The sequence below is a fragment of the Gallinula chloropus genome (genome assembly GCF_964237585.1).
Source record: "Gallinula chloropus genome assembly, chromosome: 3".
Lineage (NCBI taxonomy): Eukaryota > Metazoa > Chordata > Aves > Gruiformes > Rallidae > Gallinula > Gallinula chloropus.
The window spans coordinates 47,075,392-47,136,339 of record NC_140087.1 but is presented as its reverse complement, the minus strand read 5'-3'; the positions used below and the strand labels follow the sequence as shown (position 1 = coordinate 47,136,339).

The 60,948-nt window shown below is 43.1% G+C and overlaps 1 protein-coding gene across 1 annotated transcript; it reads left to right on the top strand.

Moving 5' to 3' along the window:
* Nucleotides 1–203: 203 nt before the first annotated feature.
* On the top strand, nt 204–37,216 carry ADSS2 (adenylosuccinate synthase 2; the record flags this gene model as incomplete). The annotated part of the gene is made up of 13 exons (XM_084261635.1): nt 204–371; nt 16,730–16,832; nt 19,267–19,335; nt 20,035–20,085; nt 22,336–22,402; nt 24,024–24,131; nt 24,733–24,814; nt 26,921–27,047; nt 29,218–29,372; nt 29,798–29,922; nt 30,978–31,075; nt 35,541–35,690; nt 36,439–37,216. 13 exons carry the CDS (start codon nt 204–206, stop codon nt 36,489–36,491), a joined length of 1,356 nt encoding a protein of 451 aa, XP_084117761.1. The 3' UTR covers nt 36,492–37,216.
* Between the last annotated feature and the right edge of the window lie 23,732 nt (nt 37,217–60,948).

Genomic DNA, 60,948 nt, shown 5'->3' with positions numbered 1-60,948 from the left:
GGAGGCGCTCTACTCCGCCTGAGGGCATGGGGTCTGCCGGGCGGCGAGCGAGGCCGCGCTGGCGGGGCCGGTAGGCGGCGGCACCTGGACGCGGCAGCGGCGCTACCGCCCGCCCGCCCGAGAGGAGGAGGAGGCGGGGGGAGCGGAGCCGCCGCGCGCTGCCGCATGTGCCTGGAGCGGAGCCGGAGCGGGCAGTGCGAGCCATGGCGGAGCATGGCGCTCCGGCGCCCGCCATCCCCAACGGCGAGTGCGCCGCCCGCCTCCCCGGCAACAAGGTGACCGTCGTGCTGGGGGCCCAGTGGGGCGACGAGGGCAAGGGGAAGGTGGTGGATCTACTGGCGCAGGACGCCGACATCGTCTGCAGGTGCCAGGTGAGGAGGCAGCCGGGGAGCAGGGGGAGGCCGCGGGTGTCACCTTGAGGCGGGCGTCCCTGCCACCGGCCGCCCGTCTCGCCGCCCCGCGTTGCGCGGGCTCTCTCTGCTCAGCCCCCCCCGCGAGCGCCCGCCTCAGCGCAGGGCCGGGCGGCGGTGCCCGGCGTGGCTCCCGCCGCGCTGGGCGGGCTGCGGGGCAGCGAAGCCTTCTCCGGCGGGGCAGGAGCCTCTGGCGGGAGCCCCGCCACCGGGCTCTGCAGCCCTCCCGCTTCTCCTTTGTCCCCGTCCCGGGTAGGGAGGAGAAACAGAAGGAGGAGGAGGAGGAAGGCGCCCTCCACGCCGGCCTCCAGCAGGAGGAACGCGCCCGGGGTCGCGTCCTCCCCTCAGGCCCGCCGCCGCAGCACTCTTTGTCTGGGGGGCGCCGGGAAGGGGGGGCCGCGCTCGGCGGTCCCCGCAGCATCGCCGCTGGTCCCCGGCGGCGGCGTGGCCTAAGCCGCGCCGCGTGCTCGCCCGCCGCCCCGTGCCGGCGGGGCAGCGCCGGTCCCCGGCACGGAACCAGCCGTTGCTTGCAGGGCGCACGTGATGGCGTGTGCGCCGTCCGCCGCCGCTCGGCCCGCCTCAGATGGAGCTGCCTTTCCAAAGAGGCGCCAGCCCTTCCTGCGGGACCATCGCCGTGCCAATGAAATCCCGTTTTTTTTTTCCCCCTGTGTAATTTCTGTCTCTTTCTTCTCTGCCGCGGCATGGAGTTCCAGCCAGAGAGCCGGCGAGGCGAGCCTAGCCTGCAAGCCTAGTAAATACCTGTGCTGGAACAACAGGCGTCTGGGGAGATCCTGTTCCCTAACTTTCCTGCTGTAGTTACTCTGTGGAGCACAGCATAGTGAACTCCAGCTGTGTACAGTTTGGGGCTTGGGGTTTTTTTTTTCTTCTTCCTTGAAATTAAGAGATACAGTAGCTTAAAATGCCTGCAGCGTGAGCAGTCTTAAGCGTGGTTATTGGTATGCTTTCGTTAAATCTGCTTTTAAAAGAAATGTATTGTGTGAGACAGTACGGCTTTCCGAAGAGCACAGCGTTAGCTAACGAGACCTGCCTATAAAAAGTGGTGTTTCCAAACCCGAGACCCTTGCAAAGCTGACAGATAAAAGACTTGAACTTCAGAGAGTTCGGTTTTGAAGTAAACAAACTGAAGTAGCTGTTTCTGCAAATGAATTAGGTTTTTTCCATATATCTTGCTTTTTTAATTAAAAAAGTGTGATGTGGTGTGGTACAGTTGCTTGGCTTTGTGGGTTATGGAACACAGTGACTCCATTTGTCCTTTGCACCTCTGATATTGAGACTTGAAGGGCATCTAGGTAAGCGTGTATGTTTAATGCTAAGAAGTTTTGGTGGGGGGAGAAAAGTAGACAGTGAATTTGCATGTGTACGGAACATATTTGTTACTCATTTTGAGTCATTGGGGTAAAGGATCACGAGAAGGGCAAAATTATGATGCTGTCTGAGGCTTGAATTTCATGGTGAGTTCTGCCATTTCTCATAACTTGTTTTTCATGCTGAAGGAAGGAGTTTTTCTTCCTTCCCTTTCCTGTTGATGGCTGTGCTGTCTGGGTCTCCTCCCATGCACTTGAACGGTTCTGGCACTAGACCACTTCTCTAAGTTGATTTAGCTCACCAAAATGGCAGGAAACTAAATTGTGGATTTACTTTCTGTCGATGTAGTAAGTAAAACTGAATTGACTTGGTTCAGAGGAAGTAGGTGAAGAGCACAGGATAGGGTAAGCACAAAGAACAGTTTCTCAGAACAAGAGGGAAAATTAGGAATATTCTTTTTCAGTGGTACCAAGCTACTAAATCATCTTTCTCTGTGCGCAGGCATATTGTAGATATTTTTGTTAATGCTGGTAAATGACAGTATGACTTGTGTGATACAAGTCCAGAAAGAAAGGCTCATGCTCTTAGTCTGTCCCTTGCTAATAGCAGCTTCCTGTACTTCTCTGACTCTTGTTTCGCCACTGTGAGCTTACTCATTCTAGGATGGTTTTTGCTATTCATCATACCACAGAGCTGCTATATTGCCTGGGGAAGAGGGCAAGTATTTCTAGCGTTTTCTTATAGAAAATGTGTTAGTACAACTGTTTTCTTGGAGGATTTGGAAGCTGTCTAAGATGGCTTGAAGACTTGCATTAGGTTTGCAGTGAAACTGGGGGCTCTAGTGTGGCTTCCATGCCACTGTCCCCAGTTCTGTGCGGTTGCAGAGAAAATGGTCCTGTCCCAGAACAGAGAACTGAGCATCGCTCACTTTTACTATGCCTGTAGAGCCATTGTGAGAAGTTTTGCTCAGAAATCTATTTGCTCTGAAGTCAGTGTCTGTCTCCCCTCTGTACCTTCTTGTCTCCTAGTTGGCAGATGTGCTAATGACTTCAGTCACTTGTTTGGCTGTGGCATCTGGAATGAGGTGCTTACTTAGGCACAATCAGCTGAACAAATGTGTCAGGAAATAAGCTGTATTGTGGATCTACCTCTTTTAAATATCACCTTCCCCAGGGTATTTTATCTTGAGTTTAGGGGTTGTTGAAAGGACTGTTATGCTCAGTGCAAGTGTATGGGGTTTTCTGCTCAGGAGATGGATTTGTGTTTATCAAAAATAGCATTATGGTTTAAAAGCCAACTGTGTGAAGAGAATAAAATTAAAATGCATCCAGGAGCTGCGTGTTGTGTAGTTGCTAATGCAGCTGCACTGGCAGCTACAGTGGTTGTGTGAGGACACTGCTAGTACAGAGGGTTCAGATGCAGGTGGTACAAACGTGTCTGCATGACAGGCAAAGTATGTACCTGTTCTTCCACTGTTAAGTTTGGACTGGCCTTAATTTGCCTCTAGGAGGTACCTGGTAAAATGATACTTTTGATAAAACAAATGTGTTGGTGGGACTTTTGCACTTAAACCTGGTCTTCAGTGGTTTATGGAGCAAAGTCTGTTTACCTGCTATCACATAAATCACAGTCCAGATAGTAAAAATAGAGCAAGAATTGTTTTGAGATTCAAGAGGAGTTGCCAGAAAAAAAAAAAAGTGCTTTTGTGGTTTTTATTGACATAGTTTCCTCTTAGTAACCAGCTAGCCTTGCTGCCATTTAAAAGTATACATCGTGGTTTTGTCAGTTCCTCTGGTAATGAAAATGTTAAGGAAAACGTCTCTTGTTCTGATTAAGGGACTTCCTACCCTTGCAGAATGCAACCAATTAGGGAGTTTGATTACCAGAGTTTAATTTGTTATTGGATATGGGGAATGGCAAATTAATGCAAGAAAGTTATTTTAGATGAACACTTTATTAAAACAAATACAGTACCAAAATACCCTATGTTATCTCTTATATTAACATCACCCCCTCCACCCAGTCTACTGGTTGGGTGCATTATAGCAAAAAAAGCTGACATCTGCACTGCACAATTCTGTTCACATTTTGTCCTTCAATCAGCAAATTTTTGTTCACTTTCCGCTCTTAGTAGCGGAGGTGGCGGATTTATTCGGAGTAGATCACTCACACAGGTGAGTAGGGTTTTGAAGTTTCCATTCAAAGCATTTCAAAGCCATGCTCCCTATGCTGAAGCATCTTATTTTCCTGCTTCGGTGCCATTGTACATCTTGTTACTACTCTGAGCAGAATTGGAGTTCTCTACCAAGTCTTCTCAGCTGATTGCAGTACAGCCTGCCTGTGCCTTGCCACGACTGCTCTGTGTCCTGTGGGGTCACACGATTCCTCCTCCTGAACTGCTAATGCATGGCAGTTGAGTATGTGTATTCTTCGTGCTCTCTTTTCCTCTTCCTCCCCTCAAACAACAGTTACTCACAGTGATGCTACCACTGATTACTTGATGTGTGGCCACAACAGAGCAACAATCAGCAGAGGCATTTTGAACATGCAGGTTCTTGGGGTTCAGCAGTTGCCATCAGTCAGCTGATAGCTGCAGATTGAAGTCCTTAGACCTGTGCTGTCTGATACCTCCATATTGCTAGACTGTATATAGCCTTATTTTTTTAAAAAAAACCCTGGAATTTACTTGTCTTCCATCCACCAAGCCGGCTTTCTTTTTTTAATTCCTAAACATACTCATCTGAAAAGGTGGTTTAGCCTGGAGTCTTTGCAGGCCACCCAGCATTAAGAACAGCAGAATCAGTATCTATAGCTATCAGTGCTTTTTTATCTGCTCAGGCATTTGATACGTGATGTCTGGCTAGAGCCCTCATTTTTAAAGTGCTGGGTGCACTTTTGGACCTTGTGGTGTTGGCAGCATGCCGATAAATATGCTCTGGTGAGGACAGAGAGGTCAGTTAAATGAGTTCTTTGGCCTGCCCCATCAGTGAGTCATATGCTTTACAGGCCTGCTTTAGAGCATCACTGACAGGTGATCTCTTGTTATTGTAAACAATCCCATAATGTCTAAATTGTTTCAAACAGAACAGTTGAAATCTGGTTTTCCAGTTCATAAAGGTTGTGCCATTAACAAAGGAGACATCTCAAGTGCACCAAAGAGCAAATTACACCTTGATCAACTGGTTTCTTATGGTTTTTTTCCAATGTGACTGTTAACCCCAAAGCCTTACTGTGTGCATTTGGTTAAGAAGCAGTACTCTACAGCAGTTTATTGAGATTTCAAATACGTTTTTTGTTTCTACCATACTACCTCAGCCGTTGGGAAGATGTTCTCTCTAAATATTCCCAAAGCCACTTCTTGTTTTTCGTATTCTTTCTTCAGTGTTCTTGTGAAATGCTGTGAACATTGGTGGGGTTTTGTACAAAGAGGCAACGTAGTGCTGGACCAGTCTGTGCTTTCAACATCATCTTCCTTATCTGCCTGCTTCACTTGATCCCTTTATCTTTTGGGAGTAGATTGATCTTTATTCTGGACTTGGATAATGAATCCCGTTCCCTACCTGGCATATGTAGGTATTGTAATAGAATAAGGTTTTGCGGATCACATGAAACTAAGCCAAAACCAGCTCTGAAGAGTTTCTGAATGTTGTTTTTCAAAAGCAGTTCCTCAGAGCAAGTGTTCTGTCAGTAAAGAGAAATGCATGGAGTTTTTTTGAGATTACTGGACTTAAATAAAGTTAACGTTTTATTTATTATGAGAAGAAATGTGAATAACATAATGTGCTTGCTCTGTCATATTGTGCCTGAAACCATGCTCTTGATCTTGCTCTGATGGAACAATTCATGTTCTACACACTCAGAATTCAGCCAGAGGTTTAGAAACTTCTAAGCATGTAACATGATAGCTCCCTGAACTAGGTTTAGATCTTATAAATTTGAACGGATCGTCGAAGAAAATTGCTAGCTGCTGGATGTCGTTCATGCTGCAATCCAGGAGTAGGTTTTACAGTAGTGTTTGCTAGCTGCTAATTCACTGGGGGCAGAGGGGAAAGAAAGCAAAAAATCAATCATAGAACCTGGGATATGAGAGAATTAATTAGTTAACAAAACCTTTATTTTAAAAATAACTTTTTAAAGGAGGATGGCTTGCAATCTGAAGTTCAGAATAGATTTTTGGCAATATATGTTAAAATGAGAAGCAAATAGCCATGTAATTATAAAGCTGTATCTAGTTAGGGTGCGTCATGGGGTTTAGATATGTCTCTCTGCTAGACTGATCAACTTTTTAAAGGTGTATTCAGCATTCTCATGGCAAGGAGCCTTTCTTAATGTTTCTTGTAAGCAGTGGTAGTAACCAGCTTTCTTCATGTATCTTTGACTTTTCATCTAAGAGTTAAATGAAAATGTTTACAACCATATGATGCCAAAGCAACATTGACTTGCTTCTTGCCCAACTTGGCAGTCACTTGTGTAGCTAACTCAGAAACAACAGTGGTTGCCCTGAGCTAAAAAAATGAATGCTGGAATGTGGTAGCAATTAAAGTAAACTGTAGAAAAAATTATGCACACACACATCTGATGGGGAGAGTTGTAAGGAGTGTATAGCTTCTTCCTTAACGTAGCGTGAGATAACATCTCTTTAAACTAGACAACTAATTTCTGTTCTAGAGGAGATAACTTGAAAGACTTCTTTGCTCTACCCTGAGGCATCATATTTTTGAGATAGACAACTTGGCATGATCACGTCATAAGAAAAGGCAGTGATTGTCACTGTAGGCTTTTTGGGTAGATCTCTTAAATGCATATGTCAGTATTTCAGAGCTGCTGTAAATACTTTTAGGTTTAGTATCGCTATAGAGAGCCACTCTCAGTGTGCTTTTCATAGTGATGTCAGTCTGTTTTTCTAATAAATCTTTTTTTCCTGATGCACCTCTACCCTTAGGTAAAGTTGGGTCAACATAGACCCATCTTAGCAGTTTTGAGAGTACTGCTGTAGGCAAGGCATCAGGTTTGAACTGCTCTCTTGTCTTGATGTGTCCGAAGCAGATAAAACTGTTCTGGTTATTACACTAACATTTAGTCTGCCCTTGAATAGTGGAGATGTGCTCTGAAAATGTTTTCACCTTGGGTAAATGTGAAATGGAGAAGGATGTGCTGTTGCTCTGCAGTCCTTATGCATTGTATCTTTACGTGTTCTTGCAGTAGTTTCTTACTTGCGTGTTCTGCTTCCGTATGTCCACATGCCTCATACTTAAGTGTGGGCTTCCTCAGCCAGCACCCATGGCACACAGTTATTCTTGCTCTTTGTATTCTACACAAAGGTTTTATAAAGCAGAGAATGTCTTGTCTTTAGTGGTTTGTTTTTTTTTTTTCCAAGCAACACTCCTTTCCTTTTTTGGTTCTGCTGATGCTCCAAGTTTGTACATTGTTTCCTTTTCTGCACTTTTTCAAAAAAAGGAGGGGGGAAAAAATTGAAAGATTTAGAGTGAGGGTCTTTCAGTGAATGGTGGATGTATTAAGTGTGTACATTTTTCCTGGAAGAGTCCCATGCTCCAGGAAAATGGAAGAGCTGCAAATCCTTCTTCCTTAGCCTGGGGAGGACAACTGTCAAGACTGCAGCAAGGTCGCAGTCAATTGGTTGCAAACCTTCGAGGCTAAGGAAGGTCTGCACACCCAGAAGCATGGACTTTTTCTGAGCAAAAGCATCAGAGAAACGAGCCCTGGTTCAGGATTTCTCTGTAAACATTAGAGTATGGCTTTGTATAATTTTCAGAGGCTTTTTGGAAAATGAGATTCCATGTTTCCTCAATCGTTGGCTTCGTTTTGCTTTAGATGAGCTCTCAAGTTAGCAGGTATAGTATAATGGAGTTTGTAACTACCTGTTTGCATTTATTTTCTTTAAATTTTTTATGTCCTTGGCAACCAGTATTATTGAAGTATATTTATGGGAGGCCAAAGTTATTCTTGAATAAATTCCTTCTTAGGAAGCATTCTGGTTGTACCTTCATATTTAGTAAAACCCAAACTAAAACCCCAGCTGGTGGTTATTTCAACTTCAGCAGTCTCTTAGCTTAGTTTTGGTAGTGGCTGGTTCAGCACAGTAAACCCGAAGTCTCAGCTGGTAGACTTTCTTGAACTATTTTAATTCAGCCAGAAGATAGTATTTTTTTTCTCTGTGATTCTGACAATAAAGGTCACGATGCAGAACGGTTGGTGAGGTAGTCATGAATTATGCTTAAGTAAGACAGGCATAAGTCATTACTATTTTGACAACTTCATTAAACTATCAAGACTCAGCATAACTCTAAAAAAGATTGATTCTTATTTAGCCAGTTAATCAACTCAATACACGAATATTCCTTGGCGGCCTTTGACTAGTACAGCAGTGCAATTCCAGGGAAAAAAAAAGAATTACTGTTAAATACTATTATGAATGTTCTTTCTCCATGTTTTGTGCATGATTTGGAAGCTGTTCTGCATGAGCAGCGTGTAACAAGATAAGGACATCTTGTGCTATGGGAAGGTTCAAAGTGAGAAGACTTGTCTGGCTTTTAGGATGGTTGTACATTCTTTTGAGCTTACCAAATCGGCTCCAGAACACACCTTTCTAAGAGTAATGCTTCTAAAAATTGTTTCAGTCTTAAGAGCTACAAGAAAAAAAATTAATCACAAAACTGTACTCAGGTAATTTGATTGACAGTTTTGCTAGTTCAGTTCTTTACCCAGAACACTTTGTCTGGCAGTTAAGGTAGATAAACGCTATGGAATGCAAGAGAAAATAAGCCATTTTGCCTTGATAGGGGAAGCACTGAAATTGCTGTAGATGTTGAATTGGGTATACTGTTCAGTCAATATATTTAACATATAGTCCTCTTTGATACTGTTGGTTTGTCTTCAGCATGTTTCCCAGTGTTACTGCCTGGACCACGGTACAATATGGCAGTAACTGGTGTGTTTGTGTCGTGTGGGTGAGTGTATTGGTTGCAGCAAGTATTGTTTTCCAGTGCTTTGTTTGTTTTTAGAGAGCAGAAGTCACTTGTTTGATTTATTGAAATTTCAAGCTTGTTTCCAGTAAAATGTCAGCTAGCAGATAATGACCTTTTTTTTTCCTTCTAAATTACTATTTTCAGGCACTCAAAACTATTTCAAAAAGGGTGTTTCCTGAGAATATTTATCGAACAGCCCCCAGATGTGCAATGCTTGCAGCTGCCTCTGCTATCTTCTGCCCCCCTCTGTGCATGTGCAACTGATTCTGTTCACGTTTGCCGGGATAGGTATGGTTTAGAAGAGTATCTTGTTTTGTGTGTAGTACTGACCAGCCTATCTAAATTGAATGTACTGATGCAGATTCTTGGGTGTGGTGCTTACCCTGAGAAGGATTTTTAGGCTACTTTTTCTTCAGCCTGCTGCAGAAGATTAAATTTACCCCCCTGTGTTTTTTGTTTAGGCTTTTGGGTGGGGTTTTTGTGTGTTTATTTGTGTGGGGTTTTTTCTTTTAGAAAACAATAATGTGTCTTTAGCAGTTTACCACTGTAAAAGGAGTATTTAAAAGTGTTATTTCATAAAGGATGTGTTTTGGAATGGAGCTTCTAGAAAGTTGGTAAGTATGGGGCTGTTTTACCAGGATCACTGTCATTCTAACAGTACTTGTGTGAATATTTATCTGTTAGTATCTGCCTTTCCATTGGAGTCCTGTATACTTAGCCGTTCTACAGCTTGAATAGCTTGGATGTTTCAGGATTACTAGCTAGTGGTCAGGGATCATCTGCTTTTTTGAGGAAGCAATTTAAGCATGCCACACCAGTCAAGTTGGACTTGTGCGTTTGCTTACCTTTGAAATACAGGTTTTGCTTATAATATTATAGATTGGGGAACAAACTTGTGCCTAATCTTACGTTCACTATTCCACTTAATGACTTAAATTAAACTATTATTTAAGAATATTTTAATAGTCTCAGGATCATGAAAGGAGAAAAAAGGCTACTTTGTCTTAATAGGATTTCAAATTGTTCGTCCACCAGATCATCAAACTACAAAGTTCCTAAGATAAAGCCATATATTAAAATGTATGGGTTTGCACTTGTTCATGATGACTTTCACACTAGGTGGCCAAATAAATGGAAATAATATTTTTGCATTCCAATTCAAATGGTATCTTTTTGAGCCAGGGATATGTGTAGAAGTATTTACAAAAAAACCCAACCAATCCAACAAAGCAACATCCAACAACACTCCCCAAACCAACAACTTTTAAAATACATAAACTACTAGGAAACTTTCATGACTGGGGCTTGGTTTGTTTGTTGGGGTTTGTTTTGTCTTTTGGTTGGTTGGTTTGGGTTTTTTTGGTGGTTTTTTTTTGGTAGGGTTTGTTTTGGGGTTTTGGGTTGTTTGGGTTTTGGTGGGGTTTTTTTTTTTTTGGTGTCAAGGCTATGCTAGCCAAGGTTATGATAGCTGTTTCTAAGATGCCTGGCTCCATAATTCCATGAATTGTTTGAACTGTTATTATTGGGGATAACAAAACCAGGTGCTTGGCTCTCCCTTCAGTTTGAGCAAGCTCCTGTTTTCCTGTGTTATCAGCACAAATGTTCAGTGTCACCTGGTGGCAGTTACTCCTGTGGTGTTGCTGGCAGCAACTGGTAATCTGCAGGCTGGGTCCAACCATGAAAGCGGCCTCCCTGACTTTGGTGTGTTGCCTCAAAGTCCTGAGCAACAGCGGTGGGCCTAGGTATTGAGTACAAGGAAAGGTTAAGGAAGGGCAAGGTGTGTTTCTTTTACTTTCTATTAGAAAGTTCACGCTCCTGGAAGTTGAAAATTTGGGGACATTCGATTAGAGACACAACTCAACATTGTTATTTGGTAAAGATGTGGTCTGCTGAAAGGGCTGATCTCTTTCTTGGTCACCAAAGAATCCTAACGAGAGAATAGAGAGCTGTTCCAAATACTGTGTTAAAAGGTATGGGGATAAATATAGTGCAAGGTAAAGAGCAAGGACAAACAAACTGAATGCTTTTAACTTTTTTTTTTTTTAATATACCTCAAAATATAGTGCTAAGAACATTGCTGACTTCTGAAAATTCAATTTTGGAAGCTTCAGGAAATGCTAAAACTGCAGCGCTGCTTGTGCTGATGCACAAATCAATGGCGATACATCTAAGCACAGTATGTTTGGGACTTCAGGAGTAGTGAGCCTCTGTTAGGCTCTTGGTGGGAGTGTAGTGTGGTGTTACAGGTTCTTACTGCTCTTTTTTTGGGTAGCTGCTTTGTTGCTAGATGGAGAACCTGGTTTATGTTCTGTCCTTTAGCAAGGTATGTGCTTGTTGCTCCTGTATACTCAGTTTTCTGTGATGAAAGGAGCCCAAGTCCAGAGGATGATTTCTAAATCTAAAGACAGATAGAATGGCTTTTTGTTTTTAAATAGCACTCTCTCTTCTAAGTGAGGTTTATTAGAACTAAAGGGAAAAGGTTGTTTATATTCTTACCTAAATAGTCTAGTAGTAGCCTAGAGAGATATTTCAGTGTTAAATAAGCAAAAGTTAAGTATTATGCATACTAAATTTATGAAGTGCTTACTCCCTGGTGTAATATTAACAAGAAATTATTTTTTTCCCTTAATAATTTCCAACAAAATACTTGCAGTTCACAGCATTTGAATACTAGGTGATGCAACATTTTGGGCAATAAACACCTATTTTTCTATTCTGTTTGTTGCCTGACTTTGTGTTCTTGATATGCTTCAGGGCTGATTCTGTATTAAGAAAATTTTCAGGTAACTAGCAGATACCTTTCAGCATGACTTCCAGAGGGAAAAGACTTAAAATAAAAAATGTGGGGATATTCTCGATTGTGTCTGTTGAAATGAGAAGCTCATGGTGTATAAGGATTCTGCAGTATCTATCCAAATTTGAAGGATGTGCACAGGGTTGTACTTAAGTATGCAAAAGCAACTTGTCTCCTCTGTGTTAGTTGTATGTGTAAGAAAATAAATGCACACAGTTGTTGGTAGGATAAGAATCAGTATTAATTTTCAGTTGTTGTTTAGAATTAATTATAATTTTTATAATTAATTAAATTAACAAATTTATATTTTTATAATTTATAAAAATAATTATTTTTTTTCCTAATAGTGGCTTACATTGACAGAGGCATGGAGCTTGGGAAAGAGAGAAAAAAAGGTTCTTAAATGATTGTAAGAGAGACAGTCTTGCCTAGGTTCAAAATTTTGATTCTGCTGTTCTGGCAGATGATCTGAGGGTTTACAGTACTGTATCTGGTATTGTAACATCCTGTGAGATGCAGCAGGGAAAAAGAAGAGAAACTCCCACAAAATGTTTGTAGAAAGCAATTCAAGAAATAAGTAGGAGGGGCTTTTTTGTGTGGTTGGTTAGTTCTGGGGGTTTTTTTTGGGTTTTTTGGTGGAGCCTTTTTTTTTTGATTAATATGTTAGATGACTCTTACAGCATCTATATCAGAGCATGGCAACCATGGTAGCAGAAGGAGACCACACAGAACTTCCTGAAGAAAATTCAATGATACAGTCTTTAGTGGGTATTTTGACCTTGAAAGCTCTTTTCTGGTTCTACCTACACTGCCTATCCCCAATGGTTTTGGGTTTGTTTTGGTTTTTTTTTAAATGTACTGCAAGTAACTTACCTAAAAATTGCTAAAAGTGTATCTCTTTTTTTTTTCTTTTTCTTTCTTAAAAGGGCTTTCTTATCTTTTGGATTAGGTATTTGTGTCTTTGCTGTCTTTCAGAAAGCCTCTTTTGCATAATTTTGAAATCAAATATTATATTGTAATACCAGGCAAGTAAAGTCTTGAGTCTGTTAGATGCTCCTGACTACATGATGGTGTTTCTTCTTATTGATTACTTTTGCAAGTAATCAATATTTGGTGGTGGGGTTGGGTATTTTTGTTTGTCTGTTTGTTTCTAAATCTGCACAATACTGTTTCTCCTACTCTGGCAAAGCCAGCCCTGCCTTAGCTGCTTGACCTCCTCCACGGTCTCCACTCTGACTTCTGAAGGGGCTTCCTCTGCTACTATTCTGCAGCATGGCAAGAAAGCATCCCAGTGAAGAAGTTCAGTGTCACTGCTGACGCCTTGTACCTCTGATGTGTAAGAAGTCCTCTTCCCCATGCCCTCCAAACTATTGTGCAATCCTTCTATTTGTAGCTGAATGCAGAGTTACTTTGCCATAAGGAGTATGCTGGCCGTAGCACATTTCAGCTGAAGGAAAGCTTGCTGTTGTGCAGGGAGAAAGGGAAAAGGAGCCACTACTATGTGCACATTGTATGTTCCAGACAGAGCAAGAGCATCTTTTGGTCTTGCTGTGCACTTGGTTTCTCTTTGTTGGCTGAAGGAAAGGGTTTTGGTTTTCACGTGGCTGGGAGGGGACCCCTGTAGCTTGGGTACCGAGAAGGGGACTGACTACTATATTTAGTTAACTAGGGAGTATTGCCAGCCTCAAGAAATGACTTGTATATCTTAATTTCCCACAGGCAAAAGCTTTATACAGTGTATTGAAGATCATTTGAGCATGAACTTTGTTTGACCAACAGCGAAAATAAATTCCACAGTTACTTCTCCATTAATAATGTTTAAACACTGGGATCAAAGGGGTGTTAGCTTGAATAACCTAACTGGTCCCATTTGGTTTAGTGTGATGAGGGAGGAAGAGCAAGATATCCAAATGGAGTTCACTGAAGCCGGGAGTGTCTTCATCAGTTTATACCTTGAATTATGCCCGGGGGCAATAGTTGCCTGCAGTGTGAAGATTTTGGCATTATCATCAGTTTCTGGAGAAGGAGAAAAAAACAAAAACAAAAGCAAACCCCGTAACCTCATAACAACCCACCCTTCCACCCCACCACTGCTAGAACTTTGTAGTTAGAATTGTTTACCAAACCTGTGTTGTGCAACGTCTGAGCACACATGTGTACACTTCACTGCCAGCTCACTGTCAGTGTGCCGTGTGAACCATTCTTCTAATGCATTGCAATTCCAAACTTGCACTTTGCAGTTAGGGTAGAGCTTACCTCTACGTGAACAGCAGAAGTTTGGAAACCGAATTAATGAAATGGCCTCATAAAATATGGCTTGAAATTAAAAATATTTTTCAAAACGATACATTATGACAGAATGACATCCAAAGCAGGATGGGGACTGACTTAGAGTTTTAAGAGACAGCTGCTATCTGTAGCACTTTTGGGATTGAATCTTTTCATATCATAATATAAACAACCGAATTCTGAGATTAAAATTTTAGCCTAATCTGTAAACAGGCATTTGGAAACTTTGAGATATTAATATGGCCAAAGAGTGTGTTCAGGTGGTGATTACCACATAGAACATCAACTTTTCTACTTTGTAGTCTCTAGCAAAATCCTTTAAAGTATAAGAGCTAACAGTAAACATATAGAAATACATACAACTAACTTGCTTCTAGATGACGTGTGAGCTGTGCTGTGCGTGTAGTTCAAGGTTTAAATGGTAAAATGCCACTTTTATTCTGTCAGCCATAGGGCGTTTTTCAGTGAGCACCACACCGACACAACCAGCACACCTTGGCACTCAGCGGTTCAAGTGAGAAATCCCGAGACCACCAAAACCAAACAAGTCATTCTTATGACATAAGACAGTCTGAGTCTAGTACACTTTGCTCAAACAGGTGTGACTGCTGAAGTTTAAGATACCATGTCTGAATGGCACCAGTAGCTTGGCCAACACTAACACACTAAAGAATTTGTTGTTAATCATGATCTAATCTCTATAGAGGGCAATCTTTCTTCCTGTTTTAGACATTCATGATGCTAGAAAACTTTTTTTTAATAAATTGAGAAACAATCCATGAAGTAAAATCATCTGGCTAGTAGGGGATTTCAAATGAACAGTCATTCACTAATCTTAGTGTAGTTTGGTGCTAGTCCAGTCTTATTTATGCCGCAGTGGGAGAGTTTGGACTCTTCTTCCTATTTGTAAATTGCTCCTACCTCAGTATTCAGTGTTGTACCTAGACCTATTTATTGTGCTGTCATAAAATGTTCTATTCACACAATAGAAACCAATGTCATTGTCTTACTGGGGAAAAAAAAAGAGAAATCTTGTGTATATTATGTATGTATATAATTTTAAAGTTCTTATAATATTACCTAGCTTTGGAGTAGCTTGCAGTAGTTCAGGAGACTTAGCATTGCATTTTACAAACAGCTGTCCAGCTAATGTAGCTAGTTAACAACCTTTTAAATGGAAGACAACCGTAGAGTTTGTGGACTGCTAAATAATATTTCTCAACAGCTGCTGTCAAGTACAAAGGATGAGAGGAAGAGGAAGAAGGTTATTCCTGAACATTTATAATTTACTTTAAAAAACCAAAACTTTTATGCATTCAGTATGTTTCACATATTGTGAATCAGTTTTGGCCTCCTCTGATTAAGTCAGATTGCTTGCAGTGAAAACCGTCTGCGTCCAGAAACCTTTATAACTTTTTCATGGTATTGTTCACTACATGGCAAAACTATATTATATTACTAAATAATTTAAACTTTTCTTAAATTCAGACATTTTCTTTGGGTAAGGCTTCTCTCTGTTTCCAAAGGATGTGGTACAGTGGTAAATCCTCAAACAATGCTGAAATTACGAGAATTTTCATTGCTGACTTCACAGAGATTAGGCATTTACCTGTGGCATGTGGTTTATGTACTGGCACAAATGTTTGATATCTAAGAAAATTCTTTTATTTGTAATGTCAGATACATGGCTATATGTGTTGTATTCATGCGTTTTAAATGTTGTAGAAGTAGTGAGTAGCTGTTGTTTGTTCTTCAGAAAACATCTGTGATAAATTATTCTGAAATACTTCAGATTTATAATTCCATAGATTAATACTTCATATAGTTTCCTTTTCTTTTCATGTAACGCCTTTTTTCAGTTTGTCTTCTGCTGAAAGAAGACTTAGATAAAAAGCCTTTCCTTTGAGGCTTTCCTTCTATGAAGCAGTTTGTTTATTTCTGGTGCAAGGTGCCTATAAAAATGTTCCTGTAGTTATGACAAATAAAACCATTTTGTATGTTAAGCTTGTCTTGCACAGACGACTTGGTCACAAGAGACTGTAAGCTTATTTTCAAAAGTACAGCAAACAAGAACTGGGGGTATTTGGTAACTATTTTGTAATCTTTAGTTTCATAAGCCCATCTTGACCCTCTTTAAGACTTGGTCACGGGCACCGTTTTAACAAATCTCTTAATGCTCTTTGAGGTAGTGAAGAAAGCTAGAAATGTTAAGTGCTGGTTTGATGTAACTTACGAAACCACGGTCATCATAGTGACATCCAGAGTCACTCCTTAACAGCACATTTCAGGTATAAATTACTTGACTAGCACTGTTACAGACCTCTCTTGGTGCTGGGGAGGTATGGAATGAACAAGTTAACTTTGCTGGTTACTATCCATAGAAAAACATTCAAGAGACTGAACCCAGAATTCAGAACAACAAGCCTACATATTGCCAAACAGCTGGACTTACCTTTCCCAATAACAGTGTGGGTTTATGTACTCAGTTTAACCGGTGCTTTTTTTTCCCTTTGCTAAGGTTGCAGTTCTACTTTTAATACTTATGCTCAATAACTATAATAGGAACTTAGTAAATGGCTTTTATAAATAGTCGCGTGTTCTAAAATATTTATGTTTCTGTCCAGTAATTTTTGGAAACGTTTTAGTCTTATTCCAAGCTTTTGTACCTTCAATGAACCAAAATACTGTCCCATGTCTGTATGACAGATAATACTGATGTTGAAATTGTCAAGTTTGACAAAACAAGTTCGGCTGATTTCCTGGGGGAAGAAGATCTCGGAAAGGTCCTTGGTCAGTAACAGAAATGAAAGTTGCAGAATTGAAGCTGGAATCAGTTTATTCCATCTTTATTTTGTGTGTTCACTTGTCTTTAGTATCAAAAGCTATTAACAAGGTGGTTTGTTTTGTTTTTTGTTCCCGCCCAGGGAGGCAATAATGCAGGACATACAGTTGTTGTGGATTCTGTGGAGTATGACTTTCATCTTCTGCCAAGTGGGATCATCAATCCAAAAGTCACTGCATTCATTGGTAAGTGGGATATCTCTAAAAAAATATACAATACAGTAGTTACAGACTTCTGATACATATAGAGTATATTCGAGGACACATAGAATCACAAGTTTTCTTCCTCAGATTCTGAAAGGCCTGAACTGCTCTACTGTCTTGTTAATATGATTTTCACTCAATTGTGATGTTTGGACTACAGAGATTTCTTTTATTGTCTTGGCTAGTTTGTTTTTGTTCTTATCTGTCCTGTCAGTGCAAGCAGCTAACTCCACGGCATATCTTCATTCTCCCATGCCCTCTTACTTACTCTACCAATTATTTCTTTTATTCTCAGAATCCCTCCTCTTTATTTTAATCTCCAGCCCTGCTAATTAACTACCAGTACCTTTCAAAACATAAATCTTGTCTCCATTTTACATAGCATTGTGAAATGAATGCTGACTCTAAAAGACTAATAAACTATATAGTTCTTACCAAGAAGCTCTGTCTGAGCTTAGAAAGTCTGAGGGAGCTGCAGTACTATCTGATGTCAGGATCTCTGATCTGTTTGCTTCCTGAAAAGGGGTGTCGTCTTGTCCCTACAATCCTACTTACTCCTCCGTCCCTCTTGGAATCCGGTTTTCAATCCCACGTATGGTGTTCTTTTTTAATTCGGATTACTTGTATGACCAACCTAGTTGTTAATGCAGTGTAGCCCTTAAAATTTCCACCTGAAAATGAAGGTAAATATAAAACACGCCTACAAGGCATTGTAACCACGTATGTGCTTGTGTGCTGCTCCACAAATTGGGTGAGTCTCTGGGTCACTAAAGGCTATGACCTATCACACTGATTTTTTTGTAATACCCAGAACTCCTGTCCCCCTTACACAGCATACTTCTCCAAGTCAGGACTCTATTGCCATGCTCTTCCTACTGCTTCTTCCTGCATAGCTAGTTGCTTTGAGTCTGTAGACTTGCCTCTCAACTTGGTACGTGTGCCAAGAGTAAGTGGTCACTGACAGTTTGCTGAACAGCGTAGCAACCGAACAGCCTCTGTGTAAGTTACTTGATTCACAAATAGTACTTGCTGAATTCTTGGGTCCGCCTTGTGACTCTGTACTTGCAGTCAGGATTAACTCTTTGTTTGATGGGAAATGGTGGTTAATTGCCTCTTTTCAAGTGTTACATTGTGACTGGATACTAGGATAGTTTTGGAGCTCTTGCCCTGCTTAATACTACAGAAGTTGAGTCAATGGGTGTGGAAATAGGTTTGCTCTGATGAAGGGCAGGTTGGGATGTTAACTGCTTCTAGTTTTGAGGTCTGTGGCAGATGATTCACAGATTCACAGAATTTTAGGGGTTGGAAGGGACCTTCAGAGATTGAGTCCAACATCCCTGCCAAAGAAGGCTAGGACAGGGCAGGATGCTACTTTTATTCTCTTTTGATGTGTTAGTGTATTATGTTTCTTTAAAAGGTTATTGCTTGAAAGTAGTATAAAAGGATGCCTGTTTGCTATGTTTTCTTTGGTGGACTCATGGAAAAATCTGGCTTCAGATTCCACTGAGGGTTAAAAAAACAGGGGGGCAGGGGGGGTGGGTGACAGATGTGCAAAAAGGCAAGGGCAAAATGGTTGGAGTATTATAATAGATAATTACTATTGATCAGGACATTAGCATGAAGGTCATAGTGAAGAAGTCTTAAGTACTTTGTATTTTGGTGTTTAGAATGCTTTTATCTATGTAAAACTAGGTGTTATGCAAATAATTTCAAAGGGCAGGTCACTTAATTTTTAGCTGGATGTTATCATACTGATAGTTTTGGATTTACTGATCTACTGAGGTTGGTGTGACCTTAAGATGGTTCAGTTTTGCAGTATGAAATGCTCCTTCTTAGGCACTCAGTGATGCTGATTAATTTTTATGAGCCAGCAGTCTTTTTGTGAGCAATGTGACAGCTGTAGGAAACAGAGTTTGCTTTTGATAGAGCTTTTTCCTCTGCTATTTTTGCTAGTCTATTAACAACCCCAACTCTATTTACGGAATATTCTATTTACAGCAGAAGAGTGCCTGAGGGATGCTAGTGTTTATTATGATGAGAGAAATGTGCTAAGCTTTTAAAAAACAATAGGGTTATTAAAATGAAGTACAAAGACGGAACTTACATTTTAGATATGAGGAAGAGGAAGTTACAGTCTGGACTGTCCCACGATGCTGTTACAGTTTGTCCTGATCTAAATTGAAAGTTTGTTGAGTTTATTAAAAGATTCAATGCACGTAGTTAGAAATGGTACTTCTGATGTGAACCATTCTTTTACAGACAAATTTCAAAGCATGAAAATGGCAATGTTTTGAAACTTAAAAAACTTAAACCCTCTGCATACAAGACATGAAGTGTTTTTGAATTGTTTGGAATATTTTCTCTGTGCTCAACACAAAACATAATTCATTAAATTTTGTGTAATGGTTTTCTTCAGGAAATGGCGTTGTAATTCATCTGCCAGGACTCTTTGAAGAAGCTGAAAAAAACTTAGAGAAAGGAAAAGGTGAGAAAAATCTCAAGATACTACTCTTAAAATAGTTTGTGTGGTTCTCAAAATATTTAGGTAAAATATATATAAATTATAACCTCTGTAGAGGTTATACATAGTGTGTTTTTTCCAATTTCCATTTAGCTGCCATTTTCTGACAGTAGGCTCTTTAGAAATCCCAGAACATCTTTTAAATCTGAACTATCTGCAGACATTTTAAATTTTTTTTGCTTAAAGCAGTTAAGAAATGAAACTTGTTCAAGTTTCTTACCTGTTGATAGTTATTTTTACCTGTTACCATGTTAGTGTACCATTTGATGAGATGTCTTATTGTAAGCAAATGCTTCTTGTTTCAAAATTCAGTTTTTGGACACGCTCTGTTATGTCTGTGGCCACGCTTGGCAGCGATCTCCCGTAAGTGAGGTGAACCAGTGGTCTAGGTTATTCAAAATGAAAAAGCTGATTGATTGCTGAAATTGTGGAACTAGTAGACTAGCTAAAATTCTTTGTCAGATAAGCCTCACTTGTTCAGATTTATAAGCTGAATGCCAAGTTTTAATTATTGAGATCTACTTCTTTCCTCTGGAATGTGACTTCTCAGTATTTGAATAGACTCACTGAAGAGTAAACATGAGAAGTATTTATTGTTTATACATCAGAAGGCAAAAATGCTGTACAAAACATAATTTGAAGTATTTGATTTTGTCTTTTAAGGGCTAGAAGGCTGGGAGAAAAGGCTAATAATTTCTGATAGGGCTCATATTGGTAAGTACCTTGTTATGTTTCTTTGAATTTTTTGTTAATCTGTTTTTGCTGAACTTTTCATGGCAGTAAATGCATGAGAATTTTGGCCATCTCTTTATCTAGGTATGTATTCTTCTTTGGATTATTTTTATAATATGCTGCTGTGTTTTTGAAGATCCTAGAAAAAAAAAAAAGTCGTTCATCATCCAGGATCCTCACAGGTTCATATTCTAGTGACTCTTTAATCCTATCCCATAAGCATAACCTATCCAGGAAAGCAGATTGGCTTTACAAGCCAAAGCTTAGAGGTGCAGGGCAGTCAAAAAGCAGTTCAGAAGTGAGTTGACTGAAGGATTCATTTCCCCATTTCTGAGCAGGGTTGTTTAGAGCAACTTTTTTGTGGGGGAAACCATGTGACTGGGTGTAACTTCCAAATTGATGGGCTCCTTGCCATGCAGATTGCCACGTACAGGGGGATGGAGAGAATGGCTCCAGGGAGATGGAGAGAATGGCTCCGCGTGGGGAGCTCATCAGTCAAGCATTGATTCCAGCCAGTGTTCCAGGCAGCTCTGCAGTTTAGAGCCTTGAGTCAAACAGTGTTTGTAGAGACCAAATCACGAACATAGAGCTTCAGAGGCTCTTCCTTTATCGCCTCTAGGACAGATTTTATTACATAAATTCATCTTTTAAATTAGATCTTTAGATATTATAATATAACAATTATGTAGCCATGTGTATTAAGAAATGGACTTACTGCTGCTCTGGCAGTCACTTTCTAAAGATGTAAACTTTTTAGGTCTTTATCAGATGAAAAATTATAACGCCAGGAAAAAAGGTTTTGCTTTTTATTTTGCTTTTTGTTGTGCATTTTCAGTTGTGGGTTGTTTTGTTGGTTTTTTAACTGATAACTTAGTTAATGTGTTATTTCAGAATAAATATGTTTTTGCTTTGGAGTAACTACAGAGTTTGAAATAGTTGAGTAACTATTCATAAGTTACTAAAACCCTTTCTGAAAATAGAATTACTGTAGGTGAATTTCTTGGAAATGACTATAGATTAATAGAAAAACTGCTTTGTGACAGTTTTGTTGCAAGGGCAGTACTGTGAAGTTATTGTAGCTAAACAAGTCCTGAGTAAAAAGGAGTGGCTATTGACTGTCACTCTTAATCATTCAATCTCTTAACAGAAACAAACTTTCAGAATGCTTCTGTTCAGAAAGTTTTGGTGACTGGGTATCTGTTACCATGATAAATATACCTTCTCTAAAATGCACATTGGTGGTCCGTGAATGATTAGACTGTAACAGAAGCTGAACCAAAAATATGTTGAAGGTGCTGGTGATAATATAATCCCTGTAAATACAGAGATGTCTGGAAATAAACACACACAAAAAATTGGTAAGGCAGACAAGGAAAAGCGCTTCTGTTCTACAGAGACTAGAGTACTTACTTAAATGAGTCTGTGTCTTGAAAAGTTTTCAGTCTTTCCGGTGTAATGTGTAGATTTTTAGTTTTACTATGAAGAGCTAGTACTTTAGAGAAATAAACTGGCTGCTTTTAACCTGCTAACTGTTGCACCACTACTAGAGTTTGACATGAGTCACTTCAGATTTTATTTTTCTTTTATGGTAGACAAAGGATTGGTACAAAGTATTCTTTGCATAATCTTTTTCATTAATAATATGTAATGCTTTAAAAAAAAAAATATGGCTTGTGAAGATAGCTTCTGTTTACATAACAGGCGTTGATGGGAACATTTGTGTTTCCGGGTATATTTTAATTGATGTTGCCTAAAACATGAAATGAAAATGGTTTAAGAAATCTTTGGAATGAGGAAGAATGTTTATTTGAAGTTCCTACCTTAAATTCCAGCAGGATGACTTTTTTTTTTTACTATAACCGGTTTTCCAGGTTTTTGATTTTTGGGGTTGCTTTTTGGCTTAGCTTCATGTTTTCTTTGTTGTCCGTGCATTCTTTTGGGCAACTACATAGCTGAAATAGCTTAGTTATTCTGTAGGAGGTGTATACACAGTTGGCAAGTATTCTACCAAATAAACACTTAAAACATTTCTGAAAAAACTCAGAACTCTTTCCTGTGGAAAAAATGTAACTTGTAAAAGGGGAGAAAACCTGTCATTTTATTTGCCTCTTTTCAGTGTTTATATTTTTGTTTTCCGTGTTGATAAATAGGGCTGGAGTTGGTTTGAAGAAATCATTACTAATGGAGTAATTTCACACAAGTTTTCTATTTAAATTGTTTTTATTTTCTTAGTGTTTGATTTCCACCAAGCTGCTGATGGCATCCAAGAGCAACAGAGGCAAGAACAAGCAGGAAAGAAGTAGGTAGTTTTATTTTGTCAACCACAGGATGACTTAGTATAAACATATGATTTAATACACTGGATTTCTGTTATTGTTATGAAGTTTTGGGAAAAAAAAAACACCTTTAACTTTACAGTGTGGAGTATGCAGGGATCATTTCTTAGACTCTTTTTCTCCAGTGGCTAGCAAAAGATGATCATAGAGTCACAGAACGCTTTGGCTTGGAAAGGACCTTAAATATCACCTAGTCCCAACGCCCTGGCATTGGCAGGGACACCGTCCACTAGCCCAGGTAGCTCAAAGTCCCATCCAACCTGGTCTTGAACACTGCCAGGGTTGGGGCAGCCACAGCTTGTTTGGGCAACCTGTACCAGGGCCTCATCACCCTCATAGAGAAGAATTTCTTCCTTATAGCTCATCTAAATTTACTCTCTCAGTTTAAAGCCATTACCCCTTGTCCTGTCACTACACTTCCTTGTAAACAGCCTCTCTCCAGCTTTCCTGTAAGCCTCAGTTAGCTACTAGAAGGCTGCAATAAGTTCTCCCTGGAGCCTTTTCTTTTCCAGGCTGAACAAGTCCAACTTTCTCAGCGTGTTCTCTTAAGTGAGGTGCTCAAGCCCTCAGCTCATCTTTGTATGATCCTCATTAATGTAGTTTTCATATTCTCAATAAATTCTGATAATGATACTCTGCTTTATGAAGAAGTTCCTAATTTGCTTTATAAAAAGGGTTCCTGTTTATTAATGTTTAAATTGCTTACTGGAGGTATGTGTTTCTGTAAAAATGTATTTCTGTTTGGGAAGATTGAAGGACCTCTTTGTCATCTCCAAATCACCAAAAAGTCTGATATACCTAATGTGGTATTTCATGATGCTTCCTTGTCAGAAGTGCATGTCAGTGGTCATATTGTCTATTACACGCTGCTACTGACTTTCAGAATGAAGCTTTTGAAACTTCCAGAAACTAGCTGCTATGTTTCCAACTTGTCATACCCAAGTAGTTTCTTAATTCTTGGGGATGGGGAAAAAGCTGGCAGAATTAACTAGAATGTTTACAGCTGGAAAGTAATGCAACACTATAGACTTCTGAGATAGAAGTAAATGGAATCTTTCTTCTTGGAAGCTTGTCTGTGTGGCTGAAAATTAATTCAGTCTTCCTTAGAGACTTGTAAACAAGTATCATTCATAACAACCTTTAAAAGAGAGTCTCACATAGGTTGCTATTGAGTGATAACTTGTCATTGTTTTTACACTGGGTCATTTTCACACTTGACTGTGCTGTATCAGCTGTGTCATTACTTGTAAACAGGAATAAAATAAATAATAAATATATGGAAAAAATATACTTTTAATGAGCCAGTATGTGTATATCAGCTGTTGTAAAAGTGGGAATTGTATACAAATAAATGCCTAACAGTTCACTAAAGTATGGAAAGTTACTGATTTACAACCAGAAGTATGTGGAAGGTAATTTATGTCTATAAAGAGTGATATGCTGCAACTAAGTTGTATACTAAAAATACCTCGTGTTTTAAATACCTGGAACAAGGTTCTAAATGCTTGCAATTAACATTTAATTTTATGCTAAGAACGCATTAGCTTTATATCAAGACTAACTGCTGTTATTATCTTTTAAAAGTTTGGGAACTACCAAGAAAGGAATTGGTCCAGTCTATTCTTCAAAGGCAGCTCGAAGTGGACTCAGAATGTGTGACCTTGTTTCTGATTTCGATGAATTTTCTGAGAGGTAACTTTTGTATTTTAATGCACAGTTGTAAGCATAGCTTTGAGATTCTGGGTAAGGCATTATGTCTGGTTGCTGTTACCTTTTAAATTAAAAATATTTTGCTGTATTTTCCTGGTTTCAGCTGGGATAAATTTAGGGTTTTTTTTCTGGTAGCTGGTATGGTGCTGTGGTTTGGATTTAGGGTGAGAGTAATGCTGATACCACACTGATGTTTCAGTTGTTGGTAGGTAGTTCCAGTGCTTACACTATGTCAAGGACCTCTCAGCTTTTCACACCCTGCCAGGGGCACAAAAAGCTGGGAGACCCCAGCCAGGACAGCTATTAAATTGTATCTGAGCCCATGATTTTTTTTTTCCATTCTCCTTCCCATCCCACTGGGGGAGGAGGAGTGAGCAAGTGGCAGTGTGGTGCTTAGTGCTGACTGGGGTTAAACCACACAAATACAAAAATAATGTTGAGTAGAATTTTGTGAATTTATTAAAATATTTCATTGTTCAAAACTGCTTAGTCAGGTGTGTAACCAGCAAAACCTAAGGGTGGTGGGAGTGTGAGAAGGAAAACAAACAGACCAAAACCTTAGTGCAGCCTTTTTGCCTTGCAGGTTCAAAGTGTTAGCCAATCAGTACAAAGCGATATACCCTACCTTAGAGATAGACATTGAAGGGGAGCTGAAGAAGCTCAAGGTAAGTCTGTTCCTGTCTGTCTGGTAAATGGTATGGCTGCTGTGTGCAGTTACTGGTGTGTAAATCTCTTGGTGACTGACACTTGTGCTTGTGAGAGGAGTTAAAACATAATGTGTATCACGAGAGATCAGTATGGATCCGTTTTAAAGAGGCTGCTGGCATCCTTCAAGGCACTTCTGACCTCGTGTTACATAGCCTTTCAACACTTGGTTTCAAGAGAAATGCTGTCAACTTTAAAAAAAGGCTTTTATGGGGAGAATTATTTTTGACTTCCACTTGCTCAAACTTACTGGCTAGGAGGGGAAAAAAAAAAAAGATTGTGGTTGGGGAAGGTGTGTTTCTTTGTAAAGCAGAATATTAATCCCTTGTGTTAGAAACTTAAGAACTGACATAAATCACTTGAAGTAAAGAGCCTTAAGGAAAAAATCCACCCTAATAAAATAGAAAAATGTAAGTTGATACCAGCAGACTAATCACTGAATGACAGGGGTTGGAAGGGACCTCTGGAGATCATCTAGGCCAGTCCCCCCTGCCAGAACAGGATTACCTACGCAGCAGGCTGCACAGGTCAACATCCAGGCAGGTTTTCAGTGTCTCCAGAGAAGGAGACTGCACAACTTCTCTGGGCAGCCTGTTGCAGTGCTCTGCTACCCTCACAGTAAAAATGTTCCTCCTCCTGTTGAGGTGAAACTTCCTATTTCCAAGTTATGCCCATTGCCTCTTGTCCTGTGACTGGGCACCACTGAAAAAAGACTGAACCCTAACGAAGCCTGACCACTAATATTGTGGTTAATTATAAATTCTAATTTGATGTTTTCCCTGCAGTTGGGAAAGTTCAGAGATTTCCCATTGCCTTATATAGAGTGTTTTTGGGGTTTTTTGTTGTGTGTTTTTTTTGGTGTTTGTTTTTTGGTTTTTTTGTTTTGTTTTGTTTTGTTTTCTTTTTTGTAGTGGACCCAAGTTCTTACTTAAAAAATATTGCCAGGTATCTTAGCTTTACCCAGGCATGTTGTTCATACATTTTATAGCAACTTTGAGACCTTCTTTTACCCCTTAGAAAATTTCAACCATGCCGTGTAAGGGCACGGACACTTATATGTTTAATTCTTTCAGTACATCAGGCCAAAGAAATCATCCTTCTGGTATTTTTAGTTGCAACTTAACTCAATTTACTAGTTCCAGCATGGCAGTTCTCAGTACTTCTGTTTGTCTTTCTTTAAATAGTACCTGTTGCGTGTGTTGAGTTACAGTATTTTTATCAATATTAGACTTAAAAATCAGTTACAGTTGAGTGAGTGTTTTATAAAGCTTTATTGTTTACTTAATACAGATCAGGGTTACAGAATATCTGAAACTCATTGTTGGGGTGGAGACATAATAAGCATTTGTAGCTTAAGAAAATTTATTTGCACTTAATGTTTGGTTTTTCCTCACGCACTTGATTTGATTCTGAAAGACAAAATGTTACACTTCATGTGAAGTGAATGACTAGAAATAAACTTCCATATGTTGTGAAGGGGGGAAAAAGGCTGTGTACCCATGTGTTCGACTGAATGTTAATGGTGACTTATACCCAGCTACAGCTTTGTATTGTTCAGGCACTTGACCCTTAATTCCAATAAGTAACTGTTTACTTCTACTTACAGACATATCTGTGTGTGTGTGTATATATATATTACACATTAGTGCTGCTTTCCAGTTGTGTACATTTGTTGGCTTCAGATGGCCAGAAGTTGAATTCCCTACATGGTGGCTTTTGGGGAGAAATTTTTAACATTTGGAGATGAAATACTGAATACAGTGAAGGGCTGTGATTATACTCGGGCTTGAATATTTCTGAGGCATTTCAAAAGTTTGGGATTTTTTTTTCCTTTTTCCTCTAGTTTTCTTTCTTTCCTTGTAGGAAAATCGTACATGTCCATTGTGTAAATCCGTGTAGTGTTCTTCCTTCCCTGGTTCACGTATTGTGGCATATTTAACATGTCTGTTTGCTTTTCCTTTTCAAAAGGAACACAAGCATTGTTTTGAGAGAGCAATAGAGCTTGTACTCTGGCTGGCATTATCATAATGAAATTATGCTATATAATGGTATTTTGTGTCATTCAGGGCTGCATGGAAAAAATAAAACCGATGGTAAAGGATGGTGTTTATTTCATGTATGAGGCTTTACATGGACCACCAAAGAAGATCTTAGTAGAAGGTGCAAATGCAGCACTGTTGGACATAGATTTTGGTAGGTATAACCTTTTTGAGACACATGTTGCTACATACTGGTGTCGTGAATGAGGAACACTAAGTACAAGCTCTTCTGTGCTTAGCTGTACTTATGGCAGAAGTATTTTTTGCTATGGCTAGCAAATAATTTGGGGGTATGTGTGTAGGAATTTTTAGTTAAATTATTTCAAGAAGCTTTATGCTCTCCCAAGATTAATTATTTTAATGACAGTAAAGGTGACTCTTCTTAAATACAGCGTAGCTATTAGTTCAGTGTCTATACACTTCATGTAAAATAACTCAGTTGTATACATCTGTGGAAAACCCTGGAGAAGAAAACCAGAGACTTTTGACAAGGCAAAGTATACAGGCAAAATACTTGTTGGCAGTGTAAGGAAAGATTTGAGAATCTGGATTGCTAATGAGGCAAGAGTGAAAAGACTACCCCAATCAATTTGAAATTAAAAATGGTGCACATTTTGTTAAAATGCTGGAATTCTGTTACATTAGAAGCTTCTCAGTAGAAAGAGTTTTGTGGGGTTTTTTTTAAATGAGATTATGATGTTTGTTATCATTGTATTGTAAGGACAGATAATTATTTTACCTCAGTATAGGTATAAGCAAATTGGTTGCTTGTAACTGCATGACTTTTGTTGGAAAGATGTTGAAGAGTGAAAACGAAGCCTGCAAAGACTGCTGTCAAACCAACACAAAAGTGGCACATGCTCTGCATTCACCTGATAGGAGTGCCGATACTGGGCATTTTCAGATGTGTTGAGTGTGAAGGCCTCCTCTTTTAAGAGGAAGATAGGCTTAAAACTAGTCACTGTGAGAGTAAGTGCCATATTTTCCTGTGGTAATGTGAATATTGAAAGAAACTTTTTTATTAACAACTTTAAAAAAAAAAAAAAAAGGAAATAAGTCTTCCAATACACTTGTTGCAGGGAAATGTCTGAGGCAAAACTAAGATACCTGCAGAAAACTCTTAAGGGGATGTTTTTTGTGAGTAGTGTAGCCCATCCTGCTTTCCTGGAGCATGCGATGAAGCTCTCATGTGTCTGGGGGTGGGAGAGTGTGGTCTTCTGTGTCTTTAAACATGGAGTGAGAATAAACCAATGTCAGTATACCAGGCTGGGAGCTGAGAATGAGTAACAATTGTCTCATTGACTGTGTGACACCCACTAGCTATATTTACCTGTCAGTAAAGAAGAACTTGACTACTGTCTCCTAAGAAAGTTAAAGACTAATTAGTATTGCAGGACTGCTGTTACTGTCACCTGCATCCCTGTGGCTCTCTCTTGAGAGATTTAAGTTAAGCAACCAAAGCTAGAGATACCCGAAGCTAGTCTGCAAAGCCTCACTGAAGAGTCTCTGAAGGATTTGGACTTTTTAAAGTTGTCTGTATTGCTTTCAGATCCTTTAGTCTTGGCTGTTCCTTTTACACTGGGGGGAAAAGTCTGAAGTGTGAGGTAGAAGTCTCTCACTTGTTTGCAGTTGCTGTCTGCCTGAAGCATTTGTTCTAAATTCAAATCGAGGAAGGACTGGCATGCTCTGATTCATCTTCTATTGCTTTAAGAAAACCCAAAGTGTAAACCTAAGGATTTTTTTGAACACTTTAGTTTTCTCTGCGCCTGCTGCTTTTTGGATGAGGGCTGAACATTTAGCTAGAAACAAACTCTCACCACTGATGAACCAGACTATATTCCAGGAGTCTTTTTTTTTTTTCTTTCTTTAATTTTCTTTAACTATAGAAATAATTGTAAAAATTTGATTATGTAAGCAAAATTGGTCTTTCCAGAATTATAGATCTCTTTGCAGTTTCTTATCCTAATGTGCTGACCAGTTTATAGAGCTTGTATTTTATCTTTTCTCACAAAATAAAAAATGGTAAACCTGTGTTTTCTGATGTTTTAGTACCCTTTTTTTTAAGTGTGTCCCATAAAATTTTCACTTTGTTTGTTTAGCTGAGTGTATTTTTATATAAGATAGCAAAGCATGGTTTTCTAAGAGCTCATTATTTATGTTCTTGACTGCAAAATACATTTTTTGTGTTCTGTTTTGGTTTTTAGTGTTGTAAAACATAGGTAAGTGTAATGCAGGTACTATTCCTCACCAGGTTAGATTTTTATCAGTACTTCAAAACCAGTGTTTTAATAATTTTTATGTGATATTTTTTTTAAAAAAAATAGGCACATATCCTTTTGTGACTTCATCAAACTGCACAGTTGGAGGTGTGTGTACAGGTCTGGGCATGCCACCGCAGAATGTTGGGGAAGTGTATGGAGTTGTGAAAGCATATACAACCAGAGTTGGAATTGGTGCCTTTCCTACAGAACAAAACAATGTGAGTATTACCAGCCCGAGACGTGACCTGTAGCTGGGTAAAATAACTTGGTGTGTCTGTCTTGTGTTTGTTCCTGGTTAAACGCAAGTAGGTGGTGGCAGTGCAGCTGGATGTCTCGTTCTTTTTGATTCTAGACTGAGCTTACAGGACTGCCAAAGCTGATTGTCTATTTCTCAGGCCTTCCCATGGAATAGAAAGTTAGAGCAGGATCAAATGTTGAGGGATTTGCTCAAATAGTGTTCCCTTGAACTAAAAACAGCGTTTTGAATTTGTATCTTCATCCCAGAGGACAGCTTTGTGAAAAATCAGGGGAAAAGCTTTTAATGTAATTCACAGTACTGTAAAATGTTGTTAAGTATGCACCTGCATCATGTATTGCAAATAAAATTTCAAAAGGCTCATGTAATAGTATTACTCTTTGTTAGGAAATCGGAGAATTGCTGCAAATGAGAGGTAAAGAGTTTGGTGTTACCACTGGTAGAAAGAGAAGATGTGGCTGGCTGGACCTCGTGTTGCTCCGATACGCCTACATGATTAACGGATTTACTGCGTGAGTTACTCTGGCAGCTTGTCAGTTGCCAACTTGACATAAACTTTGAAAGGCTGCAGATGACTGTAAATTGTACATGTGAATGTTACTGCATGTCAGTAGCATTCAGACTGTTAGCTTTGATTTATTGGTTGTGTTGATATTTTGATCAGTTAAGTGTCCCTCATTTTTCCTAGCATTAAATGTGTTTTATGTTGGTTATTTTCACGCTCATACATTTTTCTTTGCTTATAATACATCATTATTTCTCATTTAAAATGATCTGAGAAGCACTTAGGTATCTTGATACTTGATGCTTCAAGCTACTTCATCCCCTCCTGTCTCACCAAATGCAAACCAAATTAAGTGCATTACAAGGGCCTTAAAACCTGATATAGTTTGTGGGAGGTTGTTCTATGAGTTTGTTTCCAAAATAAGACAGCTGGGAACCCATCAGTATCTTCAGCAGCACCTGTAAATGTGGAAAACTTGGGTATGACTTTCAGATTTTAATTAAAATGAAAAGTTAGGTGCCTGAAACAAAACTCATGTAAAATTTCTAGTCGATTAAACTGTGTAAATATGCTTTATTTAAGTTTTTACTATTTTCTGTTATGATGATGATGCAGACAGGTATTTACAGAACCAATGTTTGATTATTTTGCTGCCTTCACTGTTGGACAGGAACATTTGGCAGAGGACAGGAACAGACAGCAACAGGCATCATGCTATGAAGCCATCTCAAATGAACGGTCATAAAATATCTTGGCAGCACCCTGTCCAATTAAAATTCTAACACTTAAAGTTATAGACCTGTCACTGCAATTGGAGACTACCTGTTCTTTGATTTTGTTGCCACTTTCTTAGGGTACTAGATCTAAAGATGTAACAGAAAGGATGTTTTAAGTTATGATTTGGTCTTTTTAAGTCACACCAGATAAATAGATTAGTGCCATACGAGCTGTTTTTTGAAGGAAAGACAGTTGCAACGTGGAGGAATATTTTTTTTTTGCTGTGTTTTTGCAGTGTGATGAGAGTTGTTGAACTTGTTTAACCAGAGTAATGTTTATTTACAGATTGGCGCTTACCAAATTGGATATCTTGGATGTATTTCCAGAAATCAAAGTTGGTGTTGCATACAAACTAGATGGTGAAATCATACCTCATTTTCCTGGTAAGACTGCATGTTTAAAAACTTCAGAGTTTGGTGAAACGTAGTCTGATAATTCAGTGCAATTGACTTGTAAAATTTATGACGTGAATGTGTTACTTCAGCATCAAACCATTAATGTCTTCCCAGATGCATCAGAGACGCCCTGTACCACACTTGAATCTGCCCCCTAAAAACACCAGCACCAAATACTGTCATTTGCCTACTAGAAAAACCCAAAGTGCTATATAAAGCTTCTGAAACGTAAATATTGTTACTGCTGTATCTCTTTCCCTTTATCCAGCCTGCATTACCTTCAAGCTAACTTGGAAGTTTGTTTCACACTCTAAAACCAGTGTCTTACTCTCACTACTGTATCCCTCCCCTCTTCTAGTCTTCATTTGAGCACGCAGTGAATTGCCCTAGAGAACTGATTGGGTTGAAAAAACTAGGTTTTTCCTCTCCCTGTGTTGTTTTTACAACAGTCTGGTTCCCTTTATTGGTTGCCAGAGCAGCCAAAAGCCTGTCACACCTAGGAAATGGAAATAGAGGGGGGGAAAAGGGTGGGAGAGGAAGTGAGCAGTTAAGTTGGGTGAAAGGAAGGCTATTTTCTGATGCACAGCCAACATACGTTGGCGTAGCATGACAGAAACTATAGCTCTAGAGGACAGTGGTCATTTTAGTGATGATTTTAACCTGAAAAATGTGCCTGCATTGTTAAAATATTTGGATATTAAAAAGCATTGTTTTCATGGATCTTTCTTGGTTTGCTACAGTAGAGATACTTCAGAAAAAGCAAGAGTATCGACCAGTATAAAAGGTTGGGCTTTCTGGTTTTCTGATGTGTGCATAGATGCCCATTTCCATTCTAATTGCTACCTCAGGGTTTAAGGCCTGATCACAGGTTACAGTTTTTCATATGATATCAGCAGAGAACTTCTCATGGGTGAGGAGATCAGTTGTAGTAATCAGATATAACTCACGACAGGATTTATATAGTATAAAGATGTAATTGTGTACGAAGGGATAAGTGATGATCTGCCAGCAGCCCTTGAAAACAGCACGTCTCTGTTAGGGAAATTCAAGAGGAATTAACAAAAAAAAAATCTTCTGTTTCTCCATGTGCTTGAGGGAGTTCTCTAATTGATTTGCCCTCCAGTATCTTCACACAGAAATGCCAGTTTTAGAGCCTGGATACATGCAGAATGACACGGCATGCACTTTTATTCAGGAAATGGAGTACTCATCCTGCACTAAACCAGGGAATCCTTTTCCCCTTTTAAGACTCAGATATTCCCTAATTGATACCCTTATCGAAATATTAAGGAAATCTGTGGGTACTGTAGATAGACTTCAGACATAATGGAGATTGCACGTTTGGATTGAGTACTCCTCAGTAAATGCTTCATCCGTAGCCCTGTCATCTAACCTGGGGGCTGTTGGGAATATCTTGTGCACAAGCCAGGAGGACCTTCTCTGGCACTGCATCATCAAAGATGACATAATCAAGTTTCTCTGTTTTCCAGTATTAAGACTTTGATGATTGCTTTTTTGTCTCTCTTCTCCTTCTGTTCACGGTGTCTCTCGGATGGGACTGTAATCTTGTTACAGCTCCTGAGGGCAGACTTTGCTCCCCGTAAATGCCCAGGTAACAGGTAGCTGGCCTTTGCCATAGCAGCACAACGTGTCTCACATCCCTAACTGTATTTTTCTTTGCTGTTGAACAGTTAAGAATTCTGGTAGAAATTTAGTAGAGGCTGTTTTCTTTGCTGTTGACATGCTGTCTTCCTTAAGTGTCAGGAGGCAGTTTGAGCTGAACTTCTGGTACGCTGGAAGATGCTGTCTCTCACAGTGCCTCCGTGTTCCACACCTCTCTCTTTGCTATACTCCTCAACGTTTGGCAGCATTTTCAGCACATATGCTGCAGGTTACTTATTACCCCTGCCATAAAAACCCAAAAGGTAACTCTGGCCTTACTGTGTTTTGCAGACCATTAGATTATTTCTGATGTCTTCATCTCTAGATACTGCACACTTGTGTATTTATTTTTCTTAAACTTGCCACTTTGACACATTGAATTTAATTTAGAAGAGATCTAGTCTGGGAATCTCTTGCTGGCAGGGTATTTCTTTCTCTCCCCTCTACCCTCCCACTCTCTTGGAGATGTTAGTGATTTACCCTTCTTGTGAAATGACTGTCTCTAAATTAGAAGCACACACAGTGCCCACCATCTCGGGGAAAAAACATGCCATATTTCATATATTGTTCCTTTTTCCAGCTGGATCAGAGAATCATACAAGTCTCACTCAGTTGATTTAGTTTAGATTTCTGTGGGCATTTCAGAATCTCACAGTTATGTTAAGTTAGAGCTAAGAAAGAACTGAAAATGTCTGGTAAGTTTGCAGCTGGCTTCAGTTGGCCTTTGGTCTGACCTATCTGACTTTATGTTCGGTTGCTGGAAGTTGCCAGAGGATCTTTCTCTTACAGTGGTGCCAAGATCCCAAATTTCAGCTGTCTCTTTTTTTTTTTTTTTTTTTTTTTTTTTGAAGTAACATTACATCATTTCCTCTCCAAATTACAGCACCAGACTACCAGATACCATTATGTCTGCTCTCTCTGTTATTTAATTTAGCTGTTAATAAGGAATATTCCAGAAAGTCTTAAAAGATAAATCCCCTAAGGGAAGCTCAGAGAGAAATCTAGATGGTGACTACATCTGTTACTACACTGAGCCCAGTTTATGACTTATCTTTACCACACATCTTTTACCACACCTGCTGGAGCAAAAGGAGAGAATCATTTGAAACATCAAGAAATGTGTCCCTGCTTTTTCCTCCTCTCTTTTGGGGAAGGAATTGAACTAATAGAGAGTAATGGAAGTTTGTAGACAAAATTAGACCATTCAATTCTAAGTGCTTTCAGCTTTCTCCCAGCTAGCCTCATCAGAGAGGCTTCAAAGCTAAAATGCTTGGGGACCTCCAAAACTAGGTGTTCAGTTGCTTTCCCCCTTCAGAAAGGAGGCTAGTGTCTCGTTCTAGACCATCTGCAGAGTCCAGAGATTAGTTTGTGGATTTGCACTTTGAATATAGCTGTTCTGTTTTACAGATCACCTGAACAGCAGACACCACCTCAGTTGTTTCTGCTGATGACATTTAAGGGAATGTCATCATGGTTGGCCTCTGCAACCCAGCATCCTTAATGTGCCCGTTTGTCCAGCTTACGAGAAATACTAATTCAGGATCATTTAGCTTAACGTGCAAACATCTCCATCCCAAATTTGTACATTTCTTCACTGTTGCAAGCTTTGAAGTCAGTAGAGCATAGTCCTCTTCCACCCAAAGTGCCTAGTTCATAAAGGCTGCCCTTAAGACATTGCTGCAGTGGAACTCTTAGCTGCACCAGGATAGAAATTACTCAGTGTGGTGAGCTTGGGTTTGTTGGTGATGCACTCACCAAAGTTGACCAGCCATGGCTTTGTATTTCACATCTGCTGTGCCTCTTGCTCCTAAAACCCTTTCCCACCTTGACAATCTGTCTTTGCAGGAATGACTTGATCTGAACCGTGGTCCCTACATAACACTAATTAGAGGGCCTTTGTCAGAACCATACCTTTTCAGGAAGGCAAGAATGAATGCTTCACACCTCCCATTTCTTTAATCAATGTATTTTGACAAGTTTCAGGCTTAAGGCTTTTTATTTCACTGCCCAGTGTCATCCAAGACTAATGTTCAGGTAGTTACTGGAATGGTTCAATTTCAGAACAGCGTGCTCAGCATCTTTCTCAGTACTTGAAATCATGGCAGAATTGTGAGTTAATGGACAACATTGAGGCAAGTTACTAAAGCAAGGACAAACTAGAATATACTTGCTGTTTCTATTTTAAGAAGTCATTGGAACAGTTACTATTGATCCATCGTGGTATTCCACACTAGGTGACAAATTCGTAGAATTTTGGGGCAAAGGGTCAGGGGGTATCAGAAGTTTATTGTGTATAAAAAGCATGTTAAGACTATGTTCAGTAAAAAGGACTCTCCTATGCCAATTTAAAATATGCTTTAACTGCATGGTACAAGCTGGTGCCTAATTTTGCTTTCACATCACCAAATTCCCTTGTGAAGGAGGGGTTGGGTCTTGATATTTGTTCAGGAAAAAAAGACAGAACCACACAACATTTTTGGGAAGTACTTCTAACATTCTGTGATTCTCCTGAAAAGTTGTTTTTTGAACTGAAGAGATTGTGGTTTGAGCAAAATACACGCATGTGACTGAGAGTACTGGAATTCCTGAAGTCTAGTCCTGATGTATCCTGGATTGTTTTTCTTTCTCTGATTGTATTAACAAAAAATGACACTTAAGCCACTTCAGTGCTGGTATTACCCTATGAGTAAGCCTCTTCGTGTAAGAAAAGAATAAAAAGCTTTATGTGTTTAGTGTTAGAGAATATATAATCTTTGTAGGCATAATATTTTTGTTCCTGCTTGCTTCTCAGCCAACCAGGAAGTCTTAAATAAGGTGGAGGTTCAGTATGAGACACTCCCAGGATGGGATACGGACATATCGAACGCGAGGACGTTTGATGACCTGCCTGTAAACGCACAGAATTACGTTCGCTTCATAGAAATGGAGTTGGGTGTTCCTGGTAAGTAAAATGGGCTTTGTTGTTGGTTTAAACTTCATGGCCTGTACTTTGCCTCAGTGAACGTTCAAATTACTAAAAGCTTGTGTGCTGCTGTGCTTATTCTGATGTTCCTAGTGATACTTGCTACAGTTTTATTTCTTCATATCTGTATTTAGCTGTTGCTCTGGAAGATTTCAAAAGCTTTTATATGCATTCTTTATTTGGCTTATACTATGGGTCTTATAAAACCCTCAGTTGAACAACTTGAATGTTTTTCAGATTGGTTATAATAGGGGTTTAGTTCTACTGCCATTATGAAGTCAGTGGGACTACTGGTATATTAATGTGATTAAATATACGTGACAGTAGAGCCCCAAAAAGACAGATTTCTCTTTTGCTCCCTAATAAAGATGAATCTGTGGTTCCATCCAGAGCTGGGAATTAGCAGATGGTGCCGATCTTTACTTTTCTGAGTTTCTATCTATCTATCTATCTTTTTTTTTCCTATGATCTGGAAAAGTTGATTTATTTATTATGGCGTTTTCAAGACTGTTCCTGTTTTCCTAAGCTACCAGTGCATTCTAACTTGGAGAACAACAGACCTAGTTATTATTTCTTAACATACTGATAGGATATGCTGTTGTTTTTCATCAGACTACAATACTTAAGATCATATGTGCCTAAGAAGATAAGTTTGTATCATATCTTAAGATACACTCTGATCTTGCGTTGTATTACTTATAATAAAAGTTTGTTTTCTCTCCTGCAGTTAAATGGATTGGAGTAGGGAAATCCAGGGAATCAATGATCCAGCTGTTTTAAAGATTTCAGATGCATGGAAGAAAGCACACTCCTCAAAAGACTGCTCATTCTTAAATGCATTGGTAGCCCGCAAAGCAAAGATGTTGGGAAGATAGAATTTTGCATGGAAAGCAATGCTAGAGTTGATGCCCCCAAATAAATCGCTACTCCTGAAAGAGACTTTCACATGAACCTGTATCAGTTCTTGTTCAACTGCAATTCCAGGACACTTGTCATTGTTGCTCAAGGTGCCATCATTTTTTTTTTTCTTTACCTAATATTAACTTCATAATGTAATTCCTGTTTGAAAATCTAAGGTAGCATTACTTTCATGACTGTTTGTTATCCTCTCTCTGCTTTTGGCGGTGTTACTTCCTGAAATTTTAGACAGTAAAAAATAATGCAGTTTTGCACAGATAGTTTTACATCCTCATTATTTGTATTCCTAAAGCTGTTGTATTCTTAATGGCTGCTCTTGTGAGTGATTAAAGGGGGGGGATTCTGATTTTATAATGCTATAAATGCTGTCTAAATTATTGTGATCTGTTTTTTTAAAAAAAGATGTGATGCCAAGTTGTTCAGAATGTCCAGGGTTTTTTAGCTGTGTAACACAGAAAACTTTACTCTTTGTAACTCGCAGAGGACAGTCAAGTGTTTACCAGGAAGTGTGCCCAGAAAGTGAGAAAATTGATATTGTAAAAAGTTCATTTGCAATTATTAAAGAACAGTTCTGATTTTGAGTTAAATGTTTTATAATGTTACTCTTTTTTTCTCTCCACGCTCCCCCCCATGTATTTTAAAAGCCCTGTGCTTCTCAACTTCCAAGGCACATCTCTCAAACTGTTTCCCTAATTAAATGAGGTTATATTTATATTTGGTGAGAAGTTTAACATTTTGATGCCCTTTTAGATTCCTCTTTACATAGCCAATAGATGATCGTTCTCTGGAGACACCCGACACTCTTCTAATTATAAATTGAAGATGCTTTAGAAATAACATTTAAAGTATTCAATGCATTTGCTCTAGATGTGGGGAAAGTAGTCACCTCATGACATCTGGCATGTTTTGGCTTATTAGTGTTGAGAAATGTTCTAGAATTATATTAATTTATAACCAATATTATATATTCCAAAGAATCCTATTTTCTTCTGGTAACAGCCCAATACATAGATTTCCCTTTCCAGATTTTGTTTTAGAATTACTTTGTTTTTACACGCTATACTATGATATTCATGTGTTTCCTTTTCACTTCAAATAAAGCTGACAGGCTTTTTTGAAACAAAGTATTGGGTGGGGCAGTTTAGCAGATTTTAGCTATGCAGAACAGAAGATAGGAGGCCTTCAAGATCATGCCTTCTGTAACCAAGTGTTGCCTGACATGGAATAGATTCGCTGGATTGATGCTGCTGTTGAGGTGTTCAGTAGGATGTTTCTGTCCCAGTTGACATTAAATTACTTATCATAAGAGGAGGAGCAGGAAGGTTGAAGGATAAAACTAATAGTATTTAAGGGGCATTTCCTGTTGAATTGTTTGCCTGTGACAGGGCAGTTAGCAGAATGTCTGTTTTACTGATGTGATATGTGGAAAGAGGAGGATTCCACAGTGTGCTGGAAAATTGGCAAGTATATGGAGAGGCCTTTGTGTCAGCATTGCATGTAAAGATTATTCTCCTCTGCATTAAAACCAAATGCTCTCATACTCGTTTTTATCTGGAGGGGATGAGGGTCTGATTTTGCTGTCAGCCTCACAGTCCGGGAGAGAAGGTTGCCATCCTTCCCTAGCTAAGGGACATCACAAATTAAATATATCTTTCTAGTTTCCTGATGAAAAGGAGAGATACAACTGTGTGAAGGAAATTCCAGTGTTCATTTAGAAGGAAAAAAACTTGTTATTACTGTGTTCTAGTGGATGGAGGGAACTGACCTTGCAACATGAACAATAGGTCGTTATTACAAAGTATTCTCTTGTCTTATAGCTGTAGGAGGCACCCAAGGGCATTTGTGCTGTCAGTGAAACTACCAGCCAAGGACTGGGAGTAGCTGGTTCAAAGAGTGAGTAACTCAGTGAGGGCATGCTTTCCTCCTACAGGGAGCGAATAAATGAGGGCTTGTGATGTAATTGTCTCTTCTTGACAGAGGTGAAACACCTTCCAAGTTCAAGGCTTGTTGCAGTTCTTCCACTGTTGTAACCCCATTGTACAATCTACTCTTGGGTTTCGGTTCAAACGTTTGTATTTCCAGATGCAGCAGGATTTCTAAGCAATATAGCTATAGCCTCAAAGCTTATTATGTTGTCTCTGAATGCCAATTTCACATAAGCTTTGCTAGTCTGAACTTTTGAACTGGTGCACAAACACTTTGTGGTGTCAGAGAGTGGTTATATGGTGCTACTCAGGTTGGGATGTGTTATCATCAACCTGAACATTGTGGAAACAAGCGTTAGAAGTTATGGAGGTAGTTACAAATGCTGTATGCCCTGTTTTTCCATGCTGTGTTCAGCAGGAAGTAAAAAACCCAACAGCCCCAATACTCTACCCCCAGCAGTGGGTGTAGCAAGTACAAAGTTACCTGTCTCTGAAGGCACTTGTAAGTTTGTTTTTTTTTTTTTTCTCTTGCCAAAATTCACCATTCTGGTTTTTGTGTTACATGTGTCCCATTAGTCAAGAGCCCTTTGGCCTCAGAGGAATTGCTGCCCTCAGTGGCAAAATGCTTTTGGTTGTCTGTCACAGTAGAAAGCTGTAATAGAAGGAAAGCCTCTTGTACCTCAATGACAAGCATCCATTTTTCGTGCAGTGCTGTCCTCCGTGAAGGCTCTTCTGTTGCTGGCATGTAAAGGGAGAGGATGGAAGCATAGGATAGTAGCTGAAATTGATTCTCCTCCAAGTGTCCTCTCCTGCTAATGGGATGCCTTCAGGAGGCACAGATACCTGTTAGACCTGACAAGGCGGCTGACAGACAGGGTATTCTGATCTGATGCTATTCTTGCTGCCACTGAAATATTTACGAGGTTGATTCTCTTAGGCTTGTGCTGTACCACAGCATTTAATAGATCTTATGTCCCCGTGGTTCAGTGAGCCTCCTTTACCAGCTAATAGGAGGGAAAGTAAGGGATACTTCTGCTGCTTAGCCTTTCCATTTGTATTCCACGTGTAATTGGGTTTTGGCATATAGCTAATGGACAAAACCTTCAGATAAAGAGGCAGGCAGATAACGTTGATGTAATGCATGACGGCTGCTTTCTGCTCTCATCATCCTGGAAATACACTTTCTAATAGAAGATTATAGTTTCCTTTTGCTGTCACAGCCAGCTCCCTTAATGAAACATAATCAAAGGTTTGTCTGCTTTAGAAAAAGTAAAATTCAGGGTAGCTGGGAACGAAAATACGGAACAACTCGGTCTGGTGAGCTTTCTCCTGCCTATACTGTTCCTGCACTGAAACAGTGAAACTTAATGAACCCAGTAGTGTAGCAATCAAGTGTGTTTCTATTAGTGCATGACAGCTTTATCAGCTCAAGGCAGACTGCTGTGTGTGTGGACACACACAGGTGATGCTTTATTTGCAAGGACTGAGAATTTTACACCATTCTGTATTGGTCTACGTGTTACAACTCATTTGGCATGTCATCTTTAAAATACCTTGCCATAAATGTGCCTTCAAATACCATCCATTCAACTTCAGGAGTTAACTCAGTGTTACCTGTTTACTGTGTTTCCCTGCCCCTTTAGAGCTGTTACATCACGTGTACCAAAGCAGTGTATTTGCTTATGCTGTGCTTGGTCATGAGGCAGGAATACATCCAGGTGCTTATTCTCTAGCTCTTTCGATACACACTACTTGGTAGTGTGTTTGAGTAAGTATTTTTAGGTAACAATCTGCTCAAGTACCAAGTTTGCCTTCTTTGCATTCATAGGTTGCCTTCTGCACATCACAAAGGGAACTGGGATACCCGAGTGTTGGTAGTGGAGAGGGTATGGCTTTGGGGGACAGGTGGCAGCTCTTCTTTTGGAAAAAGTGAAATGACTACTTTTTTTCTCTGTGCCATTTAGGACTAGTTCATTTACATCAGAGTGAACACCCCCCCCCCCAGTTCATCTTCTATGTCCCTCTCAACAGGGAAAACAGCACGAATTGATTGCTGGCGTTGAGATACGTCAAGTCAAGTGCTGCTTCGTACGAAGCTTGATTGTAGCAGTTGCTGGTGGGTGATCTTCATTATTTTTTGAAAATGCAAGTAGTTCTGCAGGCTGAATTGTCAGGGTCATGTTGGAGTGGAGCTGCAGCTCCGGAGCCTACCGGAGCCGGCTGCGGTTTGCTGAAAGGTCTATGCAAAAAGCATAAATCATTCTGTAATCTCACCCTGACATATGGTATGTAAATACCATGATCCACCCGAAGGGTAGCCAGCATTATAAATGTACTTTCTAATCTCCTGCTGAAATGAGCACTCAATATAATGCAGCTGTAATCTAATAGATACTAACAGCCTGAGAATGTACAGTAAGACCTTAATAATTCAGCATTGTTTGATTGGCTCCATCTGACTTGTAATTAGCACGATAAGGGTTGTGCCTCTTGCAGCCGAGCAACTATCTGCATTAGTTTAATATTACCAGAATTGTTAAAGCTTTGATTTACCAACAAAAATAGCCTAAGACTTCTCCTTTTTTTAATTAACCATATTTTGAACTTGATGTGCAAATACAACAAATTTTCATTGGGGGGGGGGGGGGAAACCCAGGCTTTTTTTAGAACCATTTCCATTCTAGATTCACATTTCCTTTGATTCTTCAGTTTCCTTTGTCTGGATTCTCTTGTTCCTCTTTTAGGCCAGAGTCATAAAAAATCATTAGAAGCTGTGACAACACTGCCCACAATAAGCATAAAAGGGAAAGGCTTCTTTCAGAGGTCTGACAGGGTTGTTCTGATGTGCAGGCTTACTCTGGAGCCCCTCTGGATGCATGTGCCTCCTGGACCCATCTTAGTTACTCGGGATAGAATACATAGATGTCATTTCCAGGATGAACAACTGAGCTGATGAAGCAAGCAAGTAGAGGGTAGCAAAGGTACAAGCAGGAAACCAGAGCAGGGATCCCACCCAAGCTGGCGAAAAACATTGTGGTTTATATGACAGTTAGAGGAAAAAAGGATTTTTGCCCTAGTGCAGAATTTAGAAGCAAATAAGGAAATGGCACTGGTACAAGGCAAATTCTTACATCTTTGGAAAAGAATACCAGTTTGTGCAGATGATTAAACCTTTTTTTTTTTCATTATTATTTTTTATTTAAGAAATGGAAGCTGGGTAGACTTCCCCCACTCCCCAATGCTAACAGTCTTGAGCAGATTTTTTTATACAGCTGATAGCCTGTGCTGCGCACATAACGTGCTGAGGCTTACAACAGGCTTACCCTGGTGGCAAATACTCCCTTAGTTTCTTTGCAGAGTATGTTTAGTAGACGTGCTAAATCCCTACAGCGATGTAAAATGTTGGGGGATTGGCATTTTGGAGGGGTTTTTTGTGGTCTCTTTTTCCCTTGTTTGGGTTTGGTTTTGGTTGTTTGGGGTTTTTGTGTGGGTTTCTAAAATTTTTGGTTAAGGAGCTGTTGAGGGACCTAAAAGAACTTGCTTCACTTGCTTACGTGGCTTGAATGTATTAATACCCATTCCAGTAGCAAAACCTGCTATGGAATAGCATACTTTACTAGGAATCCCTCTGGAAGAAACGAGCCAGGTGTGTGCACGAGAAAGTAAAGGTTCTACAGCACATGAGATTCTGCAGAGATATGGGAGTGTCTCTCAACGTTCTGTGATGCTGTGAGTTTCTAGCGTGAGTTGCACAACATTAGTGGCAGGTCTTGCAGGAGAAACACACACAGGGACCAGTTAACTTGCTTAAACAGTATTTTATAATTCAGGGCAACAACGTGCTGTTCTGTGACTCAAAGCAGAATTTCTTTACAGACTGATTCATTATATCAGTGGGTCTGATGGTCTGCTAGTTTGTCACAATTAAGCAATAATTTATTCTACCTCCCAAGGAATGAAATTTGGCTAGAGTGTCTAAAACACTGACTCACCAGTATTTGGAAAACAAAGTAGATGTTTTCAGTATTTTGTTGCCCATCAGAGTTGGTGAATTATGTTTTGGCCACTCCATGGCAACTACTCCACTGGAGTGTGAATTAATATTGCAGCTCCAAGAGTTAGATGTTAAAATCGGTTCTCATCAGAGATCTTAGTCAGACCATTGTGTTGAAAGTATCATGACAGCTGTATTCAAGGAATTCCTTGAATACAGCCACAGGTTGATTTACTTTACATTTTTTTCTGAAAGGAAGACCATTGCATCTTCCACTTAGTTGTAGAGCACGATGTAAAAACTCTTTATCCAATTCAGTCTACAAAAGAATGTATTTTCATGCTTTAGATAATTTCAGTCAATCTTGGAAAATGTAGCTATACAACATACAAAAGTGACAACTCCAACACTCACACACAATATGAGCTGTTGAGAATCACTGTTATATTTACCAACATTTCCATATCCCTGTCAGCCAGTTCTGCACAACTGTTGTCCTCATCATAGTCAGCAGCACCAACAGAGATTCCTCTCCTCTCCTCGACTCCTCCCCGGGGGTGATTCTTCTCCCGCTTCACCCTGACTGTGGCTTCAGCAGGAAGTGTTCCTCATCCCTTGTCTTTGGGAAATGGGGGACGTTGCATGTTCCTTCCTCCAGTGGGAATCACGTACTTGGGTTGGCAACCCAGCTACCTGAGAGAGTGCCAGTAGCGACTGCGTCCTGCCACAGAATCGACAAGCTGTGTTCCAAGCCGTGGGCTGCTTACCTGTCTCCTGGTGTGTGCTTCAAAGGCCCTTGTGTCAGAGTTTATCTTCTGTCCTGGATACATCCAGGAATATTTTAAAGTTTGCCATTTGAATGCCGAGGTTACAGCCTTCTCTTTGCACAGAAAACTTTGGGTACGAGTCTCGGAAGTGTTTGAAGCTTCATGTACTGGAAAACCTCGTCGTGCTGTGAACTGAAGTGGCTTTGGTCTTAACAGGCGAGGGATGTGAAGCCCAGTAGGAAGGAGAGGGAGCCTGGTTCCGTAGGGGCCTGCAGGGAGTCTGTGACAGACAAGGGAAAGTAGTGCAGTCACACAATTAAAAGTTGCAGGACCATCCGTAACCGACCTCCTCGTGCTAAATAGTAGTCAGTCGTTAAAAAAAACCCTCGTGTTGGTTTTGAGGCTTATTGAACTTAATACACTGAGAAAGGATTTTTCTTCCAGGATGAAATCCGTTCTGCTTTTGAAAACCAAGGAAGCCCATACCAGATTATTTAACTAAGACTTACTTCTGCTTGCAGATTGGGGGAAGTCTGAGGCTGCAGTGTGAGCATACCTTTCCTGGTTCATGCAGCGGCGTTACAGACATAAATAAACCATAGAATGAGGATCAGGAAAGGCAAAGCTTGCAGGCACGATTGTGAGGGGCGTCTATCTGAGCTCCTTTTCCTTTGCTAAGCTTCTCCAAGCAAGTCCTTCTGCCTCACTAAGCCTGGCTTTGTGATGGAAGAGGAGTGCTGCCTGGCCTTGGGGTAAGGGGAGCAGTCCCACCAGTGTCAGCCTCACAAGTGTGTTTTCGAGTGCTGTTTAAGCAATATAGCAGTTGATTGCATGCACAATAAAATGGATCAGTGGTGTACTGAAGATGAAGATCTAAGGAGATGGGGAGGGTACATGTAAATTTGCTAATCTATCCACAAATCACGTGGAAACTTGTGCCCCACACACCTGAGCCACCATCCTGAGCGCTGCTGCTCTTTAGTAAATTAGACTGTAGTGTCTGCCAGTCCTCAGGTTGCATTCTGCTCAAGTTACTCCTAGATCTAAGTGTAGGAGCATCCCCTGACAGTGGTGAAGTTTAAAGAAAAAAGTCAAAAGGTGAGAAAACAAAAAAGGTCTGACGAAGGTTGGATCTTTAAGGGTAACCCTTTTTCTGATGTCTTATTGGACGTGCTCACCAGCACATCGTGCTTGCTGTAGACAGAAGGTAAAGCTTTCTTTAACCTTTCTGGAATTAGAAACGTAGGCGTAATTTGAGTCTGGATTTTTTTATGCACCCTTCTGTCATACGAGCTGCGACCTACATCTCAGGACTGAAATAGGGAGACTTGAGTGAAGATGAGGTAAGGCAGGGATGAAGAGCTTTCTTTGCATCCAAGACATGAACCCCTGGAGCCAGGAAGGGACCATGAGAGGCCTTGAGTCAGCGGGGCCTGGGATGGGAGGAGGGTCTCTATTTTTGTTGATCTAGACAGGCACTTGCCTAACCTCCTACCCCAGACTTCACAGCCTCCCTGATGATCTGCTTTCACACTTGGAAACTTTCTCATACCATCCCCTCGGATCCTTCCTGCAGCAGTTCAAACTTGCTGTTCATGGTCTGTTTGTTATGGACAGGGAGGACAGATTGTTCCCCTTTTCTCTGCAGCAGTATTTTGGGTATTTGCTGTGTCCTGGTTGTTTATCCCTCTGGCTGATCAGTTCTGGGAAGGTCGCCTTGGTGGCTGTTTTTAGAGTTCTCCAGGGCTGGGTTGGGTTTTTAATCTTGTCGCTGGGGAGTTGGGGCCTGAAAATGGTCATGGTTGGTTCACTGATGTTTGCAGTGCTGAGTCAAGGGATGGATGACATCAGGTATCTTGCCTCAGGACATTCAGTATGGATTCTAGCATGGTATTTCCCATCTTTCCAGTGGCACAGCTGTGCTGATTTGTGTTTCGGTCTGTTTTGCGTTTGCGCTATCGATACTTGATTTTGCTTACGTGTAGAAGCTTGCCCACAGCCTTACTGCATTGTAGCCTGTTTTCCTCAGACCACTTCTCCAATTTGTTAAAGCCATTTTGAGCTCTTGCCCTGTTTTCTAATGTACTTCTAGTTCTCTCAGCTTGGCATCCCCTGCATGTTTCCTAAGTATGCGCCCTGTCCCATCACGACTTCACCGATGAGAAACTTGTATTGTGCAGAAGCAGAACCAGAACCCCTTCACTGAATATGGCTGTTTTGATGGTGAACCACTTTCCAGGGTGACTTCTCCACGCCCTTTGCCAGTTCTGCTCCTACCCCAAAGCAGTTTTATCCAGACCACATTCCTTTCTTTGCTTCTGAAAGCATCCTTGCAAGTCTGAACGTATCGCCATGTGAGCTTGCGAAGAAAACATCCTGATACCCAGATGGTGGCTGCTGACCCTCGTGCCAAGCCACTTTGCCTTGCTAAATAGGCAGAAAGTGAACCAGCGAAAAATAAGCAGAGGTGCCTGCAGGTACATCAGCCTGACGTGGCCCAGCAAAGAGGAGATGGCACTCAACCGCCACACGCGAACTTCACAGGTCGGCCGGCATCGGCTGAAGCCAGGGTGCTGTCTGCTGCTTCCCATGAGGAGATGGGTTGAATCTGCTTATTGGATACAGAATTGGGAAGCAAATACAACCAATGCTTAAATTAATTTCTAGCTAATCACAACTTAATCATAACTAATGATTAAGAAGATCTTAGGTAGTATCCTTTAATCAGAGAGTGGTTTGCACCACTTTTTCTGTGTGTCAACACACCCTGTACTTGTTCAGTCAACTGCAGTCGATTACTGTGGATGACAGCCCCACATACTGAGTCACTGGGAAGGACGTACCTGTCTGAGACGTGTTCTCTCTCGCTCACCTCGGTATCAAGCAACCCTCCACAGCAGGATGGAAACTGCTGGGTTTTCTTCATGTCGACCACCTTGGCTGGTTCCAGGTGCCCAGAGACAGGTGATGACAGCTGGATTCCGTCACAGCGTTTTTTGGAACCCTTCTGCCTTCCTGTTTTCTCCACTCAGACAAAATTGTGTCAACCCTGTAATCTTGGCACGGGTGGAGACTCGATCCTGGAAGAGCAGCCTGTGAGCTTTGGGGCTGCACAGGCAACTAGAGGTGGACGGTGATAGTGGCGGAGGGCACGTGCCTGAGCTGGCCTCAGGCTTTGCTGGGCTAGTGGTTTGGTAGAGAAAGAGCAATTTACCAATTCAGCAGAGACTGTAAGGGAGAAAACCAGACCCAGCAAATAAAGGAACCTGCAAAGTTAATGTCGTAGTCATTTCTGAGGACAGAGCTGGAACTTACAGTTCCTTGTCTGTGACACCAGTCCTGCTTGTGGTCTGTGCCTAGGAGAAAGCAAGTGAGAGATTTTAGTCCTTATTTTAAGATAGCCAACTTACTCCCATTATCCCCATTATCCTTTTTTTTTTAAATTTTATTTTTAATGAAGAAAAAGGTTGAGAAGATTTGCCTCTTTCCTGTTGACTTACCCCTAGAAGTTTCCCAAGGCTGCGCTTGCATTGAAGCTTATGCTAAGCATTTCCCTCTAGATGCTGCCCTCAGATGGGGGTAGCTGGAGGGCTGAAGTTTGCTGGTGAGCTGGAAGTGAGCACCTTTGCCACCTGACAAGCTCCATCCCAGTCCAGCACCGGGTGGCTCGCCGTTTGCCCTGAGACAAAGGGAGCTGTGCCTGAGCCGCGCTGAGGCTGCACTTGCCGGAAGAAACCTAACAATTCTTATTTACCAAATTGACAAAATCCTATCATTGCAATTAAGGGGATATGTAATTAACTGTGTCTTAATTACAGCAGCTGCCACTTCATCTGAATGCAGCAATTTGCAGAGAAACCGGGGGAGATGCTTTAAATTCGTGTGTGTAAACAGCACAAGCACAAACAGGATGGCATGCGTGACTCCTGAGGGTGTGATGCCCTGTCCCGGGGACCGTGGGGCAGAGGCTCAGGCTCACTGGCTGCTGGTGGTCTCTTGAAGTCCCTCAAGAGGCAAAGAGCTCTTGGAAACCCCACTGCAAACCTATCGCCCAGGGGTTTTCAAGCATTTCACTCTACCTCGGCTTGCCAAGCCGCAGGGCTGAACGTTGCTCAGCACCACAAAGACCTCCTGACACACAAACATTTCTGGAGAGGTTCCTCACTCACCCGCCTCTGTAGGAGCATGAGCTCCTGTTGTGTGTGCCAGGATGTCCTGGGTGAGATTAATTTCACTTGGTCTCTCGCTGTGGCTTCATCACTCTTGGTTGGCAGGAACAACCTGTGCAAAGGGATGGTGGTAGCACATGCTTCCAGGGAGTAGGCTCGCTCCATCCAACCGCTGCAGGTCCACATGACGCTTTCAAAGTGCTTGCATCCTTTCTGCTGCTAGAGCCTTCCCTGGCTTATGTGACTCCTCTCCTGGGAGATGCTGTGGGCTTCTGAGGCGGTCAAGTTTTCCCCTCCTGAGGTATCCAGAAGGTGGTAGTGGTGGTGTTTGTGGATCCACCTGGGATTTCCTGCCTTCCCAGTGCCCTAGTGGTTTCTTGCTTCCTACCCATGAGCAGGATTTGATGTCTGGCTGTGCTGGTTTAGGGCACTGCCTTGAGATGGGGTGGACATAGCTTCTCTGTACCTGGAGAGACCGCATGATGTTCCCCATTCTTTCAAGGCAAAAGCCATGGGTGCTTAGTAGGTAGGAAGAGGCCGCTGGTCCATTGAGACCTTCCAGCTCTTGCAGTGACTCCTCCTGGAGATCAGGCTTAGGACCCATGTTAACCCTCTGTGCCTCAGTCTACCCACCAGCGATGGGCTCAGAATTCGCTTTGACCTGGGCACGTGGCACGTGTGCCTCAGGTACAGCTCACAAATGCTGAGCTCAGCCCAGAATGGGCCTGGAGTGAGCTGTGAGGCCCCCAACACTGCTGCTAAGTGGGATGGGTGCTATGAAGGGTGAAGGCTGCACCTGCTGAAGTCGGTAGGCGGCATTTGGGCTCCATAACTCACCTGTGTTAATTTGTCCCTTATGTTCCACACGTCAGATAAAGCTGCTTCCGAGGCAGCACAGGAAGGGTATCCTGCCCTGTACTGGAAACGCTCCTCTAGTTTCCTGGCTGAAACCTAAACCACTCCAGTACCATGCGGTGTCAAAAGAAGACTGGTTTATTAATATGCACATTGAGAATTTGGAAAGATGGGATGACATCCCATGGTGGCACGAGCTCCCATGGACACTGGCATGACCAGCCTTTCACCCACCACAGCTACTCAGCTGTCACGCGCTGTCTTCACACGGTGCTGCGGGCCTCCGGGTTGCAGTCAACAGCTCTTTGATGAGAAGAAAAAGCCAGTTAAAGCTTGTTAAAACTTGCCCATGTTAATCTCTTAAGAAAACACACTCAGTCCTAGTAAATTCACATGCTGAAAGAGGCTTCACAGAAAACATCTGAAGTAGGTTTCTCTTTCTGACTTCCTTGGGAGGGAGCGCTACCCACGTGGTGTTTTTAATACCAGTTACGCTTTGTTCCCTCGACCTCCGTGTTCTGCTGCCCACATATTTAAAGGTAAAATAGTAGAATACTCTGACTTGGGTTGTTTCCACTGCACTTCTCTGTGCTGTTACTGGCTGTGCTTTGGGTATGGTCTTAGGGGAAGAAATTAAATGAAACAAATAGAAGAAAACAAAGCAGCCTTTCAATTTGTTTAACCAAAGCGGAGTGCCTGGGCAGGAGTGATGTAATTTTCACAGCTGCCGAGCACTTCAGCTCTCACCGATGTCATTTGCGGGCTCCAGTATGGGTGCCAGGCTTCTAGCTTTTGGTAACAGGGTTTGGAAACGCCACTCAGAGGTTCCCATTGCTGTCCAAAGGTCCTTAGCAACGAGCACAAAAGAAATGCAGAAAATAAGAGACACCAGAAGAACATTTTTTCCCTCCAAGTTCCCCATTTGGTAGGTCCTCCCTCCTGCTGGCACTACCTTCTTCAAAGGATATGTAAAATGCTGTCAGCACAGTCACCTCCTGAAGACCTCCCTCGACCCTGCCATAGGCTAAGTGAGTTCCATTTGCTCTCCCACTCGTAAACCTGGAGAGAGGAATCTGTGGTCGGTTGCACTTGGGCAGCTTGTATTCGAGCATCTGTTACCCAGTTAAAAATGTGGGGATTTTGACATCAAGGTGTTTGACAGCGGCAAATGTCCGGCACCCAGGAGGGGTTGTAGCAACGCTGTTGGTCCATGAAAGCCCTTGCTACCTTCCCCATGGTGTTTCAGCATCCCAGAGCCTGGGATTAGAGGGACTTGCTGTTTTTTGCTAACACACCTCCCCTCTGGCCCATGCCATCTCTGCTACCCAAATGCCGGCCCCTCTCTGCAGGAGGCAGGCAGGGGGCACAGGCTCTGTCAAATCCTGGGCTGTGAACAAAGGACCGCGAGGAGCTGGAATGAGATCACCAAATCCATCCGATTTGTTTGGGATTTGAGCATGGGTCTTCTGGGTGAAAGTGAGTGCGTTAACCCACTGTGGGAATTAATTCCTTGCCTGGTCATTATTCAGGCATCATTAAAGTATGCATTGTGCTGGAGGTCAAATCAGATTACTCTAAAGAATTTGGAATGGGAAAAATGCTGGGGGTTTTTCATCAGCCTAAGTGTTGGGTTATCTCAGCGTTTAGCTATTTATATTGTGCCTGTCACTGTGGCATGCCACTGTATAAACAAAGGGATGCTCTAAATCTCTTATTATTTTAGTGGCATTAATGTTCTTCAACTGGAGAAAGAAGAAAATAATTTCCCCCTGGAAGATTACAGGATAAGTGGTTTAACATAAACAGCGGCTCTGGGAAAATAGCTCTTACAGGCTCCCCCAGGCAGAGCTGTCCCGCAGCTCCTCATGGGCTGGCTGGCACCAACAGCTGCCCAGCTGCACCTGCAGACAGAAGGTGCCTGCCCACACCTTCTCCTAACGCCAGGGACAAGCCCCCGCTGCGGCAGGAAGGGCTCCCCTGCATTAGTGAAAGGGTGAAGGAGGATGGCAGCCTGGGTCTATCAACGCTTGGAGGAAGAGGAGTAGCGCCCCGTGGCTCCCAGCTCGGCTGCATTGGTGTAACTTTGAGCAGAGCTCTCCTCAGCAGAGGTAAGCTGGGTGCCTTCTTCACACCATCCACTCTGGCACCAGGGGAGAGAAGGAACACATGGGCTGGAGCAAGGAGTCTTCATTTCTTGGCGATTCGCAAAGCTACAACGTGTGATTGCAGATCCAGACATATGCTGCCCTTAGCACAGAGAAGGAAAACGCTGGGATAATGGCTCCGTGCGGGAGGGGGATCAGCCAGGCAGAAGCCAATGAGGGTTGCAGGAAGTCAGCTCGTACCCCAGAGAAACCTCCCCAGCTTTCTGCTTGCTGCAACAAGGGGTGAGGGCCTGCAGGCTGGAAGGAAGGTGAAAACTGGATCCAGTTGGTCTGAAACTAAAACAAAAAAGATCAGGGTCCCCCTGGGGAGCACATGATGGCTGGGGAGGAAGGCTAAGCACTGAGGCTATTGCAGCGCTGAGAGAGACGCTGCTCGCACTAGAGCCTCCATGTCTGGCACACTCCTGTGAGGAAGAGAGAGGCAGGGCAAGAGTGCCAACTGTCTGTCCTGGGGATGATGGGCAAAGGGACCTTCCAAAGGCCGAAAGGGGCCTCCATAAATTTTAACCCATGGGGTTTTCTTTAGCCCCGATCCATGTGGAAGCAAGGCCTAGGTAAGCTCTCAATCCTGAACTTTCTGACCAGCTCAGTGATGGGGATGTTCCCAAAGATGGTCAGGCCCTGCCGTTCAGTTCCTTTGTGCAAACAACCACCACAGAAGGAAAGACAAGCCTGGAGCTGCAGGAGGTCAGGTGCAGCATTAGCCAGGTGCTGTGAGGGAGAGGGGTTTTTCTGAGCATTGCAGCTACAAAAGGGGCACTGCAGAAACAAAATAAGGAGTGCTGAAGGGAGAACATTAGACATGGGCACGTGCCAGGCACACAGTTGTAGGGATCCAGGCTGCATACATTCAGTGGCTCAGCAGTAACTACTAGTAATTAATTTCAAGTTGAATCTGAAATTTCCACAAGTTTCTCCATCCAGGGATGGAAACACGTTTCTGTACTTTGCAATCCACAAGGACCCATGTGTGCTGAGCACAGCACTCAATGCCAGCCCTGTACCTGAAGACTTCAGGGGACGTCAGAGAGGTACCGATATATGCTGAGCCTCTGTGCCAAAACAGTGCAGGAGAACAAGACTGAGAGGTGCTCACATCCAAAAGCAGGAAAAGCTCCCTCCTGCTGTTGTTGACACTCTTCATGCATGAGGGATTGAGATAGGCTGGAAGTCCTCTCGAGGTGCTTCCAGCTCCCCTGGCTGTAAGTCTGACAGGGAGCTGAAACTGCACGTAGCCAAAGTGTCTATGTTCCTGGCCAGTAAAGCCGATAGTGGAGACTAGTAGGTACCAGACAAGGATCCAAGCTACTTTGTGTTTCAGCCTAGGACGTAGGGGGCTGGCTCTACGTGTTAAAAGACAAATTGCTGCCTGTTTCTAAATATCCTGGTTCGGGTGTTATCTTTGTCTCGCAGCAGGAGATCCTGGAAGCACAGCACAAGATCAGCTTCCTGGTGAGGAAATTATTTTGTGGTCCCTGTGGTGAAAACCGCTTTGTGCCATGTCAGGGATGGTCCTGCTCTTGCACGCATCTGGGTTTCACCCGAGACTGAACTGTGTCTTCCCATGTCAGGGATGGTCCTGCTCTTGCACACACCTGTGTTTCACCCAAGACTGATCCATGTCCTCTGTGGGAACAAGAATCATCTAGTAGCCGTGTGCTTGATACATGCAAAAGTGGAGGCAGTCACATACTGGCATGCCACGTGTTCAGGTACTGGAGCACCCTGGAAAAGTGTTTTCAGTGGCTGATTTCACCTTCTCCCCACATTCACCTGCACTGGCTCCTTGCTGTGCACCTCTTCATTGACCTAGCAGCCTTATATCTCCGTTATATCCCCATTATAAGGCTTTTGCAGGATACTGGCAGGAGTCTCCCAGTCTGAATTTTTCCTCATGGAATGTAGTGGCATTCAGGGCTGACCTCCTGCAGGTGGTGGGACGGGAGGCTGGTGAGCCACTGCCTCTCTTTGGGCTGGGACCCCTGACATGCAAATACCTGCTGATGAGCATGGCTTGTTTTTTTTTTCCAGTAGCACGGACCCATCTCACAAAGCGAAGTAGGATGATCAGTCGCACGCCTACGGGGCCGTGCCTGCCTGCTCTGCCTGCCTGCTCCGGCCTGGGAGCTTGACAGGGCCTCTGGTTTGTCAACGGTTGGCCTGTAGCAGCTGCAGGAGGGTAGGAATGGGAGACGCTGCCCCGTTCTCCCACGGGGGTGTGGCTGCCTGAGGGGAACCTACACGTGCTTCACGCTGCCTGGGTGTACCTGTGGGTACGTGAAAGCCACTGATGGTCTGCCTGACACGATCCAGAAGTGTTACAAAAGAACTAACGCCGGGGACTGCTAATTTAACCTTCGGTGGAGCCCGTGCAACGCCTGGGAGGAAGGCTGCGGTGCTTGCCTCGTGTTCTCCAGGGCGGCAGTACCCACTGATACCTTTTAAAAGACAACTGGGGCAGAAGTGATGCCAATGCTGTGAAATAGGTCAAATGTGATGCGACACCTTATCCGTTTAGCTGCGAACCCCACCATGGCTACTCGGCCTCTGTATTGATTATCTGACGGCTTCAAAATGCTCCCGAAACCGTTGCCTGTCGCCTTGTGTAAATGCATTAAGGAGTAAGCACTGGCCTCCGCGTCCTTTCAGCTCAGAGGATCCAATTACTGTTTCCCATTTCTGTGGCGCAGGGAAAGAGAGAGGGCCATCTTAATGCACAGATGGCCTGTGATTTACATCAGGAGCCGTGGGGTTAGCCACCGTCCCAGCAGAGAAAGCTCACGAGCCTTTCTTTTATTGAACTGTCTGCAAATGATGTGCAGTCAAAACCCCCCCCCGGCCGCCTGTGGCCCTTAAAGACCCAATGGTGCTTTTTGCAGGGCTAACACCCACATCCTTAGCACATTCGAGGGAGGGGGGAAAGGAGGTGTGGGTGGAAATATACTCCAGCTTCCTAAATCCTACTTCCTGACCAAATTGCAAGAAAGAGGCGTTATCTCCTTCCTGCCCTGAGTTTTCCCATAGTGTCATTAAACTGCGGGCAATCAAACAGTTACTGCATATTGCCCCAGAGCTGGGAGCATTTCCGCTGTGAATTCAGGAGATCCAAACGTGTCATTTCAGTTTGTGAAGTGCCTGGGAACGGTGCTTACCGCCTTGAGAAGAGCTCTTCAGTGCTGCAGGCATTTTTTATGAGGCTGCAAAATGTCCCCGAGTCTGCTGAGGATTGAAATATTAGCAACAAAAAAAATAAAATTAAAAAGCCAAATGTGCTTTTAAGCTTTGCCTTGAGCTGTTGGATTCACAAGAAATACTAAAACATCCGCGTAGGAGCTGAACTGCTGGGGAGGAGGCTCAGCTCTGACAGCGGCAGCGGTGCAGCTGTGTCATGAGTAGGTGCTTCGCGGCGTCGGGTGGAAATGTCTGGAAGAGACACCAACCACACTCGGGGTTGTTCTTCCCCTAATTGCATGACTTTTATTGAGGAATACACAAAATGAGCACTTAAAATTAGACTCTGAGAGCCCTTGCTTAATTGAAGAGACTGTCAATATTTGCGGAGCGATGCTTGGGCTCACCCAGACGGTATCCGAGCACATCGCACTTGAATGGCTGAATACACTCTCTTCCCTTTCTCTGCTTAATGAAAAACAAAATGAGGAGAGCCTGATTTTGCTTTTCAGATCCATTGTGTTCACATTTTTTTCCAGATGCTCCCAAAGTCCGTCTTGACTTTTCAGCAACTACTTCAAATAGCAGATTCAGCACAATGTCACGTACTGGCCTAAAACTATTTGAAACACAAAACAAAAGGGGAAAAAAAAAAAGAAAAAAGAAAAAAAGGCTCGCCAAATGCTGTGGGTTTCTGCTTCTCTAATCTCCCTTTCTTCCTGGGTTGTTAGGTGAAGTACGCAGAGCAGGCATCGACTGGTTCCGGAAGCGGAGTGGGACTGTGTTGCCTGAAGGCTGCATCGAATGGTCGCACAGTGTGATCTTGCCAGGTTGGCTAGGTAAAGCATCCCACACAACACCCTCGTTTCTTGCACTTCCATCGTTAAGAAATCACAGTTTTGAAGCCGATGGGCATTGCCATCCCAGGTGGCTCGCATCTCTTTGTGAACCTTTTCTTTCACTTTGCTAGAATAGCGGGGCATGAGAGCCTGGTCCAAGGCAGTTTTGTGCTTCTCCCGTAGGGCCAAACTCTGCTGGATCCATAGTGCTGCAAGCTCCAAGCATCCACAGTGAAGGCTTCTGCCCTCTCATCTTTCTGTGCTCAAAGCATTTCTTATCCATTGCTGACCTCCGATCCCCTTGGCGCCTCTGGCTTTTGCAGGCAGTGAGGTGCCCTCCCTTGCAAAACCATCCCTGTCCCTGCCTCCTAGATGTCGGGGGAGGGGCGCTGATTGCCACCACAGGGGATGGGAAGCCTTGTGCTCCACAGCGGGCACAGCTGCTTCCCTGCCCCATTGCGTTCCATCCCCCTGCATGCACCTTTTCGGGTACCTCCGCTGGAAACAAAAGGAGTGTGGGCACGGTTCATGTAACAGCACTTCCCACTACTTCCATCAAGATCTCTATTTAATAGAAGTCTTGTAAGCCTCCGAGTACTTCACAAAGCAGGCTGAATATTGTTATCTTCCCCATACAGCTGGGGAAATTACAGCTCAGATGCTCGCTGAAAGTCCTATCGCATGAAGACCTCGGTTTGCATCTTCCGGAACTGATGTCCTGACTATGGCATGATGATGCATTCACTGGTTGTCCCCTCTCCCCCCTCCCCCCCCCATTTTTTCACACACCAGGTCCAAGAAAGAGACTTTTCCCCACCCTGGAGTGCTCACTGGCCCATCCCTGAGGTCAGGGGATACAATTTCCAGCCCTGATTTCCTGGAATAAACCAGCCATAAAAGCAGAAGTATCTGACAAATTTGGTCTGGCACAGACTGTTCAGTGGAAATCTTAATGCAAATAAGAGAAATGTCAGTGCTAAAAGAAAAAAGTATTTAGAAAAAGAAAAAAAAAAAAAGAAAAATCTTGTGCTGTTTTGTGGCATTTGTGCATAAAATAATGAGACCAAATATATCACCATTGGATTTGAGCCAGATTAAGTTCATAACGTCTAATCCAGCTGGTGGATCATGACTCCCTTCATTATTTAAAGCAATGCTGTGGGAAAAGACACACAGCAAAGCTAACAAGATGGTGCTTGAGCTGCCATACTCCTGGCAGCCGAACAAATGCAGCGTGCGTTTTCTCACACCAGCAGGGAGAGGGAAGGAAAACGTGGAGCTAACGAGGAGCCCAGCATCCCCTCACGACGCAGACTGAGCCTCACCCGCTGCCATCTCCCTGCAGTCTGGCTCTGTTCGTCTGGAGCCAGTTTCCCTGCTCCTCCAGACCACAGCCCTGGGGTTTGTGAGGTGGTGTGATGCCCGGCCAGGAGAAGGCTGTGCTGGAGCAGAGTGGTCTGTGTGCCTCTCCAACCTGTCCCTCTGATAGCGGGAGTCGGGAGGCAAGCATCTACCTTGCAAGGCTTCCCCTAAGCATGCTCCTCTGCAGTTCAGGGATGGAGCCAGAGGTAGTAACTCTGCGTGGATCAGCACTTCAGTGACTTATTTTCTTCTCCCAAATCACCCAGTCTTCTACACAAGCCTCTTTTGGTCATGGCATCAGAGTGGAGATCATGTCTTGGTTGCATCCTCTTGTGATACCCTCAGCCATCTTTGCCTCTCCTGCTTCTCGTGTCCCTCTGGCACCTTTGCCTCCTTACTTGTGCCATCTCCACGACTTGGCTGATGGCACCTCCCAGGTTTTGTCACTGTTGATTTGATCTAGGGATGGTCTACGTGACCTGCCACGTGCCTGTCCCTGTGCACAGTCCCCCTGCCTGACCCCTGCCAGCCCTGCAGCAGGTCCTTGCAGGAGCTGGCACACATTGCCCCAGGACCGCTGGCACATCCCCATCTTCAGAGAGCCTCCAGCAGCTTTCTGCTCCGGAAAGCATCATGCTGCCTGGTATTTAAGATGGTGTTTTTCAGGCCGTGGGCACTGTGGATCCAGCACAATGGCCATGGCAAGGAGGACACAAGGGTTCTGCAGAGGGCAGGCTGGATGGCTTGGCTCAGAGGCAGCCATGTGTGCCTGCCTGCACCTTCCTGTGTAATTGTAGGGGGATTGTTTGGGTTGCAATGGTATTGGCATCACTGTTTTGCTTCCTCTGAACTTAATTCTTTCATCTCTTCTTTGCCTGTTTTGGAAGCAGTTTTCTACTGCTTTCTACTGTTTTCTATGGAAAACACAAAAGGATGCCCTTGCTTCATTGCTCATGATATATTGCTGCTAGGACAAAGCATGTTGTATTTTTCTAGGTAAAATTAAAAAAGATATCCTGGTCATGACATTTGTTTTCCCTCTGAGGTTCGTTTTCCAGGAATTTTGATTCTCATCTTGGAGAGCTCATTGGGCACCTCAGAGAGCTTGGCACTTGTCAGCGTGGTCCTTAATTGATGCATCAACAGGGCTGTCGTGTCTCTCAAGCATGTCCCAAATATATGAGATACACAGATACAAACAAAAGCTCAAGGCACAGCCAAAAATACAAAGATATGATTAAGTAACTTCCTTGCAAATCAATTTTCACCTGCTTTGTTCCTCTTCTGTCTCAATCTGACAAGCTCCTCTGTCATCCATCCAGGCTTCCAAGAAAAAAAGCAGGGCAAGACAAACATTACCTTCTACGGTGGGAAAACAAATTGACCCCTCTTTGTGTAGCAGGTGAAGTTTCCCAGTTCTCCTTCACACAAAACAAAGAATACGGCATTATCCACGTATTTGTACATCAGCACCTGAGCCCTGGAGCTCAAACACGAGGAGACAAAGAGCAGGAAGCAGAAATAGCTTTATTGAAGTGCTGGGTGTTTCAGCAGACTAGAGGAGAAGGAGGAAGGACAAGAGCAAAGAGCCCATAAGCACCAGAAATAGGTGTGGTGCTTTCACTTGTGCTCAACAGCTGCCTGGGGGTGGTTTCCTTGGAGGTCAAACAATGACTGCCCGCAGGCTGAGGTCAGGAGGCAATAATTTTGGGGAACAATTTGAGATAGAGAGAGCAGAGGCCAGGCCTGGACTGTGGGGAGAGCAGGAGGGGCAGCAGGATGGTGCCTGCTCAGAGGATGCTGAGCGTCAGAGCCCTGAGGCTTGGGAAACTGGGTGTCTGGCGGGCACAGCTCCGGCACTACAGTTGCTGCCGGCTGCTTTGCCGAGGCAGTCTAGGGGGGCCTGCCGGGCTGCCGCTGTCCTCAGGTCCCCCAGATCTCAAAACATACACACTTTGAGATCTTCCAAGACACATCTCACAGGTGCTGTCCAGACATGAGCAGGTGCCCAAACACTGACCTGTGTGCAAGGCAGAGGAAGCTTGCACAAAGAGCACCAGCACATTGCCTGCCCAAGAGTTCCTGGTTAAAAGCCCTTTCCCAGGAAAAGGGTGAGCACAGCAAATGCCTCCTTGCTGAACCAAGAAGCGGCACCTTTCCCAGCAGCACCCTCTCTTGCTGCCGTCTGCTTGTGCTGCTTCCCTCTCTGCTTCCAGGCAGCATGGAGAACTGCCTCTTTCATTCCTCCTTACCATGTCCACCCTCCGTCTTCTCAATTCTAGAGGGAGCAAACAAAAACAAAAGCCATTGATCGTTCCTGAAAAGTCACATTTTCAGTAAAGCTGGCCTGTCTTGTGGTTCCAAGGCGGCTGCTTGCCAGCCGAGGCTCAGCGTGAAGTGGTATCTACACTCCACGCTGGCCTAGCCTTGGGCTGGGCTTTGGGGAGAGCGACATGCGCAGAAGGGTGAGGTATGTGCCAGAGAAAGGGAACAGGACAGTTGTGGCAGCATCACCTCTGTAGTCCTGGCGCAGAGTCACACAAATGCAGCCTTTCTACCCTTTAAAGCCTCCAAGCAAACCCCTCAGCTTTTGCTCTCCTGCTGCGTGGCATGCAGCCTCAAGGGTGTGAGGCCAAGCTGGGGAGGAGGATACATTGGGGAACGGGGACACGGACAGGGATGTGGGCAGGAGCATCAGCACACCGCAGAGGGGCAGAAGACAAGCGGCCTCCAGAGCTCTTCCAGCAGCTGCCAGGAGCAAGCGCTCGTACGGGTCCTACTTTTAGATGCCAGCTGAGTGCTAAAAGTTTTGCAAAGTGACAGTGGCTGCCCAAGCACCCAACCCCCTTACCGTCCCGCCAGAAAAACACGGGGTGCTGCAGGGGCTCGGGCATCCGTGCAGCCTCCCCAGGCAGAGGAAGATGCTGGATACGGAGGCTCGGCCCCGGTGTTAATTGGCCGGGCCTGCCAATTACCGGAGGTGCTAAAGGTTTGATTTTACCGGGTGGGAAGAGCCCCGCGGGGCTCCGGCGGATCGTCTGTGTCAGGCCCCTGAGGAGAGCTGGGTGGCAGCAGGGGGTAGGGGAGCCGGGGCCGCGTCCTTGGGGACTCACACGACCGAATTTATCGCTTACTTTGGCTTGCGGCTCCCCGCCGAGGGCGCAGGACCCAAAGCTCGGGGCCGTCCCCGCACTACCCCTCGGTGCCCGATGGCCGGGGGAGGTGAGGGCCCCCGCCCATCTCCCGGACCCGCACCGCTTGGGCAGAAATCCCGCTCCCCCCGACTCCCGCGGGGGCAGCGGTGACCCCCGGCTCTCCCGACAGCAAGCCTGCCGCCGGGGCGGAGGGCGGGGGCCCCGGGGCGCGGCGGCGGTCTCGGGGCGTGCGGCGGGCGGGCGGCAGGTGGAGCCGCGGCGCCGCGGCGGGGCTGCGGGCCGGGCCGGCCCCGGCGGACGCTAGAGGTCTCCCGCCGCTCACGGTTAGGCGGCGCTGGGCCGCAGCCGGCGGGACCGCGCCGGGCGCTGAGGCGGGCGGGTGCCGAGGGGGGGAACCGCCGCCTTTCCCCTCGGCGACCGGGGCCGGGGTAGCGCCTTCGCTCCCGCCGCTTCCCACCGGCCCCGGAGGCCGGCTCGCTCCCGCAGCGCCGAGATGCCCGCCCGCCCGCCCGCTCGCAGTCGCCGCGGCTGCCGGCTGAGAGCGGTCAGTGGGGAGCAGGGCGAGGGAGCTGGCGGGGAGCGGGGCTTTTTACGGCGGGTTAACACCCGCGGCAGTAACGCGCTTAGAATAAACCAACAGTTTCCCCTTTCATCCCGCGCCGCGCACGGTAAGTGTTCGGGGGGTTGCCAAGCCGCACACGCAGGCTTCCCGAGCCTGAGCGAATAAAGAGGTTTGGTGGAACCCCAGGCCACCGGGGAGGGGGTTGCCCGGCGCCCCTTTTCCCGGGCAGCGCTTTGTTTCTTTGTCAGCGCCCCGGCGGGCTCACGCCGTGCCAGCGCCCCGGGCTCGCACCCCGGGAGGGGAAAGGGAATCGCAGCAGTGCCTGGGTTAAAGGGGGGATTTCACTTTGCTGGCTGATTTTTAGAGCTGTGATGAGGCCAAACTGTAAAACCTGACTGAGAACTGAATGACAATCGAGAGTGCAGGAGGTGGTTGGGTTTTTTTTTTCCTTTTTTCCTTTTTTTTTTTCCTCTTCCTTCCCCCAGAGACTCTGGGTTTTGTTTCAGAAACTTCATAGGCGTAGGAGCTGGCTGCAAAGGTTGAACCAGATCTATTCCAAGTTTTATCTGCCTCACAAAAGTCATTTTGGCAGCCAGGGAACCGACAAGACCTGAATCCAAAACCCAGCAGAAGTTCCCTGTTAGAAACTTTAGAGCAGGAAAATGTCTAGCACTTCGGAACAATGTAGGCTTTCATGTGAAGCTCTCTGCAAAGTTACAACACAGCAAAAAGTTCTTGGACTGAGCCCTGTTTACTCACGTCGCGGGCTGACACCGAGTCCAGGTTCCCCTACCCAAGGCGGGGGGCCGGCGAGAGCGTGCAAATTTGGCTCCGAGCGCGTATTTGTGTGTGGCACCAACACAAAAAAGCTGTGACAAGCAACTGAATGAAGGAAATGCTTTTCCTCCAGCAGTAGTTTGGGGAGTGCATCTGAGGCCATTCCTCTTCTCCTTTGTAGCTTGACATTTTCCTGGCCCCGTATGCTAATGGAAACCGTCCTAAATTAGCAGGTATCACCTGCCCCTGCAGGGAAGCAGCATCTCCCTCTCCTAGTACTTGCCACCAGTGAAAATTTCTGGAAACAAGTGAGAAAGCTGAGTTAAAAGGCTTTATCTTGCACTTGTAACACTGCTGCTGAATGTGATGCAGACCAGTAAGAACCTGAACTCGCTGCAAAACTGTCGTTGAGCATAGAAGCAAGTTTCTTGGGCATCATGTGTCACCAGGATGTCCTTCTGAGGTCCCTGACATGAGGCTTTCCTCTTGCCGAAGGCTTCCCAGGTGGGGCAACAATTGCCAGGGGAGGAAACAACGGCCAGGGAAAGTGGAATTAGCCATAATACAGGCAGGGCTGA